General features: G+C 37.2%; 7 protein-coding genes and 1 pseudogene across 12 annotated transcripts; 6 read left to right on the top strand and 2 right to left on the bottom strand.

Moving 5' to 3' along the window:
• The first annotated feature begins 13,409 nt into the window (after positions 1 to 13,409).
• LOC126788563 (aquaporin PIP2-2) lies at positions 13,410 to 15,344 on the top strand. Its single transcript, XM_050514566.1, has 4 exons — positions 13,410 to 13,769; positions 14,227 to 14,522; positions 14,653 to 14,793; positions 14,890 to 15,344. Exons 1-4 carry the CDS (start codon positions 13,475 to 13,477, stop codon positions 15,001 to 15,003), a joined length of 846 nt encoding a protein of 281 aa, XP_050370523.1. The 5' UTR covers positions 13,410 to 13,474; the 3' UTR covers positions 15,004 to 15,344.
• A 3,873-nt stretch (positions 15,345 to 19,217) lies between these two features.
• LOC126788567 (uncharacterized) lies at positions 19,218 to 19,788 on the top strand. The gene has a single exon (XM_050514569.1). It carries the CDS (start codon positions 19,237 to 19,239, stop codon positions 19,645 to 19,647), a length of 411 nt encoding a protein of 136 aa, XP_050370526.1. The 5' UTR covers positions 19,218 to 19,236; the 3' UTR covers positions 19,648 to 19,788.
• Positions 19,789 to 20,724: 936 nt separating this feature from the next.
• LOC126788568 (uncharacterized) lies at positions 20,725 to 22,417 on the bottom strand. The gene is made up of 3 exons (XM_050514570.1): positions 22,353 to 22,417; positions 22,159 to 22,278; positions 20,725 to 21,052 (listed from the first exon to the last, which is right to left on the bottom strand). The coding sequence occupies exons 1-3, from the start codon at positions 22,371 to 22,373 to the stop codon at positions 20,936 to 20,938; spliced, it is 258 nt and encodes an 85-aa protein (XP_050370527.1). The 5' UTR covers positions 22,374 to 22,417; the 3' UTR covers positions 20,725 to 20,935.
• Positions 22,418 to 24,484: 2,067 nt separating this feature from the next.
• On the top strand, positions 24,485 to 29,349 carry LOC126788561 (probable serine/threonine-protein kinase PBL28). 4 transcript variants are annotated; one of them, XM_050514564.1, is made up of 10 exons: positions 24,485 to 24,741; positions 25,529 to 25,698; positions 26,062 to 26,200; positions 26,603 to 26,961; positions 27,062 to 27,297; positions 27,418 to 27,544; positions 27,631 to 27,702; positions 27,781 to 27,958; positions 28,628 to 28,760; positions 28,916 to 29,041. In XM_050514564.1, exons 2-10 carry the CDS (start codon positions 25,614 to 25,616, stop codon positions 28,949 to 28,951), a joined length of 1,365 nt encoding a protein of 454 aa, XP_050370521.1. In that variant the 5' UTR covers positions 24,485 to 24,741; positions 25,529 to 25,613; the 3' UTR covers positions 28,952 to 29,041. The 4 variants fall into 4 exon arrangements, with proteins under 4 accessions (XP_050370521.1, XP_050370522.1, XP_050370520.1 ...); XM_050514565.1 differs by having other exon boundaries at positions 24,486 to 24,741; positions 28,886 to 29,018; XM_050514563.1 differs by having other exon boundaries at positions 24,488 to 24,741; positions 26,606 to 26,961; positions 28,974 to 29,349.
• Positions 29,350 to 33,220: 3,871 nt separating this feature from the next.
• Positions 33,221 to 33,637, top strand: LOC126787327 (F-box protein CPR1-like). Its single transcript, XM_050513232.1, has one exon. The coding sequence runs from the start codon at positions 33,221 to 33,223 to the stop codon at positions 33,635 to 33,637; it is 417 nt and encodes a 138-aa protein (XP_050369189.1).
• Positions 33,638 to 36,934: 3,297 nt separating this feature from the next.
• LOC126787328 (TATA-box-binding protein-like) lies at positions 36,935 to 40,730 on the top strand (annotated as a pseudogene).
• Positions 40,731 to 40,922: 192 nt separating this feature from the next.
• LOC126787329 (protein FAR1-RELATED SEQUENCE 5-like) lies at positions 40,923 to 41,608 on the bottom strand. Its single transcript, XM_050513233.1, has 2 exons — positions 41,024 to 41,608; positions 40,923 to 40,937 (listed from the first exon to the last, which is right to left on the bottom strand). The coding sequence occupies exons 1-2, from the start codon at positions 41,606 to 41,608 to the stop codon at positions 40,923 to 40,925; spliced, it is 600 nt and encodes a 199-aa protein (XP_050369190.1).
• Positions 41,609 to 51,916: 10,308 nt separating this feature from the next.
• On the top strand, positions 51,917 to 57,578 carry LOC126786253 (probable disease resistance protein At4g27220). 3 transcript variants are annotated; one of them, XM_050512022.1, is made up of 4 exons: positions 51,917 to 52,047; positions 53,171 to 53,748; positions 53,830 to 56,607; positions 56,835 to 57,578. In XM_050512022.1, the coding sequence occupies exons 2-4, from the start codon at positions 53,246 to 53,248 to the stop codon at positions 56,854 to 56,856; spliced, it is 3,303 nt and encodes a 1,100-aa protein (XP_050367979.1). In that variant the 5' UTR covers positions 51,917 to 52,047; positions 53,171 to 53,245; the 3' UTR covers positions 56,857 to 57,578. The 3 variants fall into 3 exon arrangements, with proteins under 3 accessions (XP_050367979.1, XP_050367978.1, XP_050367980.1); XM_050512021.1 differs by lacking the exon at positions 56,835 to 57,578 and having other exon boundaries at positions 53,830 to 56,647; XM_050512023.1 differs by lacking the exon at positions 56,835 to 57,578 and having other exon boundaries at positions 51,969 to 52,047; positions 53,459 to 53,748; positions 53,830 to 56,647.
• The last annotated feature ends 4,732 nt before the right edge of the window (positions 57,579 to 62,310 follow it).

Consider the following 62,310-nt stretch of genomic DNA (forward strand, 5'->3'; position numbering starts at 1 on the left):
ACATTATACTTTTAAAGACTTAGAATGTTAATTTACATTAGCTAATAGTTATAAATAGATAAAAATACATGCAAAAATGTACAATTTTACCGAACCGAACCCATCCCGAATTGATATGTACAGGTTCAGTTCGGCATTAAGTTTCAAATTTACGATCCCGAACCGAAACCGAATAAATTATCGGTATCACTATCGGTATCGGCCGAATCCCGAACTGAACCGTACCGGTCCCAGCCCTAAAAATAAGAATGACGGTCGGCTACAACAATACTTGAAATCATAAAGCTAGAATAAGCTAAAAATGACTAATCAAAGTCGGGAGTATCCATTATAGGAGCCGGAGGCTTAGTTGGAAGCAAGGGGCTCGGGTTTCATGGAGATGTGGTGAGTCTCGATCTCAGGTTCCTCATCTACATGGTTCGATTTGGGTTGTATAAACTTCTTGTAGGCGGAGTATGCCTTGATCATCTTTTTGCTAGCGCGGCAGTCGCGATTAAAGTGCTTAAATGAGCCACATTTGAAGCATGAAGACTTGCCATTACCAGAATTGGAGAGATGAGGAGGCACACGGCCTCCTTGTGGTTTGGGACGGGGACGGCCTCCCTCTGACGGTTCGGCGCCGCCATCATCACGGGTCCAAGTGTTGGACTTGGGCAGAGAATGGCTTGGTTGCGTTCCACCACGAGAATTGTTACTTTGTTGCTGGTGTGGAGCATTCCTTGATTGATTATGTTGCTTAGGAGCTTTTCCATAGTTAGACTTTGGCGTAGCAATCTTTTTAGTGCCAACACGTCTATTTTTATTGTTGAGGAGGATCTCAGAATGCCTCTCCTTCTTTGCCAAGAGCGCCATTAAGTCGGCACAAGTCCAGATCTTCTCTTCCTCTACATGAGTGCGGTACGTATGAGTTTGAACCTCATAGTTGATTGAAAACGTATCCAATGTCTTATTGAGAAGATCTAGATCAGTCTTGAGGACACCAACAGTGCCAAGGTCGGATTGCAGGCATATCATACCCTGATTGAAGTCATCCACTCTCTTATAGTCCAATATACGGATGTTATTCACAGAGAAGCTTATCATGAACGTTGTTGTACCACAAACGAAGTTTGTCCCATAATTCTTTAGGATATTTTACGTTAAAATATTGCCTCTTGAGAGTAGCATGGATGTGATGTCTCATGAAAATGAGAGCTTGAATCTTGGTCATAGGTGGGAAATTAGCAGAGGGTCGGCAAACATGCCTTGAATCCCTCGACTCTCAAAATGGAGCTTCATGTCAGAAACCCAGCGGTGGTACTTCTTGCTTTCAAGATCAAGAAGGCCAAATTCTGGTCGCGATGACGACGACATCTACAAAAAGAATACGGAATCAATTAGATTCAACTATAACATGAATTAGAAGGGGTGACGTACATGGTCACAAGAAAAATCAATGCAAACGGCAATACACACGATCGGCCCAAAATAGTAGTGCACTCAGGCGACCACACGAAATCGATTAACTTTTTTTTTTAAACAATCGTGACTTCTCCAGGACCGTCACATGAAAAACATCGACCAAAAGAAGAGTGGCGAGTTCCCTCTTTTTAGCCGTCTAGGCACTAGGCGGTGACTGTCTGCCCGGCTACCGCTTAGCGTTTGTTCGAACTTTGGGAAAAAATAGCTTGAAAGGGAAACAAAGAAAATTCAGACCATAGAAGCAAAGCAAGGCGTGGTTAGTGTGGTTGTCTACAATACCTTGAGGTATAACATACCTTTAATTACAACATTTTGAACCAAAATTTAGTTTTATTGAACTAAAATAAAACTAAATTTACAACATTAAAAACAAAGTTACAACAAGTGTTTTTTATATCTACAAATAACTAATTAAATTTCTTACAATGATAACTATTTATTCATAATCTTGTAAGATGTTATATGTGAAATAATTATAACTAATAAAATTATATTTACCTAAAAATCACTTTGATTATCATAATGATAATAAATTTGTTATGATATCGGTAAATAAAGATATCATATACCTCGAGGTAACTAAAAATATTCCGTCGTTAAGTGATTAGTGAAGCTAATTGAGAGAAAAATGAGATTAAACCGTGGGTTCTTTTGTCAAATCCTACTCAAGTCCCAGTAATCTGTGGCAGACATATTTTCGGGACCAGTCTTCCTGGGGTCACCATCGATCATGATGCAAGCACTAGCCTACCATCAGAATTTCATTGTTCTATTATGGACTTATATAGTTATATTATATGAAGGAGGCACCGACCAGCGCCGTAGTCGTTCTCAGCCACACAAGGCAAGAAAAAGAAAATTTACATTTGATTACATCACATGCTTTTGATATGGTTTCGACAGGTGGTGCGTTCTTGGCCAATAATCTAGGTCAAGAATACGAAAATGTAGTAAATTCTGGAAATTGAAAGGATATGTGGATGGAGACCGGACGTTTGTATTAGGGTATGGGCGGCTAGGTTGTCATATATAGACATCACCATGCATTTCAGTAAGACTAAAATTTTTAAGACGAGGGTGTTATAATTCCAAGTACAAATTTCTGGTAGTAAACCTTGAGTTCTTATGTCAAATCCTACTTGGAAGTTACCTTCTGTTAAGTTTTAAATCATGAACTAGATAATTGAGCTTGCATCGAAGCAAAAAAAAAAAAGATCAATGATCGAACGCTGGGTAGAAACATTTGCGTACTTGTTACTTGTTATGTTAAATTGTTCATGTTATGGGTTTATAGTTCGTACTAAAGAAAACTATGGAGTAGATAATTAGCCATATTCACTTTACCATCAATTTTTATTGGAATAATTGACCTGGTTTTTTTTTTTGTAAATTCTCATAACGCATATGATCTGATGCTAGAATCCAACATGCATTTGTAGTGATGCAAGCATTTTACTAAAAGAAATCTATTAGCAATCTCATAATTGCAATGATGAAATATGATCAATGAACACAACTCACAGTTTGATTTTAGTCGGAATATTCCAGATAGGTTCATCTGTCAAACCATTATCGGCCAACGGATGACAATACGTTTAAGGGAGCGGATATATAATACTCGCGCATACATTATTAACTTAACCTTTTGGAGATAATGGTTATGCGTATACGAAAGGATAGACTCACTGATTATAATAATGGACTTCTCATAAAAAAATCTATTTAGCAAAAGTAAAATATAAAACGGTTGTTAACTGTTTTTAAATTATAAAAAAAAATCATTGTTTTAAAACCCTTAATGTGTTACTCTTGAATTTCATAAATTTTAGGACTTACTATTGTTCTCTCTCTCCATTCTCCAACACGAAGCACTCAAAAAAAAAAAAAGAAGAAGCAAAAACGCTCCTCTTAGATCATGTCGTCTCCATGCTTTGCAAGCTCAGCTCCTCTGATCTCATCGTCTCCATCCTTTGCAAGCTTAGCTTCTCCGCGCCTTCTCAATCCCTCCGATCTCATCAACGTCCTCATCATGTAAGCATTCAAATTCTTCTAATCTATCATTGAAAACGAGGAGGTCAAGGGCAAAAGGGTTGGATGCGGAGGTTGGGAAATCGGCGAAGTGTTAGCATGAGTGAGCTGTGTGTGAGTTGTGTAAAGCAACAAACATGTTACTCATGGGGGTAGAACAACTAGGATTCATCATTAGTGATAGTGCTAACAACAATGCAAATGTTCAAATCAATTCCTATAAATAGCTAGATTTGTATCAGATCAAATATATCAATATCAAGCAGTATAATCATCTTATTCAAGTTGGTATCAGAGCCTAAACGCTCTGTTCTTTACCTTTTTTCTTCTGATTTTTCTTTTTCGGCCGTCGTCCTCTCGTGCTCACCGTCGCACTCCGGCGCCTCTCGACGTCGCCGTCCGCGCTCGGCCCGAAGTTGCTGCCCTCCGCACTCGGCCCAAAGTTGCTGCCCTCCGCACTCGGCCCGAAGTCGCCATCACCGCTGCTCCGTCACCACTCCTCACACCGGCGCTCATCGATCCGCAGTCAACCCGACGTCGCCATTCCGCCGCCGCTTGCTGCCCCCGACGTCGCCATTCGACCCTCCACCGATTTCCGACTTCACCGCGCCGCCCGAACTCGGATCGAATCGAGCAAAAGCAGAAAGATTTTGGGAATTTTTTCGGAGCCTCAACCCTAAATACCACCCGGGTCAAATTTCAAACCCGACCCGGATGAGAACAGTTCGACCCGGCCCGACCATTTCTGATCCGACCCGGACAGATTTGACCTGGATGCGACCCGGATCCGACCCGACCCGGATAGATCCGACCCGACCCGGCTAGATCCGACCCGACCCGGTCAGCTCAACCCGAACCGGTCCGGTTAGCTTCAGTCCGTACATACTCACCGACAGTGCAAGTGCACCGGCGACATATTGTTCTCCATTTGTTGTTTTTTCTTGCTGTCTAATCCCTGATCTTTTACATTGTTTCCTTTTCAATGGGTTCTGGACACGAAGCGGACGGTTCTCAGTTCCCTGATGTTCCGACGTTTGAAGTATCTGTCAAAGGTTCTGACAGTGGTTCATTTGGAGGCGCCAAACTCAACGGAACCAATTTCCGTAAATGGAAACGACTTATGGCTGCTCATCTTCGAGGCATGCACAAAATGAGACATCTCACCGGCGTCACTAAAGCTCCTAGTCTTGAGGATATTATTGCCTACAATAAATGGGATGACGATGATGGTCTTGTTATGTCTGTCTTGTGGAAAGCTATGAATGATGAGATAGTTGATCTGGTGGAGGCATGTACCACTGCGTAGGCAATATGGGAGACACTGGCCGGCTTATATACTAATGATTTTGATTTTATACGGGTTCATGAGTTAATGTGCACAGCTTTGACAATACACCAGGATGGGCAACCGGTGGCGCACTATTTCACCAAACTAAAGAATATTTGGGCTGAGATTGATGTGAAACGTCCTTGCATGATAAAAACTCAAGAGGATATTGTTTGGTACCAAAAGGAGAAGGAGCTTGAAAGAGTTCACCATTTCCTAAAGGGTCTTAATGCAAAGCATACCAGTGCGAAAGGCGAATTACTCCGAATAATCGAACCACTTAGCCTACTCATCGCTTTCACCTATATCCGAAAAGATGAGTCTCAGCAGGAGAGTATTCTTCAGGCACCGGCTGTCATTTCCAGTCTCACTGTTCATGCTCGATCCCCGGCACCACCCCTTCCACAAGCAACTTCCGCTCCCCTTCACCGACGTGGACCACCACCAGGCTTCGGGAATCAGCCTCGTCTTCCTTGCTCTTATTGCCATGATACTAATCATGCTCGTGCGACCTGTTGGAAATTATATCCACACCTTAGGCCTAAGAGGCCTAATTATCTTCCCCGGGCAAAAGCAGCTCTTGAATTAGTTCCGGAACCCGATATCTATGGTGTGGTTGGGCATGATCATCATACTGCTGGAGGAGCACCTACAGCCTCCGTCGTTGGCCGTGGTCAAATTGGTATGGCTTTCAATATTTCTCACTCTGTTAGTTTTGATACATGGATTATTGATTCGGGTGCATCTGATCATATGACTTATGACAAATCTTATTTTACCGTTTTGTCCCCTCCACCCGTACCCTATGTTACTAATGCTAATGGTGAGGCATTCCCCGTGTTAGGGACATGGTCTGTTCATATTACTTCCACCATAGAACTTCACAATGTACTCTATGTACCTGTTTTATCTCATCATTTGATATCTGTTCCCCAATTGAACGTTGACGCTCAGTGCTTTGTGACATTTTTTCCTATGTATGTGATATTTCAGGATCTTCTCACCGGACGGGTAATTGGTCGGGGGTATCTGAGGGGGCGTTTGTTTCATCTGGATCTGACATACGCATGGAAAAAACCAGGGGGACAATGTCGGACCGCTTTACTCTCCAAATCTGACAAGCTAAGTGAAGTTTGGTTATGACATCGTCGCTTAGGGCATCCATCTTTTAGTGTTATGAAAAAATCTATGCCTACTTTATTTCTTAGTGTGGATGAGTCTTGTTTATGTTGTGAGACATGTGTTTTGGGCAAGAGTCATCGATCTACTTATTCTCCTAGTACTTCTCCTAAAAGTTTTCTTCCTTTTGAATTAATCCATTCTGATGTTTGGGGACCGTCTAAACAGTTTATTGTATCAGGAATGCGATATTTTGTGTCATTTATTGATGATTGCACACGTCTTTCATGGATTTTTCTTCTTAAAAATAAAGATGAGGTTTTTTCAGCTTTTCGTGCCTTCCATACCTCTTTCCAAACCCAATATAATGCCACCATTCGAGTTCTTCGTTCTGATAATGGGGGGGGGGAATATGTGAATCATGTCTTTCAGGAGTTCTTTAACTAACACGAGATTGTTCATCAAACAACGTGTCCTTACACACCTGAGCAAAATGGGGTTTCTGAAAGAAAAAATCGTCACTTACTTGATATGGCTCGATGTATTCTTTTTAGTACCCACATGCCTAAATACCTTTGGGGTGATGCTGTCATTACTTCCTCCCACCTTATTAATCGTCTTCCATCTCGTGTCCTTCAGGGAAAAGTTCTCTATGAGGTGCTTGCATCTCATGTCTCATTACCCTTTTTTCATAATCTTCCTTCCCGTGTTTTCGATTGTGTTGCTTTTGTTCATCTTCCACAACATCAGCGTTCTAAGTTGGATGCCCGGACAGTTAAATATGTGTTTGTTAGGTACGGAGGACATCAGAAAGGGTACCGGTGCTATCATCCCCCTACTCGGAAATACTATGTCACTATGGATGTTACCTTTTTTTAGGACATGAGTTATTTTTCCTCTTCTGATACTGCTCTTCAGGGGGAGAATTCATATTTTGAAGAGATGTATCATGGATAGGGGGAGACAAGTGAGCCAGTCGATATGGTAACAGGTTCCGTTGAGATTACCAATGTGTCAGCCACACAGGCACCACCGAAGGTCGTCACTCAAGAGATTGAGGCACCAGAAGCTGACAACACAATTGCCCCTCATGTCTCCCGTACCACTGTTTATACCTCTGATCAATGCTCTCCTGGTATAGAAGATCACTCATCTGAGGTTAGTCATTCTATTAGGGCTAATAGTAGACAATATGTTTTGCCAAATAGGTCTACTCGAGGACAACCAACAAAAAAATATGAACCTACCCTTCAGACTAAAGCCAAGTATCCAGTGACAAATTTTATATCTACCAAAAGATTATCTAAGTCATCTGAGTCATTTATGAATCAAATATCTACTGTATCAGTACCTAACAAAGTGCAGGATGCATTGGGAGATCCAAAATGGAGGAAAGCAATGGAGGAAGAGATGGAAGCATTACAAAAGAATAATACTTGGGAGCTTGTACCTCCACCATATGGCAAGAAGACTGTAGGATGTCGTTGGGTGTTTATAGTGAAACATAATCCAGATAGGTCAGTAAGCCGGTATAAAGCACGCCTAGTAGCGAAGGGGTTCACCCAGACATATGGCATAAACTATGATGAAACATTTGCACCTGTTGCAAAGATGAACACTATCCGGGTATTGCTCTCTGTCGCTGCTAACTTGAACTGGCCACTTAGGCAGTTGATGTTAAGAATGCATTCCTTCATGGAGAACTAACAGAGGAAGTATACATGGATCTTCCGCCTGGATATATGGCCGCTTCCCTAAGTAGCTCCGTATGCAGATTGAGAAAGTTTTTGTATGGTCTTAAGCAGTCACCTCGTGCTTGGTTTGGAAGATTCTCACAATTCATGAAGAAAATTGGCTACAGACAAAGTAATTCAGACCACACGTTATTTCTCAAACATCCACAAGGGAAGGTAACAGCCCTAATTATATATGTTGATGATATGGTAGTTATTGGGAATGATACTGTTGAGGTGGATAGATTACAGAAACAGCTTGCCACATAGTTTGAGATGAAGGACCTAGGTACACTCAAGTACTTCTTAGGCATTGAAGTAGCCCGGGGAAGTAATGGTATCTATCTGTGTCAAAGGAAGTACATCATTGATCTACTAACAGAGACAGGTATGTTGGACTGCACTCCCATTGATACTCCTATTGAGCAGAACCATCGGTTGGCAGAGTATCCAGATCAAGTCCCTACTGACAAAACTCGTTATCAGAGGCTAGTTGGACGCCTGATTTATCTATCACATACCAGACCAGATGTTGCGTATGCAGTAAGTCTAGTAAGTCAGTTCATGCATAATCCCAGTGAGGACCACATGGATGCTATTGTAAGGATCTTGAGGTACTTGAAGTCAGCTCCGGGGAGAGGAGTAATGTTTTCTAATCACAACAATATCTTTGAGGTTTGTGGCTTCACAGATGCAGACTGGGCTGGAAATATTACAGATCGGAGGTCCACTTCATGGTATTTTACCTTTGTTGGAGGTAACCTTGTTACGTGGAGGAGTAAGAAACAAAATGTGGTAGCTCGATCTAGTGCTGAAGCAGAATACAGAGGTATGGCTCAGGGAGTGTGCGAGTTGTTGTGGCTTAGGAATTTGCTACAAGATTTGGGTGTTAAACCTAAGCGTGCTATACATGTGTACTGTGACAACAAGACAACTATTAATATTTCACAGAATCATGTGCAACATGATCGTACAAAACATGTAGAGGTTGATCATCACTTTATAAAAGAGAAGTTAGACGCTAAGATCATTTGCTTTCAGTTTGTTCCTACAGAGAGCAACTTACGGCTATACTCACCAAAGGAGTGTCCAAGAAGGTTTTTTATGACTCACTTTGCAAGTTGGGCATGGTTGATGTGTATGCGCCAACTTGAGGGGAAGTGTTAGCATGAGTGAGCTGTGTGTGAGTTGTGTAAAGTAACAAACATGTTACTCATGGTGCTAGAACAACTAGGATTCATCATTAGTGTTAGTGCTAACAACAATGCAAATGTTCAAATCAATTTCTATAAATAGCTAGACTTGTATCAGATCAAATATATCATTATCAAGCAGTATAATCATCTTATTCAAGTCGAAGTCGGTGAGGTGGGTCGATCTTAAGGTCTGTGCCTAGGCCTGGAGCCCATTTGCCTTTGAAGGTTTGGACGGAGAAAATCGCGTTTGAATTCAGATTTAGGGTTGGTTTATCTGAATCGAGGGAGAGCTGGGGTAGGTCATCGTGCTCATGCCCAGAGGACGATGATGACAACGAGAGGTGGGAGAAGATGGAGACAAACTCGCAGTCGAAGTTTTGGAGCAGCGGCAGCCTCAGGAGGCGACGATGGAAGACGTCAATGGCTTCGAGCTTTTATGGAGGAAGTGCTTCAGTGAGTTGGGCAATGTGTTTGCGGTGCTAGACGACCTAATTTTCTGACTAGCTTCAATTTGCAGAGAGTTCGATGAGAGAGAAAGTAGATCTAGAGATCTATTTCTCCTCCACCACTGACTCACACCCGCTCTTGTGGTCTCACCTCCGCTACCATGAGGTTCACCGGTCCTTGATGAGTTAGATCAATCCTCCACGTTGATTTGCAACGCTGGAAAGCATCTCACACACCACCACTGCTCGTACCCAGAATTGCTCTGGGCACCCATAGTCTTTTTTTAGTCACGCAAGCAGCAGCATACCACAGTTCTCCCGCGCCAAGCCTTTTTCTGGGTTATTTGATTAATTGGTTGTATTTAGGTGCATGAAGTCACATTATTAGTCACACATGCAGTCACATTTATTATCACATAAATAGTCACATTATAACTACCAATATGACTATGTGACTAGTAGTGTAGCTTACTAGTTTTCTGTGTGACTAACAGTGTGAGTCGTGTGACTGGTAGTGTAGCAGGTAGTGTGATGTGTAAACTTGTAGTGTGACTATTAGTATGGCTGGTAGTGCGAGTATTTCTTTACTCGTCACACTACCCATCACATTATCCGTCACCGTTACAAGTGTAATTTTACATGTCACACTACCCTTCACATTACTTATCATATAACAATGTTTGTGTGACTGTTAGTGTGACTAATCGTGTAGCTGGTGAATGTTTTGTGTGGCTGGTAGTGTGATTAGTGGTGTGACTGATAGTGTAGCTGATAAATTTTTTGTGTGACTGATAGTATAACTGGTGGTGTTTTGTCCAACAACATCATGGTTGATATTTAGATCGTATTAGTTTATTTGAGAAATTCAAGATCACATAACAATACACAAATGTTCATTTTTTCTAGTTTTTTTTTTTTTGCATTTCTTCTTGTCACAACATAGGCACATAAAGTAATCATAAGTGCAGTCACACTACCAGATACACGGGTAGTCACACTGTCAGATACAATGATAGTCACAATGTCAATATTGTAGCTACCAGTGTGACTGGTGATGTGACTACAAATGTGACTTGCAGTGTGACTACAAGGGTGACATGCTCAGAGAAATTTATAAATCCACGAAATTATGTCAAAATTCAAAGTAGATTGTTATGAATGTACTCAGAATGAAGATAATACCTATATATATAGAGTTCTGGGCTCCGATTTTGCCGGAAAATCTTAGAGCACCACCATGGACGGCGATAGCCCCTTGTGAGGGTTTTTGCACCTTGTACGGTAGTTGGTTCGAAGTGGGTATGATATCAAATGAAAGAGGAAATAGAGATCTTTCCAACAGTACCAACCATGATTAAATCCATCACTGAACGACAAAGTTATGACCGTAATTAGACGAAGAAAAAAAGGAGGAAGAAAAATAGTGTGAGAAATGGCAAAACAGTCAGAAAAAGATATAAGAAGTGACTATTTTTCTAATTTTGTTTAAAATTTGTTGACATTTTCTAATTCCCATTTAAATAAAATGACCATCTTATAATTGAATTATTTTCATTGACTTTTTTTATAATTTATATTGTTATTTGGTACTAATATATAATTTGCCCTATAATATTTTGTAGGTGATTAGAAATTATCCAACCTGATCATTAGGGTTTCATCGATCTTCTCTTATATTTATAATAAAAAATTTCAGCATTGGTCCCCAAATTCTTGTGACAAGATCAATGTAGCACTCATACTCTGAGTTGTACCAATATAGTACCCAAACTTGCAATTCTCTATCAATGATGGATCTGAGGCCAATTTCCATCATGTCTTCGTCTTATAGGTCACGTGTCTCGCACGTGACCACAAAAAAGGTATTTAGTACCCAAACTCTTGTGGGAAGGTCAATGTAGTACTCATATTTTGAGTTGTACCAATGTAGTATTCAAACTCACAATTCACTATTAACGACGAGTTTGATGCCAATTTCTAGAAAGGCTCCGTCTATTGGGTCACAAGTCCTAACCTCTTGTCTCTTCCCCCTTGTTCTCCTTCTCTTTCACTCTCAGTCCTTCCACACTTTACTTCTGAGCTCTAATTTCAAGGCAAAGCAACATCATGGGTTGTATTTCTTCCAATCTCTTCAACTACGATGACGACTTCTCCCAGCTCAGTAGCTCTGCCTTGAGCCACCACATCGTCTCCCTCACCTCCTCCACCTATGGCCTCCTCACTCTCGACCCTCCCCCTTCCTCCACCTCTACCCCCACCACTCCTCTCACCCCACCTTCCCGGTTCACACTCGGGTCCATCTTCTAGATCTTCCTCTGCGAGCTCAGGTCGCTCTGGTCTGACCCAAAGCCCTTCCGGAAATTAGCCTCAGACTCGTCGTTAATAGTGAATTGCGAGTTTTGGTACTACATCAGTACAACTCAGAGTATGAGTATTACATTAACCTTGTCACAAGAGTTTAAGTACTAAATATACCCTTTTTTGTGTGGTCACGTGCGGAACACGTGATCCAGAAGACAGGTCCGTGATAATTGGCTTCAGACCCGTCGTTAATAGCGAATTGTGAGTTTGAGTACTATATTGGTACAACTCAGAGTATGGATACTATATTGACCTTACTAAAAGAGTTTGGGGACCGATGCTGAAATTTTTTCTATTTATAATATGGTCAGTGTCCTCTCCCTGTAACTTAGGCCACATGCAGAGCTTCTTGCGAATGATAATGACTTTTGGTCCCATGTACCGGATGTATATACCTAGGAAGCACAGAAACGTGTCTTCACCCGCGTTTCCTGCTTCCGAAGCGGAACCACTCCGAAAACGCAACGGAAACGTCCGGAAACGCCCGCAAACGTGTTTCCAGAAAAATATGTTTCGGAAACGCGAGTTTTTTAAAAAATAAAGGTTTTTTTATGTTTTTTTTATTTTTTAATGAAGGGCTAGACCTACCTTCGTCAAGTCAAATGACTTATTTCGAAATATTTTTGACCTCTCGCCGAGTCGCCGACCCTCCATCTCTCTTGTTGATACATAGATCTCTCATTATATTTGTATTATGTCGAATGTTGAACACCAAGTTATTTAAGTTATTTGAGATTTTGAGTTACTTAAACTAAAAATTTGTTATTATATTTAATTTTTGTATAATTTATATATATATTTTATTTCGACGTTTCCAAAACGTACTCACTTCCTAAACATTTTGAAAAACACACTTCAACGTACCCGTATCTGATTCCGTGCATCCCAGGTGTATACTATAGAAAAGATATACAAGAAAGACGATGCAAATTCTTTCATGTAGTTTTAGAATTTTAGCCATCTACTTATCGGTATACGAGTAAAAATGAAGATTCTAGGGTGTGAGTTGGCTAGCTAGCTAGATTCGTAAAAACTTGAAGTGTTGTTTGTTAGAACAAATTAAATATGAAATTTATTAGCTACTCTAAATCCTAAATTTTGTGACGAGAAAGAAAGTTGGTAAACCCTAACTATTACATGATTCATGTATATAACAGAAATTTGAATTCTAGAGTGTTAGATTTCCTAATAAGTTTTCTGTTTTAGAAGGGAAGGGAAAGTAACAATCATAGATGATGCGTAAAAGTTGTGGCCACCAAGCAAAGCAAAAACCAAAGGAAAATGTGTGTCATTATACCGTTGCATCCTTCTTTTTGGGGTCTAGATGACCGTTTTACACTTATTATTCTACCTACTACATAGATTTCCATTTAACATCACTAACCTTATAGCTATTTTCACTATTGCAACAACTCTTAAGATTCTTTTGGGTCTCTAAGACCTTTTAATCATATATTAGTCCCAAAAATTGATGAACAACGTTGAGAAAATGAAGAAAAACAAAAATCGTATAGCTTTTTTAGGAGCCGTTGGAAGACAAAGGGGGGCCCTTGCAAGCGAAACCTAGCTAATAAATATGGATTAATTATGGGCGGCAAAAAAATATAATTATCTCTAATCACCTTCTTAATTATTGCTTAGCAAGCACTCTATGTGACCCCCCCCCCCCCCCCCCCCCCCCCCCATATTGGCCATATATACCCCTATACACTCCCACTCTTCTCCATCAACACTCACACACAACTTCTTCTCCTCCTCCTCCTCCCTGTTGATTCCCAGCTACACCCGCTCAGAGCTAAGGCCATGGCCAAAGACGTTGAGGGAGCTGAGCATGGCGAGTTTGCGGCAAAGGACTACCATGACCCTCCTCCTACTCCTCTTTTCGACGCCGACGAGCTGACCAAATGGTCATTTTACAGAGCTGTCATCGCGGAGTTCATTGCTACGCTTCTGTTCCTTTACATCACTGTGTTGACTGTGATCGGGTACAAGAGCCAAAGCGCGACTGACCAGTGCGGTGGTGTTGGGATTCTCGGCATCGCTTGGGCCTTTGGTGGCATGATCTTTATTCTTGTTTACTGCACCGCCGGTATCTCTGGTAAGTCATCGTTGACTTTCTTTAACACTATCGCCAAAGTAGGAATTTTGCTTGGGATGCGTTTGGTATGTGCTTTTAGGTTACAGAAGTACTTCTTAGTGTTTACGTACTACTGCTAACAAAAGCACTTAGTGCCTGCTTCTCTTACAAGTGAAATTGTTATAAAGGGGTGTTGATGTCTTTTTCTGCAATCGTTCAACTAAATGGCAGACAATATTTAGTGGTTGTAGTTTTAACTTGAAGAAAGAAGAAGAAAGAAGGTGGACTTTCACCCAAGTTGGCAACTTAGACCTAAGTTACAAGTATCAAATGAAAATATGCTTGAATTGTTGTTTGGTTGCTGAGATATATTGCAAGGAAGTTGAAATTCGACTGTTTAATTGTGCATATCCAAGTGACTGATGAAATATTTGATCAAAAAAAAAAGTGACTGATGAAATACTTGTGGCAATTGCAGGAGGACACATAAACCCAGCTGTGACTTTCGGGCTCTTCTTGGCACGCAAGGTGTCGCTCCTCAGGGCTGTGCTCTACATAGTAGCACAGTGTCTGGGTGCTATCTGTGGTGTAGGGTTGGTCAAGGCCTTCCAGAAGCACTTATTCAACGAGTACGGCGGTGGAGCTAATTCGTTGGCCGCTGGTTACAGCAAGGGCACCGGATTAGCCGCTGAGATCATCGGCACCTTTGTTCTTGTCTACACTGTCTTCTCTGCCACTGACCCAAAGAGAAATGCCAGAGACTCCCATGTTCCTGTAAGCACCTAACTAATATCCTCCTTCAGTCGTATATAGTTGAACATATACTTGATCATTAATCCACATCAGAAAATTGTTAATTAATTAGCTAACCATTTTGTCTATGTTTGATTGTTCTTGAATAAAGGTCTTGGCACCACTTCCCATTGGATTTGCCGTTTTCATGGTTCACTTGGCCACCATTCCCATTACTGGCACTGGTATCAACCCCGCAAGAAGTTTTGGAGCTGCTGTTATCTACAACAAAGACAAACCCTGGGATGACCACGTAAGTAGAATATGCTTGTTCCATGTTCCAATTCATTGACTCCTAATACATATTTTGGTTTAATTTCTAATCATGAATACTTTACCCTATTTCCAGTGGATTTTCTGGCTTGGACCTTTCATTGGAGCTGCCATCGCTGCCTTCTACCACCAATTTGTTCTAAGAGCAGGAGCAATTAAGGCCCTAGGTTCTTTCAGGAGCAATGCTTAGTTTCACTTAAGCATGATTTTCCACCCATGCTCATGGTCTCTATTCTAAAATTGGAGGATTGCAAGTATGTCCCTCTCATGGGCTCAAAACTCGGACGAAACTGGAGGACCATGGAAAATTGTAGATAAACGTTGCTGCTTCGTTGGGCAGGGGTGTACTTGTGATCCCACTCTTTTCTTTCTTTTGAGAGTATGTATGTGCTGTTGTTGATTATTTCTTCTGCATGTGTATCCTTATCTTTAATTTAATTACTGTTTTCACTTGTAAGTGGGTGTTTTCATGATCATGTTGATGCCAGCAGATAAAGTTAATGAAATGTGGGTTGTGTTGTCTGGTCTCAATCATCCTCTAGTGCTTCACTTATGTCAATACGTCCATTGGTCCCTAGCTCTTAGATTAGAAGTTATGCCAACATTTTCTTTCAGACAATGGAGCCTAAGAAATTTTGAAAGATACACTTTTAACTATATTACGTTAAGTAAATCATTCGTGCACCATCAAAATACTGGTTTCCTATGCTTAGGTCTATTTGCTCTTTAGTCTCTGAAGCAAAAACTTGAGAATTTTTTTTTCTTCTATAAAATGTTATTTAACTAGATGTTTTTAATCATTACATTAAGTTCGTTGAGTGATAAAAAATCAGTGGTTGGTGAAATTATATCATCAGTTTCATCTCTCTAATCTACTAATTAGATGAGCAGGGAAATTATATATACTTGTTGAGATGGAAACGATGGATTCAAAATGAATTCATATAGGTTTACATGATTAGTTCAAACATTATTGATTATATGCAAGAGAACTGATGTACACAGTTTTTTTGGTGTGCCACACAGTTAAGCAAATGTTCATGATGAAAATAACAACACTCATGAACACTCTATGAAGCCCTCTCCTCGCTCATCTCTTCCTCTCTCTCTCTCTCTCTCTCTCTCTCTCTCTCACACAAACACAGATAGAGAGATTGTGGCTGACTGGCTATACATTAAGGGGATCGTAGTATAAAATTAAAAGCACAGCTTTGTTCAAAGCATCCTTATCCTTTATCATATATATATTTGTTCATATAATCAATTAAGGGTGCTGATGATGAGCTAGTTAAATTAGTAGCATAGTTTATAATAGTTGTGCATAGAGTGCTTTTCTGGTGGTGGTTCATGGAGAGTGAGATGGATGATGATGCATTATTATCTGTCACAGTTGTTGTTAAAGGGACACTACAATATGTGTTAGGTGTAGTGAGGTCATTAGAGATTGGAGTTTGTTTTGCTTTTATAAAAGTTTTTTTTTTTGGAAATGTCTTTTATAAAAGTTGGGATGTCCATGGAATATAGTTTCTTCTGGTGATTAGTACGTCTACCTTATCTTGTCCAATTATTATATGCTTTCTGGTCGTTTTCTAGGAATAACTAGGTAATTGCTTTAGCAGCTGCTTCATGATGCACATATTGGCTTAATCTATGCACTATGCTTGTGATGAGAGAGTTGTTTGCTTAAGAAAGCTCAAGGCTGTTCTCGAGTGTTCTGTGTGAATTCAATGGATAAGGATATCTGAGCTCCTTTTTGTGTATATGACAATTGAGAAATGGTGCAAGTGATAGTAGCGTTTGTTATATATCCACTACATAGTTAGAAGTGCTTTTATTAGGAGAAATCTCCTGGGCTTGAGACTTGAGAGGAAGCTGGAAGCTGCTAGTAGTGGCAATCGCTTTCAACGAAGGAACTTTATATGCATGGTCTTTTCTTCAGAGTTGTGGACGAATATTAAAGGATGTGACAATACTCGATCGGTGAAAATAGAAACATAAGTACTTGCTCTATAGATCTTATCTCCTCTTGTAAGCGGGTCGATTTTGGACAGTAAAGGAAGAAAAATTCATAGATCTACTCCTGCTATGCTTCTTCAAATTGGTCGATGATTCTTTAAAAAAACCACTGAAAATGCTTTTCTAATCCCAAAAGCCTAACAAATTACTTCTCCCCATCTGAAAAGTAGGTACTTTCAGTTGGGGCCTTAGGGGTTACATTAGTAGTTGAGGTACTAATAGAGTTGTAGACTTGTAGTGTATGTTTATTTCAATTAGTTCATAAAATCAATAAAGATTTCTTGTAGTATCAACTACTGAATTGGTGTTTTACTATGTTGTCCAATAACGTTGAAGATGATCGCTAGCTAGAGGCTGGAGCTTTGTTAAAATACTGATGTCACAAACATTATCTATGAAATTATATCATAGGTAATTAAACAAAGCAATAGATTAACAATCATCTATCCTTACGTTATGGCTTGAAGAGATTACACAATTAATTAACAATTTGTATCTTGTATAGCTACTAGCCATGGCGTAATGAGATTACATAATTGCTGGTCCAAGGTCCAGATCACTGCAGTTTACAAGAGTATATATCGACAGTTCGATACACACACAGCGCTCTAGATTGATCAACATCATTGATGTTATACAAGAACGATCCTCATACTTTTCGCGATCGGTATAAGACTAGCTACTTGGCCGTAATGCAAGCGCGCGACTTCTTCAACATCGATCCATCTTGGCCGGAGACCGTTATGGCATATCACCATGCAGGTATGGTACGTTGGAACTTAAGAGGTGTCTAGCCTACTCTTGCCTGCAACCCAAATTCATTTTAACGTACTACGTATAAGCTTCAATTAACAAGAACAAAATAGAGAAATGCATGAAGAAACTGAAAATGAACGTTAAAATTGAAAATTATGGACCTGTCAATACTCAATAATTAACCTTGCAAGTGTAAGTGGCAAACTGGTTCCTTATATCAATTATCACATTCTAGCAACTCCTGTAATTTGCGGAAGCTGCATTGTCCAAACATGTGAAACCTATAAGAGTCCCAGTAGCACGAAGCAAGGATCTTGTGCATTTTTCTCAAGTAAATTACAGAGAACGAGACTACTGCTACTGAATGTGAAAAATGAGTTGGGATTTAATAAGAGAATGGGATCGGAAAACAGCTTTGAAGAGTGTCATGATTCTCACACTAGTGGGGAAGAAGAGGTTGCATTTATTTTGGATTTGGCATGCGCCTAACCTAGATCTGCCATAATATAACTAATGTCCCAGGACCTTGAAAGATACAGAAGCTGAGGAGCCTGAGGCCACCCACTAAAATGACACACATCATGAACTATGTATGTCAACATGTCCTTTGCCGGCCCTCCAAGCTAAGAAACCATGCATGCTTGCACCTCCCCATTACTCACTCTCTGAGTATAGATTTTCTGAATTCATTGAAGAAACATGGTTAAGTACTAGCAAAGTTTATCCCCTTAATGATTTATCGGTATATATATATATATAGTAATTCTCAGCTGCGGACGTCCGCACCGTCGTACGGTGCGGATTCGGCGATTCCGGCCACCGGCGACGCGACGACCGCGCCGACTAGCACAACTGCACTCCCCTTCTCCCGGTGCTCCGGAATCACTGTTACCGCACCGGACGTCCCTAGCCGAGAAGCCCTATATATATATATATATATATATATATATATATATATTCGGCTAAGAATATGTAATCTTCAAAATGAACTTACATTTGAACAAATAAAATAGTGGTATATCATTTAATGAACAAATGTACTAGTATGTGGACACGTTTAAATTGTTATTTATAGGATAACATGTCTATGCGTGTTTCAATGCATTGTACTTGTAGTGCATTGTAATACAACTTTAAATGATGATTATATGCTTGTTGATAACCTATGATGATTTGGAACAATAGGGTGAAGAAGTGATGGATCATAGTCCTAGTCCCCACTCATGTGTAAGGTACTCAAGAAGATGAACATGATTTAGAGAAAAGTATAGTGAACATAATAGGCTTGCATGCCAAAGAAAGTAAATGACAACCATACCATGTAAAACATTTGACTTCATTACAATTGGTCCATAATTATCATCTAAATGGACAATTGAATAGAAGAAAGTAGAATTTCCCTCCAGTAGCTAGCTTGCAAATTAACCTGCAATCAAGATTATGATCCTTAAAAATTGAAGTTGCTAAGGGTATTTGGTGATGTATACAGATTCCCATCATTCTGTTCTCTCCCCCTGAGCTTCTTTTCCATCACCAAAATTCTAGTCCAAGCAACAACCACTTCCCACAACCTTATAAAAGCCTTACTAACGCACCCAAAAGTTTCACAAGAAAACTACTACAACTTTAGCTTCAAACGTTGAATGTGAGAATGAATTCTATTCTTCCAGTCTTTCTCTTGTTCTCTTCTCTAACCCTTCTCTCCATTGCTAGTGCTCAGGAAAGAGCTCCTCATGGACTAGCCAGAGAGAACCCAATGGCGTTTTCGCCGACGGCGTATGACTTCTTTCATCCCAATGCAAGAAATCCGGTTGGTAAAGACCCTTGTGTTGCTTCCAATTGCTCGCCATTTCCTATTGCAGCCCATGTCGAAGCAACTGAAGGTCATGAGAGTATGTTTTCTGGATCACAGAATGGGAAGAAAGGGGTCGGAGCTGGTGGCATTGTCGGCATTGTGTTCGGTCTAGGATTTGTGGTGTTTCTGGCGATGGGCGTTTACTATGTGATTGTCGCACGCAGAACACAAATGACGAGGGCTAATACTGTTAAACCTGATGTATGAGGCTTCATAGCTTGGAGATGAAGCCATCTACTACACCACCCAATCAGATTATGTAGTGTGTATTTATAATTCATTATGTAGTTGCATGGTATTTAACTATTTATGAGTATGACTAATGAAAATCATTACTAGTATGCTCAAAATTCAGCAGAACTAGATGATTACAAATGTTCGTGATATACAAATATAGATGCTCACCAGTAAAACGCTAAATCACTCGGGTCATTACTCTCATTTGAAGAAAATAAAGAACTGTTTATTTTATTTTCGGTCTGAAAGGAAAGATATGATATTTATTCAAACAACCGAAACAAGGCTTCAGGATAACGAGACCTAATCCCATATTGTCTGCAAACACCATAATCCTGAAGTGGTTATAAACAGCAAAAGACCTAATCCTGAAGTGGTTATAATCACCAAATGACCTAATACCAAAGTGGGTTATAAACACCAAATGATCTGATACCAAAGTGGTTATAAACACCATAAGACCTATTCTCAAAGTGGTTAAAAATACCCCAAGTCGTCTGACCCAAACTCTCGCCGTCCAATACTCTCCTTCCTCAAACTATTGATCAGAGATAATTCTGCCCTGTGCGACTCTCTGTCAACTTCAGTATACAACTATACATCTTGGTATCTTTACTAGGAATGAAGTAATTTCAGCATCAACCCATATTGAGCCAAACTTCGACACGAGAGAATTTGGATGAAAAAGTTTGCAGCAAACTTTAAGTTCTATTTTACTGGCATCTGAGATTGTATTCTCCTATTTTAAAATGAAGTATACGGAAAGCGTCACAAACAGCACAGGTTTAGCAGAAATAAAATGGGGCTCAATTAGATGGTGACTGGAACTATAGACGGGCTGTGTTTGACGACCTGGGCACTTGGATAAGGACTGGAGAGGCTACAAAGTATATATATTCTTATATCGCTAGAAGCCCCCTGACAATTCTGTTTTTAAAGTACCATAATGTAAAAGGATGAACATCACAGAGGACATAGCTGAGTTGCAGCTATGGAGTGATAATCTTCAATCCATAACTGATATGTTTGCCAATTGAGCTAAAACCATTCTGGGGTCGCCAACATGATGGGCATACATTAATATAAAAACAAAAACAAGAGACGATGTTGCCGGTGATATGATTATGTCTTTGCATTACGGCCAATGTGCAAGCCATTCTGATTTCTCAGACATGTTAAACAATTTGATTCGTAGGCAAAATATAAAGGTAACAGAATCAGACTTCCATATTCTGTAAACATTTACTCAAAGAAAAATCTACCATCCGGACGAAGTTACGGACTCAATAGCTTTTTGAAATGTTCGGTCCACAGCTTTGTTCCAGAGGTGTGCAAATTCTGAGCGAGATTTCATTCCAAATATGGGCTCCCTCATCTGCAGAATGTTAAAAGAAAAATTTATATATCTAACCAGTAACATATCTAACCATCATTGCACATGGATAATTGATAAGTTCAGTAAAGTTCACTGCTACTTGCTTAATGTGAGAATATATCCAGTAAAAGAGCCATATAAGCCAAGTTCACAGAAGTCCATAACAGTAAAAGTTCCTGAATATATTAGTTCCACGATAGATGGTAGTTCAAATTTGATACTGCATGTAGTCTCACGTATTTAAGAGTTGACTAGGGGTTGGGTGTATCTCTTTTGGCCGATCGGGTTAGGTCACTTAGGTGTATCTACTATTGTACTTCAAATACCTAGCAACCAATAACACTATATTAAGTTTTTCTTTCTGTTTAACCACACATTTAATATTTCCTAAAAAAAAAAATAGGTCGGGTTCTTGGCAAAATCACACTTGGTATTTTTCTTATCCATTTTTGTTAAACCATTCCAGACCCTAATCCTGATAAAGTGGTGTAATGTAGAAAATTATTCACAAGCAACCAAGACAGTCGATAACTGTGTACAGAACAACTGTTCCAAACTCTCAGCCACAAGGCCCTAGCTATTCTACTCTCAATATGTCATGTAAGGATTTAAGCTCAATAGAAAAACCCTACCAAAACAATAGATTTTGCAACAGAATGTAGCATCTTTATGGCATTTTGATCATGGTCGACCAAATTCATATCAGCAAAGATTTAGTAATTAGTAATCTTTAATTAAGTTTCCGGACAAATCAAAGACAGAACACTGATCGAATCACTAGCCAGATGAAAAACATGAGTAGAACTCTTTTGCATATTCATACCCAATAAACGTTTAGCCAATTGTAAACAACCACCAACTGAGTTTTCTTTCACAAAAACCAGTAGGAAGAATCATGAGGCCTTCATCTCACACGAACACTATATCACAAAACCAAATACTGTTTCTAAACTCTAATCATACATAACTGTGGTCAATTGGGTAAGTGTTCAAACCCTGATATCAAACTTGGTTATGAACAATATCAATCCTATTTCTAACGCCAGGGTTTCAATCACCAACACCAAAACGGGCATCAAAATTGAATGAAAATTCTGGGTAATTACCTGAGATTGGGAAATGGGTTCAGATTTGGTGGCAGAGATGGAGGTGTAGATGCTTCGTCGTTGCTCAAACACAACGATTCCGGTGAATATGCATCCGAGTGCGGCGCCCAATAGACGCTCCTGCAAGAACATCAAATATTAGGATCACATACAATTTGGGTTCTGTCGAATAAGAAAGAATTGGGAATGTTTACCTGAGCAAGAACGCTAATCATGGTGGCTGTTGAATTTGATCTGCAAATGGCTCGAGTGCTCTCTAAACCTCGCAGCTTGGGGGATTTGGTTTTTGGTATTTATATTTATGGATCAAATTATGGGCCTGTCCAACCAAAGACCCAAATGTTTCGTAATGTTCGCCATCCTATGCTTCAGCAGTTCAGCTTCCAAGCCTGAGTCACAAGCCCAACTATGGATTAACCATTAAATTTTACATTAGCAAATAGTTTGCTTGTTTAGACACTTGGAATGGAACTCACCGAGTGTATACCAAAGAACACTTGCACCATTCATTTACAAGTCACATGTATTAACAACGAAGCTAACTGTGGTTAAAAAAAAATTCCGCAACCCAAAACCCATAAACCTAACACATAGTTTCCTCATTAAAAATCTTTGCCTCTTTTTGAGTCACGACAAGGGCTTGGTGATATTTGTCTTAAAAAAAATCTGCCTCTTGATCTCTTCTCCTCCAAAACCACAATCTCGCCCAAAACCTAACCTTTCAGGTCGTTAGCGGTTAGGCCGCACCATTTTCCACGTACTCAAGGACGGTGCTTAATGTATGTGCCCCAAGAAGATCGGAGAAGATATCGACTAGGATGGGAAGGAAAAAGTGAACGAGGATCGCAAGAAGGCCAAAACTTCGGCTTCCCTTCCGCCATCGCTCTCTTCATCAAGGCCTTCAACAATGGGGGTCCTTTTCCAATACATGACTTGACGAAGGCAAATCTTTCACGTCATTGATCTGGGTTTTGAAGAGCGGTGTCCATTCTTGTCATTCTTAGATCAGGTTTAGCACTGAGAAGACGTCACTCCAAGAAGATGAAGGCACAAAAAAAAATTGGAGTGTAGATTATAAAAGTATGAGTGCAAATTTCACGTATTATCCTTATTTATTAGTTATTCAAACCATAATGTGTGTCAAGATGAATTTTGATAAATTCCGGGGTATTTTAGAAAGTAAAAGAGAGATGAAGTAGCCAGTAGCTTTGAGTGGTCTTTTTCAGTGCAATACTGTCAAATTCTACTCCCAAATCCCAATAACCATTAGAAGTTGGTGCTACAACGTTTATCTTGAATAAGGTTATGTACTGTTTTGGCGTAGTTGACACAAACATTGATCTTTTTAAGACAAGATGTCAAGAACACACAAAGGTTGCCTTAGCACACATATTGTCCCCACTTGAGACCAAAGCACCTTCCACTATCCCAACTTGGTTAATGGGAAAGCTCTTTGCATGTGACCCCCAGACAAAGGTCACAGCCAGTGTCATGTGAGCAATCCCTTACAAGACTTTTGGACCATTTCAGACAGGGACTTGGTACCCAGTAGTCCAATTCTCTAGTCCATAGCTGATAGCTCCCGCCTCATTAGTTCTTCCATCTAAATACCCATTTGCTGAATCAATAGTTCAATACATAACATGAAGAAGAAGTAACATGCAAGATAGGTATTTAGAGAAATAAATACATGAAGAAGAAGACTCTGAATAGAGTTCATTGATTGACTCTGAACCACCAAAATAAAATAAAATAAAAAGACAAAAAACAATGAACTCATTGTTTATGATTGTGTGTTTGTTGTTGGTGGAAGGTTCAAATTATCATTGCCTATATATAATGTTCGAGCTTTTGTTTTAATAATTTGCATTATGGTGTCATTGGTGTGCAAAGTCATAACAATGATTAGCTAGTTTGATTTGGTAAAACAATTATTAGGTAGTTGGAGGTTTGGATAGAACACCCATGTTCTCCATAATTTACAATTATTTTTCATCTTCAAGTTCTGTTCTTATGCTTCTCGGGTTGAGGTTAGTTATAGACTTATAGGGAACTTATAGTTAGTGTTAACCAAAACAAGGTAGGAAACCTAATTTATCCTCTATGTTTAATTAAAAAATTATGAAAAATTCTTGACATTCTGTTTCAAACCAAATTTGCTGTCAAAATCACTGGGAACTAGGAAGTTTGAGTCTCTGAGATTTGGAGAAGGGAATTGATGACAGTGGCCCTGAGACAATAGTTCCTAACAGTACAGAAGTAAAACTAATAACTGTTATTATAGTCTCCATTCTTTTTTCATTTTTTTTTCTTTAGGATTGGCTATAGTCTCCATTCTCCAACCCTCATAATTGAATAGACCAAACCCCAAATGTGAAGAGGCCAGAAATCAAAGGGCATTTCAAGAACTACTGTCTTTGAGTCATAGGAACATCTGGACCCAACTAGTAAGATCTTATGCGCTGCCATTAATGATGTGTTTGTCTTTGGCTGCTTTCTTCTGGGAACCAAGTCTTTGTTTCCAATGCAAACAACCTGCAAAAGGGTCCTCTGCAATCTACTGCAACAAAACAAGTCTCTCTGGTAAGCTGAAAGCTCCTAAAGAAAGCTGCTTTTTTTTTCTTTTTTCAAAAGCTCCATGCTTGCAGGGCATGGTCAGCAGTCAGCTTTATGTTTCTGTTTCTGTTTCTATCTAGACTTCTAGAGTTGCATATATAACAAGTTCAGACCTTGCATAGCTCATGACCATCTCACTGTCTAGGATTTAAGAACTTTACCCGACTATGAACTTGCAGCTGTAGCCATCTCTTTGTTAAGTTTTAACGTATTGTGTTCAACTCACTTAAGAAATAATCAAACATCCAAATATGTTGCAAGATTTGAAGTTGTTTTCTTGTTATTCCTAGATCTTCTCTGAGCAAGAACAGTGACATATCTATCAGAAAAGTTTACCTTTTTTCAAAGTAAAAGGGGAATCTTGGGCAAAAACTAGTGGTTAAAGTAGAGGACTTGGGTTTCACAATACAAGTAGTGATTGACAAAACCTCTGTATCTGGGTTTGAAGACCTCACTAGTTTCAAACTCTTTCCTGTGGATGTGTTCTGTTCTGGGATTCAGGGGAATCTCTTGGGATTTGGACCTGAAGTTTTCTTCCTAATTTGGAATTGTGGGGATTTTAGCCGTTAAACAAACCCAATGATGGTCAAGTCCATTTCAACAATGACAGCCTGGTGTGTCGGTTCTACAGTGTTCTTCCTTCTGTTTTTATCCCCATTCTCTTTTGCCCCTTTCTGGAATTCAAGTCTCATGAAGATTCTGAACTGTCTGATATATACTTGAGTTCTAATCTTTTTGGTTCCTATCTTTGTAGTTTAAAATCATCAAGGGTTGTCTTAGAAGAGTGTCTAATGCCAAATTGGTTCTGGGGAGCTTCAATGGATTAATGCTTATTGACAATGCGCTTGTTCTGGTGGCAACAGTTGTCTCTACTTATACTCATTCAACTTGTACAGCCCAGCAGAACAAGTTACAAAATATATGGTACTCTCTCTCTAGCCTCTATTATTAGTCTGCATTAACAATAATAAAGAAAATTCATTCTTCATGTTGTTGTTCCTTTGAATATATACGTGGTGATTGGAATTGTCTTGAATTTGGGCTTACAGAATCACAATTTTGGAATTTCCCAGATTCAAAGAGGAGCACTGCATAGGTTTTCCTTTATGAAACATAACTGAATTTATTTTTCGAGACCAGCATAGCAATTCCTGCCAAGCTTAATTCCTATCAATTTTACTTGTCATTGGTTTTGGGTAGTAATTAGTTCTTTCCTTATTGTGATTGTAGTTGCCTCAGATGTATACTGATTTTTTTGTTCTTTTTACTTCTTCCTGAAACCTATAGCTGAAGCTTTAGTGACTTTCAAGAGCAGAGTTGGAAGTCCTGAAATCTCCACTGGTCGGATTGGAAAATATCCATGTCGAAAACAATGGACATTGCTCAATTATTATAAACTGAAGGACCCTTGTGTTGTTGTTTTTGTGTAAGATCTCTCTCTCTCTCTCTCTCTCGTTATTGGATTTAAACACATGTTACCCTTACCTAGTTTCTAATTAGATGCTAGTGCTATGAAGGTTTTTGAGTCCTTGTGAAAACCATGTCATTCTACTTCTTACTTCAAGAATTCATTTTATGTATCATGTTTAACTAGTTACCTTAAACAAGGTGTAGGTAGGCTCTAGTGCTCCCAGTCAGGTGGGTTCAATTGTAATGAGGATACATAAATTCTCATTTTGGTTCGTATGAATCTGAAATCTTCAAATATTTACAACAAATAATAATAATAACATTCATATAAGTACCATTATAGAAGTGTAATACAAGTAGCTTATATTCAATCATTCATAGCATTCAAGTTGACTCAGTTCATCTGTTCATCATGCAGCAGCAAATTTCCTGGTATCTCTTCAATTCCCCTGCGACCGAACAAAGTCAACTTAGCACCATTTGCTCCAAGACTTTTCGTGACCCAGTCTTCTATTAATTTGGAAAAAGAGCTCCATAAGCCAAGAAGCAGAAGGATAGCATACATAGTTGATGGAGACAGCAATGTTCCAACATTAACATTTGTACAAAAAACTGATGATAAAAAACCGAAACAGAAAGTTGCAGCCATTATTGGTGGAGTTGTTGCTGCTTTGCTTGTGGTTATTATAGCAATACTTGTTTACATTTATTTGAAGCGTCTTAAAAGAGTGGTGAGACGAACATCTGATACATCATCTTCTACACCATCTCCCCATGGTAAGGCTAGCTGAAATTCCACAACTGTTAAGGCTAATTGTGATATGGCTTGCTGTGTAGTTAAGTACATAAGTTTCTTCATTCTTTTCACTGCTTTCAGTTGAATGGACAAGAGGAGACACATCCCCTTACGCTGTTGCGCTATCTCCATATGACACACACAACTTGAGGCAACTGACAATATTGGAACTGGAACAAGCTACTAGAAATTTCAATGAAAATAATATCATAGGCCAAGGTAGATTTGGTTTGGTCTACAAGGGATTGCTCCAAGATGGATCTATTGTGGCTATCAAGAGACGCCTACATGCTCCAACTCAGTATTTCTTTCAAGAGGTAACAAGTCAGCAATCATTTCTTCTCCAGTCAACCTCGACTTTCTCTGTGAAGTGGTAGTGTCTATACACACTTTTGTTGGAACTTCTTAGTATCTTGTTTTGTCTTGATCAAATATAGGTGAAGCATATTGCTCGTGTGAACCACATGCATATTCTCAGGCTCATTGGTTATTGTCAAGATACAAGTCAACAGTTACTTGTCTATGACTACCTTCCAAATGGAAATGTCGGAAATCATCTATATGGTACTCTCTCACTCACTAACTCACTCATTTACTGATGCACATGCACTTCTGTCTCCAGCAATCCCTCTAACTACATAGTTGTGCAGATGCTGAAGGTTTACCTATTGGAAAGTTAAGTTTATGGCAAAGGTTATCTGTTGCTTTGGGAGCAGCCAAAGGTACATCACCTGGTTCAACTTCTAGTTCATGCTTAGATTTTTCTTCTACATTAATTACATACTTTTATTTTGGATCAGGACTTGCACGTCTTCATAGTTTGGTACCTCCACTCCTGCACATGAATTTCAGGACAAGCAATGTTCTTTTGAATGATAACTTTACACCCAAGGTGTCTGATTACGGACTAACCAGGCTGCTAAATAAGGGTCACTATGCCGGATCGTCTTCAGCAATAGACTGCTTTCTTGACCCAGAGTATGTTATCTCTTTTCAGTCCACTAAATTTTGTGTGCAAACAATATAGAATGCATCTAGCATCTCTTTTTATCTGCAGTGTTATTGTATACTAGCGGGCCAGATCACTTGATGTGCAAGAATGGCCTGTAGGAAAATATGAGTAAGGATCCTCCTCCACTAGCTAACTCACCAAAGATTTCTTGGAAGTCATTCTTCGCACGCCAAGTGATTTGTTTAGTGAAATGACCACCTAATATTGATATTGATCAAATTATTGAATTTGCACACATCTGAGTAATGCATACCTCTAATACTGATACTACAGAAAGTGATTTTGGATAGATATTCCTCCTCACATCTAATATGCTTCTCACTGTTCCACTTCTTTTTGTAAATTTAAACATCTGTTACTGAGTTTATACGGACTTCAATAATGTTACTTAATTACCGCTCGGTTGATCTTAAGCTGTCAGCAATTCAGCATTGTATTTTATTATGCAGATATGGCTTGAGTTTCTAGTCCTATGTTGATTTTTTTTTTGTGAATGATCCTATATTGAATAAACTAGTGACATTCTTAGTTGTTGTCAAAAAAGTTGATAGGAGTTTGAGTTCAATATCTTTCTTCGAAGAGAAATCTGTAAATTTTATGTTAACAGCTATTTTTGTTACTGATGTCTCCTGCAGGTTAGATTCACTGAAGGAATTTTCAGAAAGAGGTGACGTGTACAGTTTTGGGGTCTTCTTACTGGAATTAATCAGCGGACGTGAAGCAAATGGCAGAAACCAGTTAAATTCGGGAAATAACTTAATATTGCAGGTAATAACCGTAATATTACAATAGTAGCCGTTATCAGTGAAAACTTATAGATTTAGTTTATGCATATACTGTGGTTCGACCTTGGTATATTTTTACAATTCGCAAATGTATTTATTAATGTGAAGAAAGAGAGGAAGTAACTAGGTGCAGTGCAGCTCCTCTTGTTCTTGCTCAAACCTTTCGGTTCTTAGAAGTTTGTGTATGCATTTGAAGGCAAGGGACTGCGAGGAGTTGGAGAGATTTGTTGATAACACATTAGGAAACTTTACATTGGAAGCTGCAACAAAACAGATGATGGAGTTAGCACTGAGGTGTATAGATGCTAGTGAACAAAGACCACAAATGAAGATTGTTGTTCAAGAGCTCGAACGAATTCAAACTAGAGAAATTAGCCATTTTCAGATTGAAGTCCATGAGGAGATAGGTGCTGTGACTCTTGGTAGTGAACTTTTCAAATGAGCACCTCTGCAACATTCATCTCTTCATTCTTTTATAGATTTGATTGGTTTGTAGTTAGTTACAGAAGAGAAATACATTGTATAAAAGCATTCTTGAAGTATATAAATCAAATGAAGATGGTACATAGTGATGGAATATCTGCCTCTGCTAAGACTTTTAGGGTTAATGTATAAATTTAGCGCAATATCTAAAACCCTTGATTACTTGAGATGCCATTGCTTGGAGTTTGGAGTTCAAGCCAACAAGTCCATGGCTCTATAAGGTTCTTAGATGCATTGTAAAATAAGTTGGTTAGATTTCCAATAGAAGAGAAATTTGACAGCAATTGGTTCCTCGTGGGAAACATACTGAATAGTACAGCTAGACTTCATTCAAATGTGTGACACATAAATTGAAGAGGGAGAATTTCATTTAATATGAATTTCTATATGACCCCTTCAGCCAAAAAAAAAAATCAAATTTCAGATATATCTTCCTATAGAAATGCATTAAATATGTTTGGAGACATTTTCTTTCCTATACACTACCTTGTGATTCCTGTTATTTTTCTATCCACAGAAAATACATTTATGATTATATTTGGTGGACATTGTTATTTTTCCTCAACTGGAATTTGCTTTATCCAGCCAGTTCACCGTTTATGTATCGCATCACTTTCATATCTTCTGAGATTCTGACAGAAAAATAAGGCTGCATTTTTTTGCATTTGCACAATACTGCTACCACCTTATGAACACAAAATTTCATAATACTTTATTCTGGGAAGCCAAATGGATTCTTTATTCAATACCTTAATTTTATATAGGAAGATGACATTATACGTTCATGAAAACAGAGTTCAACATTAGCATGTTCTGCTGCAGCGCAGAAATTATTTGTTCTAACAGATCAAGTTCAAGTTGTTTACTTTGAACAGGTTCGTCGTTGGAGTTATTCTTCCAACATCAATGACAGTTGAATTCTTCTCCAGTTGCGGCAAACACTTCCGCAGCGGATGACATCCTTAACACTTAAGAGAACAAGTATCTGTGACATGAAATCTATCTCTATGTTTTCCCAATCTCGGAAGTTGGACTTGTTGTTCGTCATTGTGACTGAGGGTTTTATTTTCCTGCAACCATCATAGATCAAAATCAGGTACTATGTACAAGTAATAAAAAAAATTAAATCAAGCATTAGAGAAATTAACACCTAATCAAATCCTTGCATAACATTATACAAACTAAGAGAAAAGATAGCAATTAGTCAACCTCATTTACTAGTAGATGCTCAAGTTTTGAACTGACTGGTGAAACAGAACATTGACAAGATTATACCTTTTGAGACATGTCTATCACTTGACTCATGCCTTAAGTGATATGAAAATTCTAGACAACATAACAGACGTCAACTATTTGAGTATATATGATACGCACATCCAACACAATTCAGAAGAATACTTAAACCTATGAATTAACCTTCACTACATCATAAATGATATGCAGCAAAATGCATGAGTAATAGGGTAACTGCAAACTACTGGACTGTTTCATCTAGTACGCTTTGATCATACATCTGCTAAACCACAAATAGTTAACTAAAGAAGGCAATTGTAATATCAGGGATGTTGCATGCACAATGGTGATCAAAGTCAATAAAATAAGAAGATAGAAAAAGTCGTCTGCTCCTAATTTTAATGATAGAAAGATCATTCATGTTTCCTCTTCAAGCACTGAAACCACCGCCAATTAGGAAACAAGATTAACATGGATAAGAAGTGAAGTACATTATAAGGTTATGTGCAGTACAAAACCATTAAAGACAATCTGTAATGGAAACTTTAGTCTGTTCTACACCAATAAAGCTTTCGAGAAAATATTACATATAATGTTCACTACGCAGTATGGAAATACAAAAGTCCATTAGGGAAACATTATTTGGTTATACAAGAGGTGAAGCTTTGAAGTGCACTTGAAATATCAATGAAGGTTCGAGAAAAAAATTTATTACTGTCAACAAAGATTCGAGAACATTCTAAATAATTCGACAAAGAAGTGAATATTAAAGGAAAATGAAAAATGTTCTCAAGAAAAAAAAGAACATATGTTCTGGTAGATGACAGAATCCTGCCATTTCTTTACAAATCCATGGTTAAATTTTCTTCATTATAAGTCAAATATAATATATGATTGCACGAAAATTAGAAATCGTCCAGAATAACCTCAATGAAATCACTCATATCAAAAGCAGTAGATTTAGAAACTGGGGATCTTTAATTAATTTCAAGTTCATCGACCAGGTGATATTCTTATGAAGAACTAGAAAAACTTGAGTGTACATGGTTTTCTCTAATTCTAGTCAAAGAGAACCTCATGCATCACTGAATATGAATAAATTTTAATTCAAGTTATTGGAAATAAATTGTCACATAGCTGGGATATTTCAATAGAACCCTGACAGTTGCATATGCATTATATGTGCAACCTTGAATCCAGAAAAATTTTCAATAAGAATCTATTATACTGAACAATCAATGAGATTTGTATGTTCATTGTTTGTTTTACCAAAGAGAAGAATTCAAAATCTGATATCAGTCAGGCTTCTCAAAGAGTAAAACCTGTACTCAATCAACTTCAACAACCTTTTAACATATCATCTCCCAAATTTTTTTAAGACCAAACCAATCAACAAAAAATTCAAAAGCCAAGAAAGCACATGCAGCATTAACAGTTTACTCTGATCTCACACGAGAAATGTAACCAGTCAATCAAGCATGATCACAGGAATATATCTGCATCACATTTGACCATTTTGAGCTTGGTTTTCAAAGGAAGCTTACCCTTTCTCTTAGATGTACTTGGTGCTCTAGTCCCTTGAACCCTGAAATAACACTGAAATCAGTCAGCTGATCTTTACTTAAGGGGTACTTGGCTAATGAATTTATTAGAAAACCCTTGTTCTTTTGTAACAGCGCACCAACCTGTAAGAACCAATAGAGAAGACTCAACCAAAGAATCGGTTACATAGTGTAATTCAACCATATGGATGATATCTATCACACTAAATGGAAACTCCATAAATGTTTTCTCACAAAGATGCACGAAAGCATTGTAATCAAATTTGTGGAAATAGATAGAGATAGTAATTTAATCAACATGCATGTGTCCAAGGGAATTGAATCTGCGAATTCTGCACTCGAATTTCTTTGATAAGTTCCCTTTCCATTCCACCAGAAATTGGCATTTTTGTAAACCAAATTCAAATTGATTTCAGTCTTTTTATGAACAGATACAATGTTTGGTGGAAATAAATACATATTCCTAAGTTGGATCCTCATTCTCATTTCTTGCTGGTGTATTGTAATTTGAATCTTTTGTTTGAGGATATTTCAAATATATCTGTGTATTAGTTGTTCAAAAAAGAAAAAGAAAAAACAATTTTCCAGTGCTTCTTCTTGAGTAATGAGTACTACCGAACTCAAAAATGAGTTGAAGACTTGAAGGTTAGAGTGAGAGTGTGACGCAGACAGTGAGTAGAGTTGAATGAGTCGATAAATAAATAAAAGAAACGCCGAAGTTGGGAAGCCCTGAAGAACTGAGGAGCTATCATTCAAAATGTCGGATCACTTACCCGAAGATGTGATCGTCAGAATCATGGAGAGGTTGCCGGTCAAGTCCCTAATCTGCTCCACCTCCGTTTCCAGAACCTGGCGCTCCATCACCGAACCTTCCTCATCTCCAACCCCATTCAACCTGACTTCGAATCCGTAGACCGTTGTCGTCTTTTGAAGACAAGTCTTCAGTGAGAGAGATCAGGTGCCCCTTCTTTGAACCCGGAGCTCGTGTCAACGTACTTAGCTCCTGCAATGGTTTGGTATCAGCATCTTTTCGTTATGACCAAACCAACATGTTTATTTGGAACCCATCTACCGGATTCTTCAGAAAACTGCCTCACCCAGTTGTATGGTTTTGTGTATTTGTCGGCAACTGACGACTATAAAGTTGTTGCAAAACTCTCAAAGGATGAGGGGGAAGGAAGACCCGTCCGAGATCTTCTCAATGAGAGCTGACAGTTGGAAAAGGATTCAAGACCCCCCATTTTCCATAGTCTTTGATTCTGTGCATCCGGCTCTTTTGAATGAGGCACTTCATTGGATCAGTATGGGAGACATTGTGGCTTTTGATCTGGCTAAAGAGGAGTTTCGTGTAATGCCGTGTCCTGTTGTTGATGATGGGAGGCCTCAACCTCCTCTGGTGGCTTCGTTTAGAGGTTGCCTGTGTGTATTATTTGTTCCTGGGGATACTGATGTTGGATCTCTTGATTTATGGATCATGAGAGAATACGGCGTGGCGGAGTCGTGGACTAAGCTGTTCAACTTGAAGGTTTCCGATTTCGCCAAGGAGATGAGTTATTTTGGACCGCATTATCTTGGTGAATGAAGCTGGTACATTTCTGTATAAAGTGACTTTTACTCGTGAAAGGAGGACGGAGTTCGGATTGATAAGAAGTGATCATGAGGAAGAGAAGCTTGAAACGCATATGGTGTTCCATGATTGAATATGAAGAGAGTCTTCTTTGGCTCAGATGAAGAATTGATCCCGGTAACCAACTTATGGTTTAGTCACTCCTCGATTTCACTCTGCTCATGTTTCAAACCTTATGTTATAAGCTCCTTGGAATTGCTTTAGCTAATATCAGGGTGGTAGTACCATATCTTCAATGACATGTATTGTTTGTGTTCTAGAAGTATATTGCAACTTTTCCTGGGTTTTGTACTTTTGTAGATCTTAGAGTGTACATATCCTATGCATTTTGTTGTTTTTTGGTTGAGATGTGCATGATCCAGGTAAAATATAGTGAAAAGATTTTGTTCCGTAATATACGTGCTAATATTAGATTTTTTCATTCGTTCACTTGGTACAATTGTGTTAAGAGTTAAGACATGCTTTCGTTGCTACTCTTCAGTCTCTTCTTACTGTTTTCCTTCCAATGGGAAACATCTGTAGTTTTCAAATGTAGTTAAGTGAAGTTGTAAGTTATAGAAAATGTTGTCCTTTTATAACCCGTTTCACTTCAGCTGCTCCTAGAATAGAAGTCAAGTTTTCCCCCTTTTTTTGGTTTCATCAGTCCGTGAATTTGCTCTGAAAGTATGTATGTTCCTTTGTTGGATTTTGTAGGATTTAACCATGCATGAGCAAAATTGAGGGGGAAATGAGGTTGGTGTGCTTCTAGGCATCATAGAAGACTTTGCCTGCCCCAATTCAGCAACAGTGACCAATTCCCTATACTAGAGGCATTCTATGCCTGGAACTCTGCTAAGATAATGTTTGAGCTGTATAGTCTCAATGTATTCTGTAATAGGATAGTTTATGCTGTATCAAAAATTGGGATGATTATGTGCTTTCCAAGTATAAAATTCTATGGTTGATAAATAGTGTCGTAGATACATGACGGAAACTCGTTGCTTCTCATCGATGTTCTATGACTGTTGCCATTCATGCATGTAGACGTCTGGTAAACTTCTGGAATCTGGATGGATCATTGTGCAAATTGGTGGGATTATTGTCTCGTGCTGCTAGTTTTCTTTTACTGTGTGGAGTGTGGACATCTTATTCTGTTTTTGTCACGCTGATATTATGAATAATATCCGAAGCCATGTTGTTTATTACACTAGAAGTCTAAAACAGTGTCTTTTAATTTAGCTAAAGATTTAGGGATGGCAATGATTGTGAAACATTGCAACACTACTAGAAAAGAACAACTCCACTAGTTAGCAGGTTGAATGTTTTATTATCTACATTGTATTTCTTCTGCATGGCCGATCCGTTGTATTTGGAGGCCTTGTGCGAAATATCAAATGTGACTTCTTCTATGCTCTTGAAAAAAGAGAAATAATAAACCAAAACTAGAAGTATAGTATCCCAAATAGACATCTATATAAGCAGGCCAACAATTAAGATTACAATAACAAAAAGATAGAATACCAAAAGCAAATTTTCCGTAAAAGCATAATATATTGACTTCAAAAGGAATGCTCTGTAAGCATGTTACATTGACTTCAAAATTCATCACATTAAACAGAATATATTCAAACAAAGTTTAATTATCAATTCAATCTAATACAAATTTAACAGTAATTTCCCCTATCACACGAAATTTAACTCCCCTATCACACATTTTCATTTCAAGACCAACATCAACATCAAAATTCAATCTAATACAATTGGTGGTTCAATCAATTCAGTTTGAAAAGAGTTCAAAAAATAAGCACTCAATTCAGACTAACTAAGTAACTAACATACCTTGGAGAGTTGGAGAGTGGAGACTTGGAGGCTTGACGACTTGGACCCAGATTCCCAGAAGGTCAGAAATCAGCCAATCTCATCGTCCCAATGATGCTTGATTGCTCGTCAAGATCGAAGTCTCGAAGAGGCAGGAGAGTGGGAGAGGAGAGGAGAAGAAAGGCCAGAGAAAGGGAGAGTGGTCTGGACGAGCTACTGAGATAGATGACTCACTTGAGGGGAGTCACTGAGTCAGGGGACTGGCTGATTCTGTGTTTGTGAGGGAAGTGAGGAAGTCATTGAATGAAGGTAGATTATGTGTTTATGACTTATAAAAGTTTAGGAAAATTAGTAAAAAAAAAAAAGATAAGAGATTTCGAACCGGGTATAAGGGGATTCCACACACACATCCAAGACTCAAACCAACCCAACTAGTTATTACATAGTGATACAAATTTTTTTAACCTTCCAAATTTTCTGACCCTATGCCACTGCACACTTGGCACAGCCGATAGGCCGGGTTTGTTCTTTTGGTGTCTTTCTTTGATTGATTTTTTTTTCTGTGTCAAAACTTTAATTCGTGTTTGGCTGAATCGGTTCTGTTACAGATGCATTGGCTGTTGAGATTGTCTGCTTCTCTTGCAGTTATTTGATAAAGATATCGCTGACTACGTGATTTGCCTGAGAAGCCTGATCTGGGTTCACCGACTAGTAAACAACTAACAAGCATGAGCTTTAGGTCTTGCATCTTATTTTCCTACCGCAATATACAAATTCCATCACCAAGTGAATTGCTTTACGTGCACCAGCTGGTTCAACTAGTTCAATTGTTCCAGTGCCAGTGTCTTTTTACCCCGGAAAATTAATTGAAATTGCCTCCTCCTCCTATCTTGAACCAGGACTTGTGCACCATCATAGTTTGGTGCCCCCTCTCTTGCACATGCATTTCAGAACATGCAAATGATGCAATGTATTGCAATTCGCCTGGCAGTTCTTATTTTTTGTCTATATTGATATAGATTTAGTTTCCCGTGGAAAAAAAATTGAACTTTCTATTTTTAAATTTGATCATACATCCTACAGTTGATTGCGAGTGATTATGCATTCGGGAAGCAAGAATCCCACATTGACTAGGAGTGAATACTAGCCAGTCTTCCCTATGGGAAATGGAAATGTAAAGAGGAAATAGACTAGTGGTCCATATGTAACAAGGAAATCGACTAGTCCCAAAATAAAAAGGGAAACATTTGAGTCAGCTAAGAAAATTAAGTCGGCATAATCCCACATCGTTTGGGAAAACGGAACACTTAATAGTCTTTGTTTATAAAATAGGGGCACCCGCTAGATGAATGATTGCTAACTAAGTATCATCCATCCGCCACACTATCACATCTTCTCTTAAAATCGAAACGAAACCCACATCCTTTTGTCAGTAGTTTTTTACTTAATTTCTAATATCTGAATGCGGTTGATTCCCAGCAACCCACAGGTGATATTGTCCCCACTATTTCGAATGTGATGTCTACAGCTAACTTGGGCTGCAAGTTGGACCTTGTGCAAGGCGCTTGCAATCTGTGATCATGAGTGAGAGACCCAAAGGCCACAGTGTTGATCTTCGCCTCGGGGAAAATGGTGTGCGCACCATTATGAAGATAGGTTTTGACGCCAAGTTCAAGGATTTCAATATCCAGAACATTGTTTCCAACTTTGACGTTGGATTTCCGATCAGACTCAAAGATCTTGCTTATGCGAACCCTGGTATTACGAGTAATGAGCCGGAGCTTTCCCGGAGTTGAGGTACCGCATGACGGAACCCAAGATTACTCTTGTATTCTCGTCGGGGAAACTTGTTATCACTGGTGCAAAGTGCACAAAAGACATACACAAGGCCTTTGAGGTCATATACCCTTCTCGAAAGTGATAGCAACTTATTGATTGATCCTGGTTTCGGGATCCAATTTTATTTTTTATCAAATTAAATTGTAAATTGTAATGATGGTTTTGAATATTGATATCGTTGATTCTCAGAATCTCATAGAAATCTCTAAAGAGTAAAATTTTGTCCCAGATGCATATTATTGTTTCGATCGAGCGGTCTTTGTTTATTCTTAAAATATAAATTAGTAGCTCTCTAGCTGGGTTAATTTACTATACATCAATGTATGTTATATATCCTACATCCGACGGTTGACAACGGATATTATTTTTCTAACCCCACTCATAAAATAATATCGACCGTCGGATGTGTGATGTATAGCATACATTGATGTATATTAGAATTTTCCCTCTCTAGCTACGGTGGTATCATTGGTACGGGTGTGACTCTTTTAGAACTACTGAACTCTTCAAATGAGTCCCCTCTGTCTTACATATAGGGGTGGAAACAAACCGCACCGCTGGCGAAAACCGGCCAGACTGCACGAGAAATAGGTGTAGAAAATTCATTCCCCCGCACCGAACCACAACAATAGACTGCATCAGACCGATATTTTATACTGTAGTATTTTTTATTCTAGTGTCTCTTTTATTGGTGTGGTATAGCACACATGATTACTACCCTCTCATATAAAGCCATAAACCTACTCCTTTTCCTTCACATATTCACAGCCGCACTCTCCTCTCCTTCTCAGTCACTCCACGAGAAATTTTTCGGTCCTCCCGGAGGACCATTAGACAATGACATGTGGTCTGCCAAACCAATAATAAAACACCACGTGTTGCTTTTTGACACATCACATCAGAATAAAAAAACAAAGGCAGTAAACCCTATTAAACGGCAAAAAACATCCATTATGTTAGCTCCGTTGCTTTTTAGTTCTCCATTTAGTTATTTGTTTAGTTTATCTAGGCACTGAGGAACCCTACATTCAGTTCTTTGTCTCACTACTAACATGAATATGGCAGAAGATGATAATCACCCGGGTAAAAGCATCTTGCTCCTTTTCCTCTTTTCTTTCCTCTTTCTCTTAACGAATATCTTTAATCGTCGAAGCTTTTTTCATAATGATCTTATAAGCCGCATCTTCTTCCTCATCCTCTACTTCGTCGCCTTCCTCTTCCTCATATACCGTTGCCCGACCCCAGTATCCTCTCCTCATCTGGGTTCTCTCCCAAATACTTCAAGACTTCAAATTTGGTAAAGATGCAAATAGGTTGGTCAGTAAATTAGAGGTCGAAAATCAATGATGCAATAATAATTTTTTTTATAAGAAATCAATTACAGTTCTATGGGTCTGATTTATGATCGTAGATTGAGATTTTGATCCTTATAAAAAGAATAATTACTCCATCATGAATAGTCAGTGTGGATTATGTTCAATCAATTGCTCACTAGCTCTTGTGCATAGTTCATGTCTCAAGATTTAAGAAGGTAAAAAGCTTATTTCCTACCTTTTATTCTTTATACATTATGTATTGTATTTAATCCTGCTCAGTAAGCATTCATATTCATTATAGTGGAAATACATGATAATTTCTACCAGATATGTTTGTGAACTGAATTATGAATGATTACTAGATAGTTTTTGACATTCAATGGGAAAGAAGTTTGTGGACTGGCCATTTGTAAGAATTGATTTGATCATTTGAATGATCCATCAAATAAAATTAAGCGTGCACTATCAGCATAATACAAGCAAATTTGGTTATAATTGGCTGAACCCATCATCTTTTCATAATTTTGCCAAGTTTTTGTGTCAATAAACACGTCTCAATAGAATATTACACTCCAACAAACAGAAAATTACCAGAATCTCTAGCAAAATAGATTTTGAGTCTTAAATAGTATAACATTACATTCCAACATCTAAATCATAATCTAAAGAGTTTCCCAAACTACTATTGCATGATGGTTTTTTTTTTCCACAAGCAATGCACCAAAATGTCTTCTCTCTTGAAGTTTCACAGCCTTTCCATATAATTAGAATAATAGAGCAGCTGTATAAAGTTCATTTTGAAACATAGTAAAAATTATTAAGCTACAATATACTCATACTAAAAAGAAGTACCGCAAAAAAATATAAATTAAAATAAAAAAATGTGTTCTGCTTGTGTATGTATCATTACCTTACATAGATATATATTATTAGACTTGTTTCCCCTATCAGATTGTTGCTCACAACTCTTTTGACTGTGAATCCTACATTACAATTAGTCTTTTGTTAATAAGAAATAGATAAAAGATTTTGTATTAAGAAATGTATATATCATTCAAACCTGACTATGTTGAGGAATTTGACTATTTAAATTGGTTGTAGCAATCCTTGCTGATGGATTCTATTATCACAAAGAAAATATTAGGAAGTGGATACACATATCATCAATTATATGTTAACATGCACCAAAGATATGATCGATCTATACCTGATTCAATTGTGTGTTATAGTTACCCACTTGATGCATATTTGGATATGTTAAATTCAGTGCATGAAATGGTAACATAGAAGTAGGATTCTAAGAGATAAAAATATGTATCATGTCAAATTCTAATGGAAGATTAGAAGTAAAGTACAGTAAAACATAAAACATAAAACATAAAACATTTATTTTTAACTTAGAATATAATTCAACTTACCTCATTATATAGTGTGTAAGGAGTGTAAACATTAGTGGGTGGGAAACTCACAATCTGAAATGGCTGAAATTATCAACACAATTCAATTAGGAAGCTAAGTGCTTGAAAATAATAATATAACAAAAGTACCAAGACTTTGATAGTACCTGGTTGATGGGATATGTACAATTCGATGCAACAAATGTGTGAAGCAAGCTGGTATTATGGACTACCGTACTGGTGCATTTGAAGGTTGTCCATTATTTGGTTGCTTCACTTTACCTGCGCATGTAAATATTGTTCATAAAACCTATAAGAAAAAACTAAAAATAAATTGATCATACAATTAACTTTCAGAATATGTTTACAATGCTAAATTACTTACTTGAACCTCGACCTTTTGGTGCTTTTTTATTTTGTTTCTTCTCCGATGCAGCTTTCATTCTCTTATTACTCATGCCTTTTGGCCACACTCTAGCTGGGTTTAATATTGGCGGTTCATTAGATACAATTTCGTCCTTGTTAGCACTATCGCTGGAAGTATTAGGATTTGAACCCTTATTGATTCTTTCATTGACATCTCCTTCCAAAGATAATTTCTCCATATATTTTTCAATTACCTCTTCTGCTTCCATTAATTTTTGCAATGCAATGTCGCTACCATTACTTGTCTCTGCTCCCTTGCTGATTATACCGTAAGCTTTTCGCATTAAAGAATTCCTGCGTAATGTCACTGTAGACTTCATTTTGACTTGTTGTTGCATAATGTTTGTCTCTACTCCTTTCTTTGCATCTTTTGTCCACCTCTTCAGTATATATTGTGCTGGAATTTTAGTGATATTTTTCACATTTAATACCCTCAAAGCATGGCGACATAACCAACCCATAGACTCATACATATGACAACTACAAGAGACAGTCATATTATCAAAATTGAATTGGACAGTGTACACTCTCTTATGGCCCTCCTCATTAAGCTCAAATTTCTGTACAGTTCCATCACTTCCAACTTCCTCCCATTTCACTGCCAAGCTAGCAATAAACTCAGACTCAAATAGATTGTAAATTTTTCTAGTGTAGACCATACCAGCTTGCTTCTTAATTCCGCTACTTTTTGCTGCCTTAGAAGGTATTCCATTATTGCATCGAAAGGTCTCCTCCAATTCGCTTGAACGCATTTTTTCTGCCTGTACGTCATAATGATGGACAAATTCAGTAAGAGCCATTGTTTTAGTAGACATGTGGGTAAACACATTGTTTGTGCTCTCACTTCTTTGTGTAGATAGTATTCCAGCAGAGAATGTATCTTTACTGAATAATGCACACCATTTTTCACGGAGTTCATAAAGTGTCTCCAGCCATGTGTTTCCTGAAGGTATAAACTTCATAATTATTTCATTCCAAGTAGACTCAAATTCATCTTCTGTGACACGTCCGAAAAGAAACTTTCGGAAAAGCTCACCAAAATCAGACTTTTGCAAAAGCCAACTAATATTTTGTGTCGCATTCTTTGATATGTGCCACAAACATAACCAATGGCGTGACTCCGGGAAAACCTTTTCAATTGCATTTGCCATTGCCTGACATCGATCAGTGAAAATAGTCTTCGGTTTTTTGCCTTCCATTGCTTCTAAGAATGTCTCAAATAACCAAATAAATGAAGCAGTTGTTTTATCTAGCAAAAATGCACAACCGAACAACACATTTTTCCAGTGCTGGTTAACCCCAACAAAGGAGCACAAATCATGTTATATTTATTGGTTTTGTAAGTGGTATCAAACACAACTACGTCACCAAAGCAATCAAAATCGGTTTTCAACTTTCCGTCTCTCTAGAAGAAGTTTGTCATTCGATTATCTTGATCCACTTGCACAGTGTAGAAGAACATGGGATCTTCAATTTTCTAGTAGTTAGATTACTTAGATATGCCTCTCAAAGCTTTAGATTTAGCTTTAGAGGTAACGGTCATACACATACACGTTAATTATATATATATATATATAATCTCTATCCAGAGTGAACCTTCATTCTAAAATTACATAGTGAAGTTCCAATTTTAACACACTTTTCGGTCAAATGTTTTCATCACAAGTTATGCAATATTTAGGTATGCTATTCAAGATCATCTCTACAAAATTTCATCAATTTCGGTTATCGTTAAGATATTGAAATTAGATTAAATCAATGAACGAATTAAATCTGTTCAACGTAAACCGTTCATGTAAATCTCAATTTTGAAAACTCAAACCATTGTCAAATTGAATGAAATTTTGCATAGATGATCTTGAATGAAATACCTAAATATTGAATTACTTGTGATGAAAACATTTGACAAAAAAGTGTACTAAAATTGGAACTTCACTCGTTAATTTCAAAGTGAAGGTTCACTCTGGATAGAGACTGTATATATATATATATATATATATATATATATATATATATATACATATATAAAAACTACTGGATGATGTTATAAACTTTTCAGTCCGAAAAATCTGAAATACGAGAACCATAATTTATAGCAGCAATATTCAATTTATAGCCTTAAAATAGGTGCATTGGAAAACTGTTCCATTCCTGGGTTTGGGATGCAACATGAAAGGAATTACTTTCCTGGTGGAAGGGTAAAATGGAGGAAAATGATTCCATCCAAAATCCAATGGAATTACTTTCTCATCTTCTTTCCTTACATTTATTACTCACACTCTATTATTTTATTACATTTTAACTGTTGAATGAACAACACCATTAATGTGCATTCGTTAATGCAAATAAAGAAATAAGTTAATGACGTTTATGGTCAACGGATGTAACGGATCAATCACCATTATGTAGCCTTAATTGCTATTGTAATTACCATTTATTTCTATTGTAATCTTGACCCCTATATAAAGGGGATTATATAGAAGAAGACAAAGAATGTAGAAAAACACCCAGATTTCTTATCTGGGCACCCACATCCTTCTTTGTTCTCACCATCGGCACCCTTCCACCGCCGCTCCCCTCCATCGACTGAACACCGCTGCAGCATAGTTTTTGCAGATCGATGAACTCGACCCGACCTGGTCCGCTCGTCGCCCCGAATTTGACCCAAGAACATAAAGAAATATGTTTACCTCTTTCTGGTATAATTAACAAGGTAATTTAAATTATTACACTCAGTTAATCATATTTTCTATTCACTTAATTTAAATAGAAATTATGATTAAATGTGTCCTAATCATTTAATTTACTATTTAACTATTTACTACTTTCTGTGGTGAATTAGTAAATTAGTATTCGTTATATGATTAAATGTGACCTAATCATATAATTCTAATTGTTTTGTATATAACGTATCACTTACATTACGATGATTAATGCGAGAAATGCGATGATTCAATCGAACGTGAAAAGCAACCACAGTTTCAGGCAGTTATTTGACAAATTTACAAATCCGACGACGCTTGACTCAGATATGCGGTTGCATACCTCGACCCGACGACTCCTAAATCGGATCCGTCGACCCGACCCGACCCATGAAAAAAAAGGTTTTTACCTCTGGTTATTAAAAAAATTACCTCTTATGGTAAACAATTAAAGGTAATTATTTTATTACTTTTGCCACTTAGTGAATCATATTTACTATTCACTGTTACTCATATCAATTTAACAACTACTGTGTAAATGGTAAATGTGCAATCCAATTTACTTTTTATATATTATTTATTACCTTTATTGAATAAGGTAAATTAAAATCAAATGCAATTTCATTACATATGATTAAAGCGACTAATCATATAAGTATTGTTGTTTTTTTACATGTGATTTATTTATAACCATGTGACGAGCAACATGGAATCATAAGATCAAGAATCGCTTAAATTAGTAAGATCTAAATTAGTATTGTCGGTTTTATTGCATCATTCATATAAATGAAATTATATATGTTATGTGAGCAAAATACTCTCTAAATATTATTCATGTTATATGTTATGTTTTTTTTATCAAAATTTAATTACTTAGCATGTCATTAAATCGTGATGCTATGATTTAAATTTTTAAGTATTATATATTTATACATGGTCATTAATATGTATCATGAATACGATAATTACCTAAGTTCTGTTAATTACTTAACCATGTTAAATGATATGCTCTATTTGCTGCATATGTTATGTTTATATAATTTTTATAATTATGTTATTTAGCATATTATATGAGCATTGCCATGATAATGAAATTTCATAAGAATTTTATAAATCAAAAACAAAGAGAGGACAAACATATTCTTGTGATAAAGTATTTTCATGAAGTATCGAAAAATACGACAATTTCAATTCTTGGTCTTGCAATCTAATTTTTATTTCTTGGAAATTAATTATATTGCATATCTTTACTGTGATAAAGCTACTTAATAAAGCTCCAAAGTGACCATAATGTATTTTGGTATGTTTAATTTTCGTGTAAGTCTATTTCGACTTTTAGACTGCGAAACTATTAAGTCTCGTACTCTATTTACAGTTGGTTAAACCAACACAATATATATTGGACTCTAAAGAATTTGAGTACCGACCTTCCCTACAAGCCAACCAAGACTCAACCATGATTGAATTATGCAAACATGTTTCCCTGCACGTAACTTGGAAGCATATTTAAAATCTTGAATAACAAAGAAATGTCTCTCAAGATAAAAAAAAAATGTCTTTTAGAAAAAAAATTCTCAGAACGAACTATAGATAATAATGAAGAAATAACCCTAAAGCAAATGACAAATATTATGAACATGTAGGTTCATACTAACCGATTCATGACAATTGATAACAATGTACCGTTTAAAAAAATGCATAGGGGATATGATATGAGCAATGAAATGCCCTCTTACAAAAAGAGTATAGAATAATGTGAGTACAACAATTTGAAAAAATATATTCAATATCAAACTACGAGGAGAAACCTCCTCAATTTTAAGAGCGACACAAATCTATGTCAATTCAAAATGTTTCAGACTTCGATTACAATCAGTCACTAATTTTCCAAGATATAATTGTAATGGCTATTATATATGCCTAAAATTTCGGTATTGAAGTACTTTAGATTGGATAAGACCTTGATGCAATCGTTGACTTACAACCAAAATTATGAATTTTTCTAAATAAATTGAGAATATTAATCGAGATATACGCGGTTCGATTTTAGGGTTCGATTTTTAATATTTGACTATGTGAAGTATCGCATAAAGTAAAGCAACTTCACAAAATATTAGTATAATATGAATAACTGAATGCAAAGAAATGCATCATGCGATCCCCACAGTAGTAGTACTGAAGAATAATCATACTATATCTGTGGATATAAATAATAATATGAATAATGATCGCTAATATATAATCATTCGGAATTCAAAATGTACATGCATTATGAGATGAAGATATCGTTTTACGATTCTATCTAATTACTCTAAAGAAATTGGGTTTATATTCCATTTTCATGTCTTACCTATATACTTCATTGGCACTTTATGTAACAATGGTCAACAAGAGACAATCGAACCCTCATACATTTTAAATGTTTTTATATCAACGACTTTTTCATGTGAAATGAATAAGTGAGATTACAGTTTACTTCCTTTGCATTATCTTTAATGACTGCAAATGTAACCGAGTATTAGAGAAGTTCATAAGTCTATTTAGCAAATATATAGAAAATTACTTATCCAACAACGTCAAAAGAAATTGACCTTTGGGATTTTAACATATTTGGGCTTTGACACGATTTACTGGGATACACAGGTCATGATATGTGTGTCTATATATTATATAGGAGTTACACTAGGACACTAATATTTTGGAAAAATAGAAGTATGAACAACAGAAACAAAGAACTGTGAAAATCATTACAGTATAATTTTATGGAGGAATTGAAGATGCGATTTCATTCTCATATTTCGTCACTCCCCTAAGACGGAACAGTGAAATGTTTGATGCACAAGTATATGCACTAACACCATATTATGCTTCTTATATCCATTGTGATTATGTATATAAAGCTAATCATTCAAAGCTTATCGATCTCTTAAAGAAATTTGGATTGAGATCATCTTATGCAAAAGACATGTATTGTCACTGTGTTCAAGGATTGAATCCAATGAATATTATGTGAATTAGTTCAACCAACTTACAGACACTTTAAATAATTTATGGTGTTGGTTGATGTGTCGACACACTAGTCACGTGTCATCACACCATTCACTACTAAAACTAATGTTACTTATGCTAGTTACAAACCCACTAGGTCTCACGGAAAATGACTGAAGTACTAGTCTTGATATTGGTAAATGGTAATGTGCACCAATCTTTCTGTTTGAGGTAATGTAATTTTTTCACAAACAACTTATTACTCACTAGTTATTGGCTATCACATTAATCATTGTAAAATGAATTACAATCAATAATATCGAATGATCAAAATACTTGAGCTCACCAGAATTGACACGGATCTAGAATCCTTGAGCTCAACTAGATTAACCTACGTGCCAAATTGCAACGCCACATCGCATAATAGTGAAGCCAACTAATGTGAATAAATATTCTTACTGGAGATGAGTATCCAGATAGTCCGTTATATTGCAACTTTCACAAACGATCTCTTTTTCCGCTAGATATGTGGAATATCACTTTGATGAGACAGTCTTCCCGTCGTTAGGGGGAGATAAGAACAAATAATGTTCAAGTGGAGCGACAGGAATTGTCGTGGTTTGTCCCCATTGTGTCTCATCTTGATCTCCACTATTGCACAAAGTGATGAGATCACAGATATTAGCTGCAAATAGGCTTGCAAGGTTCAATGTCCTAAGAAGAGGACATGGCACCACCCAAAAGGACTTGGGCATTGCGTTGCCACCATCACTATGGTGGCATGTTGACACCTTAAAGTGGCATAAATGGGTCATAGGCCGTGGCTCTTCAAAGAAGAGGGGGAGACCACCTTATGTTCGATATATACTCGATTAAAGGAAGAAAGCGAGTTTGGCACAATTGGATCCATTGATCCATAATCTCAAATCCGCCTCATGAGAATTCCTGAATTTTGGTTATCACTGGGAGACGCCTCAGATGTTAAAACAAATCCTTGAATATATAGAGATCTCTACCAAATACAAACCACGTGAGGATATAGGATATTGAGTCTTCATATCGAACCATACTTCGTTGAGAAATAGCAACGTAATAATTTTGGCCCAATGGAAAGAAGCGATCCAACATGAACTAAAGTTCACTAATAAAGAGATAGGTATTTGGGCAGGTGAAGCCGACACCGCAAGTGTAAACCCTATCATATATCTTTGTTAGGATGTGTATGAGAATTAAGAGTATAGACTCACCTTATGACGCAAGGTCTCTCACTAAACGCATTGGAATCGACTATGAGACAATATTCTTTTGTAATGGATCACAAAGAGATATTCTCGTAATGGATGTCATTGCACTCCACTACCTTATCGGTTTGGTAGTTTCCGAAAAACTGATAAATGCAGCTTATAAATGTTGTAACAAGATATCTCTATGTGGGATCGAAATTAATAGATATACATGAAAGTCATAGAACAAACTTTATCCACCGAAGAAATGGTTCTAGATCACGTAGCATTACAAAAGGAATTGAAATGTTCACGAAGTAAAATACTTGATTATGAATAGGGATCAGATGTGTTATGTCATTGCATATTCAATATGGATTGCAGAGTCTTTTGATGAGTTAAAAGGATGTCGTCATTACAAATTATAAGTCGAGAATGAAAAAGATCATTGGGAAGACACAGTCTCAAAATGGATCTTGAGAACTATAATATTGATGATTAAACCATCAATCGGCTTTAAAGCACTCTAAAGGTTAAATGTGAGGCTTCCATAGCTCGCATGATCAGTCGAAGTCTTTAAAGATAGATCAGGTTTCGTCTAATCACGGGCGGAACCAGGATTGAAAAATGGGTATGGCTGATTTTAGTCCAATTGTTTTTAGAAAACTAAATACCTAAAGAATATGTAAATAATATGTTAATTACAGGTAAACAATTAGATGAATCAAATTTGAAAAAATGTCTCATTTCAAGTGTATATCCTCAACGTATAAACCATTGCCAACCACATTTTTATTATGCTTCAATGAAGTTTTCGTAGTAACCTACATATGAAAATATAATTCGAGACTATTGGACTTCAAGTTCTTTCTTCTACTTTGCACCACTTAGTTCATAATCCTTATCTTCAGATGAGATCATATAACCAAGTAAACCAATCATCCATGTGATGAAGTATTTTGAATCAAATTCAAGTACAGAAAAACATGCGTACCAATAAATTTGAGGTTTTCAATTGAGCGCAATATGAAATCTAAGCATAAGCTTAAGTAAAAAAGAAGTCCCTTCAACAATCACGCACTAATTGCTGCTGAATAAAGAGGTTTTGCCTCTCGCATTTCAATCGCAAGTGACATTGGTATTGTATCGATCGTGAGTTCGTGACTAAAGAAAGATAATGAGAAAAAAATGGGGAAAAAATATAAATAAATTAATATATAGTTTAGAGATAGAAAATAGGTACACAAAGTTGTAAAGTATAAGAATATAGAAAAAATTTTGAAAGGGAAAAAGAACTGGGAAGGAAGAGAAAAAAGAAGAAAAAAGAATGAAAAAATGGGGAGAGAATAGAAATAAATTAATATAGAATTTAGATTTTCTCAAAATTGTAAAATAGAAGGATAAAGAAAAGTTTTTAAAAGGAAAAAAGAACTAGGAAAGAAGAGAAAGAAGAAAAAAAATGGAATGAAAAATACAAAAAGTGGGGGGGGGGGAATCAAACCAAGAGTCATAGGGTAGGGTAGGGCTAGAATTAAGGATGGTAGTTAGCCAATTCGACCAACACAAACATTTGTTATTTTAACACATATACTAGTTAATATTTGTGGTTGTTTTCCGGTAGGGCTATAGCCCCACCCGCCTTTCATGTGGTTCCGCCCCTGCGTCTAATTGAAAGATGACGAATAAGTGTTGGGAAATGAGATTCCCTATACAAGTGCAAAGACACATTATTGCACTTAACATAATATACTTGACTCGACCTCTCATTCGTTGTATAGCTTAGCGCCCACGCAATAACAATACCTAAAGGTTTAGGTTTATAGTCCCTATAAAGAAAAGAGAAAACGACATGATGAGAATAAATTTTATTCACGTCGTTACATATTTAGCGTAAAGAAATACATACTAAATAAGATGCATCATTAAATATGCAAAAGTTATCAAAGCTCTCATGATTAATGTAAATATCAGGGGGAGGTGCAGACATCAGGGGGAGTCTAGCACATATATGCTAATCTTAAATGTAATAGGTGCGTTGTGCTCTTTTCTCATTCGACCAAAGTTTTATTTTTCCCATTGGGTTTTGTTACTTGGCAAAGTTTTTAATGAGATAACATCTTATACACCATTATATCTTTAAACTTGGCACAAAGGGGAGTGTTGAAGGAAAAACACCATTAGTGTGTATTCGTTAATGCAAATAAAGGAATAAGTTAATGACGTTTATGGTCAACGGATGTAACGAATCAATCACCATTATGTAGCCTTAATTGACATTGTGATTACTATTTATTTCTATTGTAATCTTGACCCCTATATAAAGGGGATTATCAATGAGATGAATAGATCATTCCATTTTCCCTACAACATTAACAACTTTCTTAATGATTTTCCTTATGTTACTAAGCAACACGTACAATGTAAAGTGTTGGGAAAATTTCATTTCCTTTCTCTCTCCCTTCTCATGGGAAATACTAAGGAAATACTTTCATTTCCGCGAACCAAACGTGGCTTATAGGCCATGTTTGTTTCATGAAATTATTGTCTTGGGAGAGGAAAGTGATCCATTTGAATTCACTTGTTTGGGAACCAAATGAAAAAAAAAGGAAAAGGAAAATAATTCTCATAGCATTGGAAAATTGGGACTCCACACATCTCATATAATCACTTTCCCATCCAAACTTTAAACTTATTAGATCAAAGTAACCCTAAGTTTTAACTTTATTAGACCAAAGTGGCCTTAAGTTTTATATTAATATGAGAGAGGGTATTTTTATAGTTTTTTCCTTTACATTCCTCATTTGGTCTCCATAAAGGAGAGTAGTTCCTTTTGACATTCCTTTACACCCGATGAAATCACTTTTTCATCCAAACTTTAACTTATTAGTGAGTTTTAATATTATTAGACCAAAGTGGGCTTAATTTTTATATTAATATGAAAGAGTATTTTTATAGTATTTTCCTTTACATTCCTCAAATCGGTATCCGGAAAAGAAATTAGTTCCTTTTGAATTCCCATAGAAATGAAACTTAAGTGAGAGTTTAATTTCCTTTCCAGTGTTTTTTTTTTTTGGTTAAATTCTAGTGTTTAGTAACACAAGGGAAGTTAGGAGGAAACTTGTCTAAAAATTTGTAATTAATGCAATAAAATAATAAATAGTGAGTAACAAATGTAAGGAATTAAGAAGAGAAGTTGGTTCCATATGATTATAGAAGGAAGTGTTTTCCCCCACATTTTCCATTAACGTAGGAAAGTAGTTCATTTCCTTGTGCATACCAAACATTGGAAAGGAAGTCCATTCCTTTTCAAACACATGAAAATAAATTTGATGGGAATTTAAACTTTCTATGGCAATGGAAAGAGGAAGGAGTTCATTTCCATTCCTTTTGATTTTGTGAACCAAACGTGGTCTATTAATAATTAACTATAGTAATCATTTTTTAGTTTTGGATTCCTTATTTCAAACAGAACTCTATAAATAATGAAGCCCAAGCAATGACTAAAATTTCGGCGAGAATTCGAAAATTAGAAATTTCGATGGAAATTTCAGGAAAATTTCAATTTTAAAAAATAATTAAATAAATTGATGAAAATTTATATAAAAACACGGAAAATTAGAACTTCATTTTGTAATTTCAGAGTGAAACTTCACTCTAGATAGGGACGGTATATATACATATATATTTACTCAAATAGAAGCTAGGTCATCACGCCTTATTTACATATAATACATTATACATGAAATTACATGAGTGGTTTAAAACCACATAAATGATCCATAATGTATAAAATTTTCACTATCTTCATCATGTATTTGAGTAAAACCCTGAGTATATTGTGAATAATAGTCATTAAATGATACCGTCCCTTTATAATTTTGCATATACTGACATATATGCCAACCATAGGGGTCGTGAGTGATTGACGGTAAGTTGTGGTACTGCTAGTTCACATTCGAATCAAGCATTTCTCAATTTTGACCATAACCATAGCTTTGTGAAGATTGTGCATTAGATTGTGTTCATATGTTTTCACTTGATTGCATCTCATTAGAGAATAAATATGGTTGATAAGACATGTTGAATTTCCCCCATAAGAGTAAGTCCATTTTTACTTCCTTGTAGACCAAAGGGGTTCGATTCCCCTTAACAACTAGTTCGTTTTATTTCAATTTTAAGTGAATGGTGAGACATGAAATGTAATACCATATATGACAATAAGTTGATGTAGTAGAGTTGATTATAATTTTGTGCTTACAAAATGATGAATCGGAGGTTTGATTATTCTAACTAATAATTTTTTATTTTATTTGAAATTGGCGTGACACGTGGTGATATTATGAAAATATCCAGAAATTTTGAAAATTTCCGAATATATCTAGAAATTTAAAAAAAAAATTATTGAAAAATATTTGGTATGTAATAGATACGATATATACCGAAAATTGAAATTTTAGCAGAAACATCAAGTAAATTCTGAATATTTCAGTCCCCGAGCCCAAGAGCCCAAGTATGTTTTGGGATAAAGTGAGGAAGTCGAAGTCTTAAGATCATTAGTCAATGAGTTGATACCTCTTCTTTCGTCCCGAGAACATCCTGATTCCACTGCAAATTCACACCTGTTCTTTAACGCTTCAAGTTAGACTGAAGCTATAATCGTATCACCTATAGAAGCTCGTAAGTCCTCATTCCTTCGCTTCCTTCTTTATACTTCAACAATATATATAGTGTCCACCTGAGTTTTCTACGTTAATCAAAGTGAGCTAGGATTAGGGGGTTTTCTGATTTCCGAAATGGTTTTGCTCTCTTGTGTCAGCTTGATAATGTGTATGAATGTTGGGTTCCTGAATTGTTTTTCTCGATTAAATTAAGAGGCATGGGTTTACGATTTACCTTTGTTTCCGAATTTTGGTGTATGAGTTTACCCACTACAACTGAGTTTAAGGGGTTTTGATAGAATTGATTTTCTTCCTCTATAAATAGAGTATGACTGCTCTCTCTTAGATATTGGAGTACAAGAGTTCAATATTTGGTTTATAAAGAGTTCTCTATGTGGTTTATGTTTTCCAGTTCTCTTGTTCCATGGTTGAAAACAAATTGAAAAACAGTTGCTGCATTCATTCATATCTTGCATTGCATGAGTCATTTGGTTATGCGATGGCTGCGTTTATAGCTAGTATATTTGTTGAGTGTTGAGTTGTTTTGTTCTGGTATATACAGTTAGCGATTAGAGAATTCACTTATTCTAGTGAGTTAGGCTAGAATGCTTGCTTTGGTCAATGCAACTGTGCTGTGAAATCTTGTGATTGACATTGGTGATTGATTTTGGTTGTTCAAGAGTGGAAGCTTTGCAGTGTGTTCTCCTTTATTCGGTTTCACTGAGTTAACAAACAACTTATGTCAATGTTGCTTTAGTTGGTTTGTTTGTTTTTTTTTTTTTTAAAGTTCATTCAGTTCAAGGCCAGCTTTCAGGATTGATCATCCCATATTCTCATTGCATTCCCGGACTCAACTTGAACTGAAAAATTGGTTATGCTTCTAGGGTCTGCATACTGGTTTGATCTGTATTACATGTAAATACTTTTGTGTCAGCTCTGTATACATGTATAATTTACCAGTCAGCAACTACTAGAGATGTACTATTAGTTTTCTGATCAGATCAAACACAAAAGAAAAACATATTAATTGAGTCTGTTAAAGCCTCATCTCCTGTCGAACAGATTTATTCTATGTTGTTTGAACTTGCTCTGCTTTCATTAGTTCCCTTGACCCATATTTTCCTGGTAATCTGCTTTTACAGCCTCAACGTTATCCTTGTTGGGTTCTCAGATTGGTTTCTGCAGTCTCTGCTTTCCTTCCAATTGTTTGGTTTTTAATGGCCTCGAGCTCTCAAAAAGCTTCTGTATCTTTTCCGTCATCAGCTCCTAGTTGGAAGTATGATGTGTTTTTGAGTTTTAGGGGTGTAGATACACGCAAAGGTATTACATTTGAATTATACGATCGCCTGCACAATAGAAGAGGTATTAAAACATTCATGGATAACCAAGATCTTGAAGTAGGAGCTCTTATTTCTCCAAGACTCTTACAGGCAATTGAAGAGTCAAGGGTTGCAATTGTTGTCCTCTCCCCAAATTATGCTTCTTCGAATTGGTGTTTGGAGGAACTTACAAAGATTTCTCAATGTATGCAAGATGATGATAGAATTCTTCCAGTTTTTTATCATGTGGAACCCTCTGATGTACGATATCAAAAGAAAAGTTTTGAAGTAGCTTTTGATAACCATGAAAACTCTGGGCGACAAGAAACCAAGCTGCAGCAGTGGAGAGATGCTTTAAGTAGGGTGGCTAACATCTGTGGATGGCATACACAAAATTATGAGTAAGCACGATGATACTATTTTATTTGTTCAAGACTTATAAAGTTTATTGATGATTATTGACCCTTTATTCGTACTTGTAGGACTGAAAGAGATCTTGTCCGAGCCATTGTGGAATTTGTGTGCAGTAAAGTACAATCTATGAAAATTAACTTTACAACGTCCACAGGAGATTTTAAAGCATTTGAAGCAACGAAACAAGCTATGAATAAGGTCAGGAATGCGCTGAATGATGATGAGGTCACTATGATTGGGGTTTACGGAATGGGTGGTGTTGGAAAGACAACTATGGTGAAACATGTCTGTGCACAAATGAAAAAAAGTAGACTTTTTAATCAAGTGATTATGGCTGTTGTATCTCAGAACCCTGATTTGAGGAAAATTCAAGGCACATTAGCTGATTTGCTAAACTTGAAATTGGAAGATGAGACAGAGATAGGAAGAGCTAACAGATTGGAGGAGAAGATAAAAAGAGGAACCAGGATCCTCATAATCTTGGATGACATTTGGAATAGAATAGAACTTTCAAGTATAGGAATTCCCAGCCACCACAAGCTTCAAATATGCAATTCCAAAGTCCTACTGACGACAAGGAGATTGTCTGTATGTCATTTCATGGACAGCCATGCCAACATTCCACTCAATATCTTATCAGAAGAAGATTCTTGGAACTTGTTTGTGAAAGAAGCAAGACAATCTTTTGACAAATCCACCAATTTCTATGATGTGGCGAGGGAGGTGGCCAGAGAATGCGCTGGTTTACCAGTTGCACTAATAGCAGTTGCAAGGGCACTTCGATATGCCAGTTTCAACGAATGGAAAGACTCAGCTCAACGACTAAAAGCGTCTCAACCTGCCATCCCCGAAGATGAGGGAGATGTGTACAAATGCATAAAGTTAAGCTATGATTATTTGAAAACTGATGATTCAAAATCATGCTTCTTACTTTGCTGCCTGTTCCCGGACGACTATGACATCCCAGTTGAACAGTTGCTGAAGTATGGAATTGGGAAAGGGATGTTTCAAGATTTCAGCATGCAAGAAGCTAGAGCCGCAATGCATTTGCTGTTGAAGGCCATGAAAGCGTCTAGCTTGCTTTTGGACTCTAAAAAGAACGAATGTGTAAGGATGCATGATGTCATTCGTGATGTGGCCATATTAATTTCGGTATCTGAAGTTGGTCAACGGGTTTTGGTGAAAGCTAGTCGTGACTTGAAGCATTGGCCAGTGATTAATGCACTTAGTGGCTACTCTGCAATTTCACTAATGAAGAACGAAATTCGCAAACTACCTGAAGAGTTGGTATGTCCAAACCTCAAGATTTTACTACTTCAACACAATCCTTATTTAAATGAGATACCCAAGAGTTTTCTCCATATCCTGAATGATTTAAGAGTCTTAGATCTTAGCCACACTAGTGTTTCATTACTACCTCAATCACTCAGTCTCCTAACCAACCTCCGGGCTTTGTATTTAGATTGTTGCAAGAAAATGGTTGACTTTTCCATACTAGGAAAACTTGAGAAGCTTGAGATTCTTAGTATGAGAGAATATCCTCTCAAGGAATTGTCAAAAGAAATAGGACGCTTGACCAATTTAAGAATGCTGGATGTCAGTGATAGTTTCTGGCATGGACATATTGTTACAATTCCACCTAAAGTGATATCAAAGTTGCATCATTTAGAAGAACTGTACATGCATTGCAGATTCAGAGAGTTAGGGAGTAAAGTGGAAGAAGGAGAAGAGACTAGTATTGGGTTTGATGAGTTAACTGGCTTATCATATTTATACATTTTGACGGTTCACATATGGGATGTAAAATGTTTGCCTAAATGTATAGATTTCAATCCAAATTGGATTTACTTTGATATCAGTTTCAGTAGACACGAAAGAACAACACAGATTCAGTCTGATAATGGTCATAAATATTCCAGATCCTTGCTTCTTAACACTACTATCTGCACCTTACCGGATTGGTTTGTCAGTGTGGTGACAAAGCAAACAGAGAAGCTACAGTTTGCTGAGTGTGAAGAGTTAAATAACATTCTTGTGGAATATGACCATGGGGGGTTATGCGGGCTAAAGCATCTCTCTATCACTGGTCCATGTCAGAAGTTGAAAGAGCTTATGAACACAACAAGTCGGATTTCAAATAAACCTGTGTTCGAGAACCTGGAGGAGTTGCATTTGGATGGTGTGGATTCCCTAACTGAATTATGCGTTGGTGAATTACCACTTGGATCTGTAATGAATCTTAAGCTGTTAAATGTCTGTAATTGTCGAAACTTGGGGAATGCATTGTTGCCATCAAAACTGTTACAGAGGCTACCAAATCTGGAAAAGGTGATTTGCAATGTTATGGGTAGCATGGAATATGTATTGGGATATGACCGGTTTGAGCCAGAAGAATCAAAATTGAGTGAGATGACACTGCTGAGTTTGTATGCTCTGAGAAGCATCTGTTATGGTCCTGCTCCACGTAAAACGTTCCAGACTCTGAAAAGTTTGCTCATTTACCATTGCGATCAGCTTCGAGGAAGCCTCTTCACATATGATGTAGCTCAGTGCCTATTTCATCTGGAAGACCTTTTTGTGTTCGGTTGCCCTCTCCTGAATAAATTGATTGAAGCAAGCGATGAAGTAGTGAGCAACAAATGGATTGTTCTTCCAAAATTGAAGAGCTTAGTCTTGCTGATGCTTCCAAGACTGTCTAGTGAAAGTGCTACTGGTATTGAGTCCCCTTCATTGGTGCATTTGTATATCCAGTATTGCCCCAACTTCTCGACTGATGCTATTAACTTCCACAACAAGGGCCAAGTCCAACAGAATAGTGAACCACAAATGAGGTTTCTATGGTCGAGGTATGTTTTAAATTTTAAAATGTCTTAAACCTAATTCATTTGTGTTTAATATCTTTGGGTTTTGTGATTTTTTCGCCCAAGTTTGTTAAAGGTATTTTCTTAAGTTAATAAGACTTTGCTTACAATCATCAGATCAGATGAAGAAAATAGTGTGCTGTTAAAATTATTGTTAGACACTTAAGACACTTGTAGTTCTGATCTACTTGTCTTTTATTTCAACCCAATAGATTGATGAATAACATACCGTAGATGATGGGCATACAAGAAGCAAAAGAGTTCTACATTGGCACATAGGGCGATTGCTCAGCTGCTCGTGAAGCTTTACTCAATCTTGTACAATATATGCCACTGTGTTGTTGATATATATAAAGCCGGACATCCGCACGGTGCGGATTCGACGATTCCGGCCACTGGCGACGCGCAACGACAACGCCGATCAACACAGCCGCACTCCCCTCCGCCCGGCACTCCTGTCTGTGTTGGCCGGCCGAAATCTTGAAATTTCAAATTTCTGGAAACCGTGCGGAGATTTTGAGGTTTCGGCCGGCACAAACATGAGCCAAAATTTCTCAGCTGCGGACGTCCGCACCGTCCATACGGTGCGGATTCGGCGATTATGGCCATCGGCGACCAGCACAACCTCACCCCTCCGCACGGTTTCCAGAAATTTGAAATTTTCAAGATTTCGGCCGACCCACGCCGGCGCTGTAGCTCCGGCCGGCACAGACATGAGTGTCGGGAGGAGGGGAGTGCGGCTATGCTGGTCGGTGTTATCGTTGCGCGTCGTCGGTGACAAGAATCGCCGAATCCGCACCATACGGACCGGAGAAATTTTGGCTTCCTTAACATATACCCTGCTCTTGGACAGTTTAAGAAAGTAGCTTATTGATCTAGAATCCAATTTAGTATATCAAACTCTGTAATGTTGTTTTTGAATATCAAGATCTCAGAACTCCATTAATCTCTGTAATTTGTTCATTTTTGGGACAGAAGTTATTCAAATGACTCTCGTCTTTTCAGTTTAGTCTTATAGAGTGAATGATTGGTAAAGCAATTCTTCCAACGATTTAGAAGACAAATCGAAGGAACCGTATTCAAAAATCTAAAACTGATGTTCATTTGGATTTAAGATTCTTTCTATCTATTTCAAGAGTCCGAATCCATGCCACTAGTCGTAGCCAGGAATTGATATTAGCGACATATTTTTAATCATCAACCTTTGCTTGTAAAATTCAGAACCTAAAGTTTTCTTATCCAAGTTAATTATGTTCAAGGATGACTGGTCTGGTGTAGCAAATGTTACATATATTATGTCTCAATTGTAAGTCTCTGATTTTCTTTGGCCGATTTAAGATTTGATAGTATTTGATTGTTGTGGTTATGTGGTGTTTACTTCAGAGCATCGTCAACAACTCCTCTTAAAATTTTATATTATAAACGATGAAAACACCAAATCTTTTAAAAAAATGTCTCAACTTCAACAGCTTTCTATTCTATTGTATAGAATTAAATAAAATGTTGTATAATTAAATGATATAGTCATATCTCACAACCACAATCTTAGCATAGCCATAACATGAACGATCCTCATGTATATATAACAATCTAACCAACCATAGCCGCCATGTACAATCAATTTAGGGCTACTTGAATGAAAGGTTCATGAATAAAATTCAGATATTAAAACTCATTTGTCAAGCAATGGTGGGATAGGAAGGGAGGGAAGTTGCTGTGGATTTCGAGAGTGCAGCCGAGCAAGACGAGAGAATGAGAGAAAAATTATTCCTTTTTATCTTGTTATATTTTAGAATGGAGAATGATTTTTTTTGTAACAAATAAAGTTTAGAGATTATTTTCAAAGTATACAGATTTTGAAAAATTCTACAAATCAAGAGATTTTGTTTATCTCTTTCCACTTTATGTATTATAGATGACGATTTAGATGAATTGTTTGAGTTAAAAAATAATGTTTTTCCTCTATAATAGAGATTATTTGGGTTTTAAAGGAGCTGTTGGAGATGCTCTCACATATGTGTATATGTGTACATGTGAGATCTCGATCATCTATGAGGTGATTAAGGTTCGGAATGACTCAAGTGGATTAATGATCATAGCCTAAACACTAGTACTCCTAATATAAGGAAACCAACCTTGTCCCGAAATAGATATGACAATTGGTATAATAGAGTGTTACATGAGAATGTTAATTTATTTTGGGGTGTATACTGTCCTAATTATTAAAAGATAGTCTAGATATGTAATCTCATATATTATGAGAGACTTGATGTAATGCATACATAGAAGCCTATTTTGTTGGACGTCTCCGAAGGGACATATACAAATGACTATTTGTCAATAACATAACAATGATAATTCTCTTACGCAATATTTAGAAGGAGTCCCGGTCATGCTGAACAAGAGAGTTCTTGACCAGGAAGTAGAACATGTGCTAAGATTGAACAATAGACCAACATATACGATGAAGAAATGTTATGGGATTGGATTGAATGAAATCTTTGCCACAGAAATGCCTTGGACAAGGTTCCAGGACGAACTTGTTAGTGTGCACGTGTTTGCGGAAGATGGTCCTAGCAAGAAGAGAAAAAGGGACAATGACATTGTTTCAATTAGGAGGGCGCTCAATCACGCTAGGGCAGGTAAAAGAAGGGTCACAGACAGAACATAGGTTTTATTGGGTTGATGAAAATGAGGACTTTCAGTTTCTTGACAGGATAGTTGGGGTGAGTAATATGGCCTGCAAAGAGTTGTTTGACAACATTGACCAAAAACAAAAAGAGTTGTTTGACAACTCCCTTCGACGTGTTCTTAGGCATCACCAAATCCCTCTGGATGATTTGGCACTTCGGATATTATATTTTTCTGATAATGATAATTTTCTTAGATGTGAATGCACCATGGATTGAATTAGGAGCATGGTGAAGGCTGTAGTTGTTTTAAAGAGGCGAGGAGACCTAATTGTTCAGGATCATAATTCACGTTGATAGGAAATTCTGAGTTTAGATACCACATTGGTAGTATTTTGAGCATGAGTACTACTTTGACCTAATCACAAAAGTTTGGGGAATAATGCTACACATTTTTTTAAGGTTATTTCAATTTTTTCAGGAATACGTACGTGACACGTGACCAAAAAGAAGACATCATGACTGAAAATGGTCTCAGACTTCACGTTGATAGGATATTCTGAGTTTAGGTACTTGGTAGTTTTTTGAGTTTGGGTATCAAGGGATGGCTCTTTTACCATGTATTAGTCGTACGAGCAGATGATTATCATGATTATTATTTGGTAATACACGATTAGTATTCTTTCTACAATATAAGTGGATGCTCAATGCATACAGTGTTAGTATATGCACATAATATTCCTGGTGTTAATTTGTTTCTAGAAATTTCGGGGTGAAATTTTTTTAAAGGGTGGTAGATTGTGATAACCTGTAATTTTAGTTTAATTAAAATATAATTTAGAGGAGTGATCAACTTATTTAAGAAGTTCAAAGGTAGGGATACAAATAAATGAAATAAAACATTAAGAAGAGAATTTGGGCAATTGATATTAAAATTCAATCTAGACCATGGAATTTGGAATTGAGTTATGCCAATCTAGATTAATCGAGAGAGGGCACCGCCGATTTCCTTTCTCCTTGATCCCATCGCACCATCGAACTCCTTGACCTTATCAATTCAACTGACCAAGGAGAATTGAAAGGGGAGGAGAAAAAGAAGAAACAAGGGAACCAAGGGGGAGGAAGAGGAGGGGACTTAAATTCATGTCTTGGTCCACCTCTCTCTTCCTCATTAATCTTCTCCTTTCTGGTTCTTATCAACACTAAGGCGATCGTAGATATCTAATTTTTAACCGTTTGTCTTATAAAGTCATGGTTTTTCATATAGCGGGTTGATCTCCATTTGCGTGAACACCCTATTCAGGTTCACTTTCATATAAATCGGGTCAGGGTGTCACACCTTGCTACAAGAGTTTGAGACCTGATGGTAATTGTTTTTTTTACACACTACTAGGAAAAAAAAATCCAGCTTTTCAAAACAAGCTGAGATAAAAAAAAATAGGTGCCACCTTTTAAAAAAGTGAAGAAAGAATTGATATACGTCTAGTTGTGCTGATATATATGTGATTCTAAGCTATCGTTTTCTCTCTTACCCTAGCTATTGGGTCTTTCTGAAACTCGACAAATCTCCCAAAACCGGCCATAGCATACCATCTCTTTGCTTCCCCTGCACGCAACGCCTCCTCCTGGTGGTCATCTGGCTCAGGCAACCTAGTGTTGGGATCGGCCAACCAAGCTGCAACGGTTAATACCCGTCATTCTGATCTAGTAGGACGCATGTTGCGTCTGAAAGCGAACCTCCTCGATATCAAAGGTACCAGGTCCATGATCTTGCAAATTTTACTCCCCAATAAAAAAAGGGGGGGGGAGGATCTATGACAAAAGTTACCGATGAATAACCAGAGTTTCTTCCCTCCATCTAGTGGATGTTCATTTTTCTATTGTTAACAGAACGTGTACCATACGCGCTAAATATTTGTAAATAAAGAAATGTTGTTAAACTCAAATTGATTAATACATGGTTGTGGCTGTGCCACGTAGGTTCAGGTGAACCTCCACGGAATGGAGGGAAATTTTTTTGATGAATAACAGCCTAATATTACTGTTGGCCCGGCCGGGACTCCAAGTGGGACTAGGAAAGTACATTTATATAGACCGTACTATGATAGAAGAGTACAACAATAACCAAGTGGATGATATCAAGGTGGAATTCCAACTTCAAGTTACAAGGTGGACAAGGACAGGAACTCGAATCCAATTCAGTCTATTTTATTACTTGAAATCTACTTCTTGTTTGTAGTTCGAAGCCATTGGCATGGTAATAATTATTTAGATTCACCCATAATTGTTTGTATGAATATGGAACTCGTTTATAGTCGTCGCAAGTTAATCCACAACTTTGTTCCAATGAGACTAATTATAATCGACAATTCACACGAAATGTGCTGTACTGTATCTAATGTGTCGTATTCATGCATATCTGTCATGCACGCCTAAAAACCAGATGCAATGCGATGAGCACAATAAATAGTCACGAAAGATGTGCATGTGCCTCATGGAAAGCACTTGGACATTCAACTCTTACACAAAAACTAAGCTCATAACCCACGAAATACAGGTATTGTCAACAAAAATTGGGCGGCAAAAGCCGCGCTACAAGCAACCGTTTTATGAGAGGTCCATTATCTATTGCTACTGCCCAAAGCTGAAAGCTTTAACTAAGCATGACTATTAGAACATGCAGTGTAAACTATACCTCCCACATAAGGAAAGCAATTCGCTTGTTTTGTCTTCCGGCAAAATATAAGGAGAAAAAAAGAAGAAGCTATTTTCAAGCACACATCCTTTTTAAAAATAAATTTAAGCACATATAACTCCATTTCAATCTAGATCACTTGTGAACTGATCAGTCGATCTCAAGGAGTATCTTAAACGGTGGAAAAACTAAATCTCAATCTCATACTTATATGAACTCTAACCTCTGATTCTGAGTCATAATTTTCTTATAATCTGGTTCGGTAAGGATATGTTCTACACATAATACAAAAACAGAGTTTGTGAATGATATTGTCTATGTCTAAAGTTTAGGCTACCATTCTTTCCAAACAATTTGTGATTC

Source organism: Argentina anserina, chromosome 3, assembly GCF_933775445.1.
Source record: "Argentina anserina chromosome 3, drPotAnse1.1, whole genome shotgun sequence".
Lineage (NCBI taxonomy): Eukaryota > Viridiplantae > Streptophyta > Magnoliopsida > Rosales > Rosaceae > Argentina > Argentina anserina.

Bases quoted from the DNA above. Each gene is read 5' to 3' on its own strand.
- LOC126788563 (XM_050514566.1), top strand. From the start codon at position 13,475: ATGGCCAAAGACGTTGAGGGAGCTGAGCATGGCGAGTTTGCGGCAAAG. The intron at 14,523-14,652 runs GTAAGCACCTAA...TCTTGAATAAAG, and splicing joins CCAGAGACTCCCATGTTCCT to GTCTTGGCACCACTTCCCAT. The intron at 14,794-14,889 runs GTAAGTAGAATA...CCCTATTTCCAG, and splicing joins ACAAACCCTGGGATGACCAC to TGGATTTTCTGGCTTGGACC.
- LOC126788567 (XM_050514569.1), top strand. From the start codon at position 19,237: ATGAATTCTATTCTTCCAGTCTTTCTCTTGTTCTCTTCTCTAACCCTT.
- LOC126788568 (XM_050514570.1), bottom strand. From the start codon at position 22,373: ATGATTAGCGTTCTTGCTCAG. The intron at 22,279-22,352 runs GTAAACATTCCC...ATGTTCTTGCAG, and splicing joins TGATTAGCGTTCTTGCTCAG to GAGCGTCTATTGGGCGCCGC. The intron at 21,053-22,158 runs GTAATTACCCAG...AACATTCTGCAG, and splicing joins AACCCATTTCCCAATCTCAG to ATGAGGGAGCCCATATTTGG.
- LOC126788561 (XM_050514562.1), top strand. From the start codon at position 25,614: ATGCGCTTGTTCTGGTGGCAACAGTTGTCTCTACTTATACTCATTCAA. The intron at 26,201-26,602 runs GTAAGATCTCTC...TTCATCATGCAG, and splicing joins CCTTGTGTTGTTGTTTTTGT to CAGCAAATTTCCTGGTATCT. The intron at 27,298-27,417 runs GTAACAAGTCAG...GATCAAATATAG, and splicing joins CTCAGTATTTCTTTCAAGAG to GTGAAGCATATTGCTCGTGT.
- LOC126787327 (XM_050513232.1), top strand. From the start codon at position 33,221: ATGAGGGGGAAGGAAGACCCGTCCGAGATCTTCTCAATGAGAGCTGAC.
- LOC126787329 (XM_050513233.1), bottom strand. From the start codon at position 41,608: ATGGCAAATGCAATTGAAAAGGTTTTCCCGGAGTCACGCCATTGGTTA.
- LOC126786253 (XM_050512021.1), top strand. From the start codon at position 53,246: ATGGCCTCGAGCTCTCAAAAAGCTTCTGTATCTTTTCCGTCATCAGCT. The intron at 53,749-53,829 runs GTAAGCACGATG...TCGTACTTGTAG, and splicing joins TGGCATACACAAAATTATGA to GACTGAAAGAGATCTTGTCC.